Raw genomic sequence first — 72,089 nt, 5'->3', positions numbered from 1 at the left:
AAGTCATTATTGCTAGAATCACATCAAGTGGCAGATTTATTTATAAGTTTATAAAGCAGTTCAGTACATTATATTCATTTTTGTCTGTATTTTATTTTTTTTAAGATTTCATTTATTTATGAGAGAGAGAGAGAAAGAAAGAGAAAGAGAGAGACAGGCAGAGGGAGAAGCAGGCTCCATGCAGGGAGCCCGACGAGGGACTTAATCCCGGGTCTCCAGGATCATGCCCTGGGCTGAAGGCGGTGCTAAACCACTGAGCCACCTGGGCTGCCCTTTGTCTGTATTTTAAAAATGAGTCTAACACAAGCCAGAAATAAATCAGTAATTTATGTCCATTTATATCACACTGAGATTATTCATCACTAATTAAATATTTTGATGAGAATAGAAAAGTAATAGTGAAAAATATTTTAGTTCTTAAATCGTTAAGTACTTTCACATTTCTTAATTTTATACATGATCAATACCATACATTATATTTTCCATATGGGAAGCATCTACAGCCATGCTTTACAAGCTCCTGCATTATTTTGCAAACTTGAATAAAGATAAAGCCTTATTTTCAAATTATCACTCATTAATGTCACTTCATTTTTCTTTATTTTTAAATTTAAATTTTTTTTTTTTAAGTAGGCTCTACCGCACCCATGGAGTCCAACAGAGGGCTTGAATTCCTGACCCTCAGATCAAGACCTGAGCTAAGATCAAGAGATAGATGCTTAACTGACTGAGCCAGCAGAGTACCCCCATTTTCCTTTTATAAAGGTTTAATAACATAGTTACCATCATGTATATCTATCATAATTTTTAAATCAATGATTAAATCTCATTTCATTTTCTGGGTCTACATGGTGAAATTAGCTTTTGTTATTGTTTCTAACTTAACGTGGGACCTGGTTTCTTGAAATAACCAGTTTTTACACAGATTAAAAGTAGGCAAAGTTTGCACATAGATATAAAGATATAAGTGTATTGATATCTAAAATTGAGAAATGGGATGCCTATTATTATCTAAAATAAGATTAACTAATGTTTTCTCTCCGAAAAAAAAATCCCATAATGACATATGAAAAGGTCAGAAAGAAAAACCCAATATTTTAGAGAAAAATGTGTATTTCACATTTTAAAAGTTAACTTAAAATTGAAAATAACTTTAGTTTTATATACAAGTGTTTAAAATTTGAAAATTAAAAGAATATTAAAATACCAAAGACATCCTAAGGTGTGTCACTAATGGGATAGAAAGCTTAAGATGAAAAAAAAAATCAGGATGATTTTCAGACATATAAATACAGAAAAATTACAAACAATTGCTGGGATCGTGAAAGAAATTAAGTGATTTTTCAGATGTGGAGTAAAATTACATTCTCAAGTGACATTGCAATGCTGGAAAAAAATCTTCGTTGTTTACTTATTTAAATCACTTGCCAGAACCTTGAAAATTACTTGAATTATGCCCTATTTCTACAACAGATTAGGAATTTCTTTATGTATTTATGACCTGGAAGTTACTTAAGAATTAACCAAATTTGTCATTTACAATAAGAACTATAAGAAAGGCTTGAATTATGCCAAAACCAATTTCTGGTTGTTGGCAGACAATACTACATTATTCCATTAAGCAGATCAACATATGTAGAAGATTGGCAGGACAATGAGCACCTGCGTTTTCCTGGAAGGCACAAAAGTTTTTTGTTGTTTTTTTTTCAATCTAATATGTTTTCAAATAACCAAGAGATTCTTACTATGAGTTAACTATCAGATATGATTGCATTTGGTTACACACAATAGAAAACCGGCCTATATATTTTATTTCTAGTGTTCCTCTTGTTTTCACATTCCTTAAAATTATACAGTGCACTCCTATAATTTTGTGATATATTTTAATGCCCAAGGGATACATAGTTCCTCAAATTTAATAATCCATTGTTTTTAAATTTTCTCAAAAATAAGGTAGCTATTAACAATATTGGGTTTTATTAGAGATGAACTTTAGAAAATTCCTCAGATTTTCCCAAACATAAAAGCTTTCAGAGCTTGAGATTTTATTAACAATTAAAATTGACCTTGTTAATACTCAGTATTGTTGGAAAAATATCTATTCATAGTTAGATTAATAAATTCCTGTTGCTCTGTTATGTAAAGCATACTCATATTTGAAGACATTATTTTGTTTTTTACTTCATTTTAATATATCTAGTATGTCTTTCCTAATCAGCTGTCATATAGACCTCTCACTATATGTAATTTTCAGCTTTTTTCATAGATGGCTTCCTATCCCACTAGAATTTACCCAAAGGTGCCCAAAGTGATTTCATGTACACCATATATCCTAAATGTTATATTACCCCAATCTCACAGACCAAATTTTATGGATTTCTGGATTTCTGGAAAGCCTTTAGGTAATCTGTAAAATGATTGACTATGAGTGTTCTTTGTGGCCCTGAGAACAGTCTACATGCACATATATAATAATATAATAGACAAATCAAGTGACATAAATATGGAAACATTTAATTAGCATAAATTTCTGTAGACTATATGTGATAATATTAAGAAACAGTAATGTGTAAGCTATTCAAATGCATTATCTCATCTTTCTCACAATTTGTCTATTTTAATAATTTCAGGAGTCCTGTAACTTTTAACTAACTCAAGAATTAAATTGTCAAGGAAAAAAAAAATTAAATGGGCGAAGAATCAAAAGATGGTAATAACTTCATTAATCTAAAATATAAAAATTATGATATAATATGGTGAGACACTTAGTTTAACTGCCCAATATTTAAAACTAGAGCTTACCAGGGGCATCTAGATGGTTCAGTTGGATAAGCATCTGATTCTTGATCTCAGCTCAGGTCTTCATCTCAGGATCATGAGTTCAAGCCCCATGTTGAGCTCCATGCCGGGTGTGGAGCCTACTTAACAAAACAAACAAAACAGTGCAGTTAAGATTTTTTAAAGATGTAATAATCTCTTGGGAAATGTTTTACAGCATTGACGTTGTGGGTAATTTGTGGATTATGAAATCAATTTAATGGTCTTAAAACATAGGACAGAAAATATGAGAATGAAATGTCAGTAGTAAGGTTTACTTACTTATTAAACTTTATTTTAGTTGTGTTTGTGTCACCAAGAAAGCACATTTTTGTCTTTGTGTCGCAGCCAAACACTTTGAGTATCACTGCTCTCAGGCATAGATCTGGGAGTGAATTGGCTTGGTCATTGAGTCAGAGCTTTTTCAACTGTACTACATTTTTTATTGTGTGTGTATATTTATAGACTCACTAAAAATCTATAAGAATTCTGATTAATTCATAGGTCCTTTAATAGTTAATACTGGTGAATTTTTTTATTGCTACACTAATAGAGTTAAATATTTTTTATTGTATTTTCAATTTGTACTACTTCCTTACTAAGAAAGCTGTGCCTATATTTGTACGCTTATGGCCATTTGTGTTTCCTCTCTTGTGAAATATGTTTGCTTACATATATTTTCAAAAAACATTATGAAACTGTTTTTCTTTGTTTCTATTTTATTTTTCCATCTTTTCAAAACAATTTTTAGTGTTCTTTAAATAGGCATGCTTAGGTAGCTTAGATAGCTTTTACTATATTATATATGCTGTAAACCTCTACTCTGAAGGTTAGATTTTTACTTTCTTCATAATGCCACATGACAAACATATGTAAGTAATTATAGTTGAATTTATAAAAATCTCCACTTATAGTCAGTGCATTTTTCATATTTTTAAAGAAATATTTGTATCATATATCATATATCCATAAGCACAGATATATATTCAAAATAGTTTAACTTTTTTCCCTTTGCCTCTGGATTTATTTTTCCATGTGGTTTGGTTTAAGCCTCATGTCTCACTATTTTTTCCAAAAACTTTAAAAATCATTAAATGAAGAATTTGTCTTTTTCCAGGTTGCGAGTCAAGCTCTGCCAGTAATTACTTTCTATGTATGGATCTCTTTGGTAGTTTAATATATGATCCTGCTTTGAATCATTTGCCATATCATCTTTTCCTTTGCTACACTCGTAATTATTGTAGTGATATATCAAGTATTAATATCTGGTGCTGGTACTTAACCTGATGAATTTTTTTAAGTTCTATTTAGTTTTATTGTTTTTAATTATTCATTTCTTTTAACTTTCTTGTACCCAAATTAGATAGCTTCTATGGTATCAATTTATATCAAGTATTTTATTTTGCTTTAGTCAAATGTGTGGAATATTTCCAATATTTTGGTCTTTATCTGACACAACAGAAAGAATAGTTATCCTAAAATCATTTCCTTGAAATTCTTGGAAATTCAATGATCCCATTAGAGAATTGTATGGTAACAGATGATGCTACACTTATGGTAAACATAGCATAATCTATAGAGTTGTTGAATTACTATATTGTGCGCCTGAAACTAATGTAATATTACCTGTCAACTGTACTAAGAAAATCTTATAACTTCTGAATAAAGAAAAAGAAAACTTTCTTTAAATGCCAACTTGTTCTATTCTAAGCACTTAATCTAAAGTTAAGTTAATTGATTTTTGTGATCTTTAGTTTCCTCATACAAGTTTGATTAATATAGATTTTAATGCCATTTGGTCGTTGGTATTTAAAATTAGCTAATACATGCCTGATGCCCAGTCTGCTCTATTAGCACCATTAGTCATGATTCGGATTAACAACTTCACTGTCTACATTCAATTTCACCCAGCTCCAAATTTCCTTAGCTTTTGTGAAGACTGTTTTCCAATTTTAATTTTAATTAAAATTATTTTTAATTTACATTTTAAAAAGTTAGCATACAGTGCAATATTGGTTTTTGGAGTAGAATTTAATGATTCATTGCTTTCATACAACACCCAGTGCTCATCATAACAAGTGCCCTACTTAACACCCATCACCCATCCAGCTCACCCCCCTCCTATTTTCCTCCATTAACCCTCAATTTGTTCTCTATCGTTAAAAGTCACATATGGTTTGTTTCCCTCCCTCCTTTTCTTCCTTTCCCCCTTCCCATATTCTCATCTGCTCTTTCTTAAATTCCACATATGAGTGAAATTATGTTATTTGTCTTTCTCTGACTGACTTATTTCATTTAGCATAATATACTCTAGCTCCATCCATGTCCTTGTAAATGGCAAGACTTAATTCTTTGTGATGGCTGAGTAATAGTCCAATATATATATATATATATATATATATATATATATATATCACATCTTCTTTATTCATTCATCTGTTGATGGACATTGTGAAGATATAAGATAGGAAACAGCACAGCGTGTATAGCAATAGCATGAATAGAATAGGAAAGTCCTAACTTCCAAGCACAAATTCTCCTGACTCAGTTATTCTGTATTGCCTGTAAGGTCACTGCATGTGATACTGAGGTGTGAAATAACTTCAAATCAGAAAAGCAGTCATCACTGTAGTTGACTTCAACTTTTCTCTCAGGAGTATGTAACTAGCCAGACTTGCAACACTTTAGAGTATGTCCTAGCTTTCATCCTCCAGTACAGCTGTAACTTAGTAATACCAACTAGTTAAAACCTATCTGGGAGATGTAGGTGTCTGGTCCGATGTATAAATCTTGGCCAGATTATCAGCCATGTTGGACCTAGTATAGGTAAATTCGTAATAATTTCTTGAATTATTGTTTCAAAGAGAAAGCAGAGAATCAATTTCTTATACATTATCTCCCTGAAAGATAGGGAACAGAACCAGTTATTAATCATTATCCTCCCACATTCAATTGCTAGCTGAGTGTTTACATACAGAAATCTTAATAATATTATCATTAATAATGTAAATTTAGTAGTTTTACTAAATGTTAATACTATTTAAATATTAAATATTAATACTAATTAAAATTAATACAAAATATTAATTTACATTAATAATGTAAATTTAGTTTTATGTATTTTCTGTTTGATATGTAAAGTTGAAATAAAAGCAATATCATATTTTTATCATAAAGCAACTGAGAAATTGTATTCCTAGCAGTATGGTGGAAAAAGATCTTCTGAAGATGACTCTAATATGAATAGCTCCTGGATAAACTGAAATAAACATTATTTTGTTGCATTGCTAGATTCACAGTAGAGATCAAAGCCCTTCATAAAGGAAGAAAGGAAGGAAAGAAGGAAAGGATGGAGAGAACAAAGAGAAAAAAGGTAAGAAAGAAGAAAGGGGAAAAGATGGGGAAGAGAAAAAAGAGTAGAGGCACCACGAATAATGAAACTCTTGAAACAAATGTTTTCAGTGGGATCAAGAGATTGACACTTTGAAAACATCACAAGTAAGAGAAACTAAATTTGAATTTTCTAAAGTAAGTCTAGCACTGAGAAAAGAACCAGATTTCTCTCAACGCAGTAGCACAGTTTGGTCCCTACTTAAATGATATTTTAAATCCTTCCTATTTGGGGTTAAGATTTCCCAGTTTAGACCCTCAGAATATTCAGAGATTAAATTCAACAAAATAAAACAAGCAAAAAGGCCAGCATGAGTGAGAGTCAGAGAAAAATACAGAAAATATTTAGATCACTAAGGATTTTAGATATCTGAAATTTTAATTTACAATATTGAATAAGTATGTTAAATATGTTTGAAGAAATAGAAGAAGAAATATAAGTAATGGAGTAACAATATGTCATTAAAAATAATAAGGATGATTTGAATCCAAACATAATACCTCTAGAAATGAATGACAAAATTGTGGAAAACAAAAACTAGCTGATAAGATTAAAATAAGACTATTAAATAACCGATGAGAGAATCAGATATCTGGAATGAACCACAGAGAAATAAAGAGATTAAAAATATTAAGGTGAGATCAAAAGATATAGAAGAGAGATGAGAAGGTCTGCATAATACCAAAGAAATGAAGATCAAAATCTAAAACTTTCATAAGAATAGAGGTATTCTTAATATTTTATGTCTATGGAATTAGAAATTTTCTTGAAATATAAGAAGCTAACGTAAAAATTTATTGTATTCAAGGGATATCAAAAAGGAAGTGAAAATAGAGACTATAAAATGGAAGAAATAATTTGAAATAGATGCATTTTCAATGAGACTATATGCTAAGACTATAAGAAACTCCAACAAATTCATATGTAATAGAAAAATAATAGCAGGGTCCGCTGCTCCCTTTGCTAATGGCACAGGGTCGGGGGGCCTGGGAGAGCAGGGGGGCGAGAAAGCAGAAGCCTGGAAAGCTGTGAGGCAGCATGGCTGAGGGGACCAGAAGCTTCTGGAAGTCCTGACAGCTGCCCCTTCCGCATGTACTGGGACCCCGGGTCCCCCACTGCTGGCCGGTGGTGTGAAAGGCTGGGCATCCATGGGCGGGGGGGTGGGGAGAGGGGGGGCAAGCTCACCTTCTCTCTCCACACCCCCCACCCCTCCGCGTGCATCGCTGGCAGGTCTTGGATGGCCCCCTGGCCTGCTCCTCTGTCCCCTCTGCTCTGCTGTCCTGTCCCCTCCCTGGCTCAACGTCTCCACCAAGCACTTGGTTTATTTAGAGAAAGGAGAATAAGGAAGGGGTGAGAATTAAAAAAAAAAAAAAAAAGTAATAATTCTAATAATTCTATTCTATTTGTCAATAGAATTTGACAAAGTCATGTCAACAAATAGCTTACAAAAAAGTAAAATAAGGGAGCACCAGGGTGCCTCAGTGGTTGAGCACCTACCTTCTGCCCAGGGGTGACCCTGCGGTCCTGGGATCCAGTCCCACGTCAGGCTCCCTGCATGGAGCCTGCTTCTCCCTCTGCCTGTGTCTCTGCCCTCCCCCCCTCTCGTGAGTAAATAATTAAAATCTTAAAAAATAAACAATAACATTGGAAGTAACAATAGACAAAGTATTCAACCTCATCAAAAATTAGAGAAGTGCAAACTAAGACTACATAGGATACCAGTTTAAATCCATTAGATTGTCAATAAATGGTAAGACATCAATGCCTGGGCAAATAGCTGAGAGATGGGTACTTCTGGTATACCCGCATTGGCATCAATTCTGAAAATCATATAGTATCACGGCTTAAAATTTAAAATACTGGTTCTCCCACTTACTAAATTTAATTTCTGTGTATGTACCCTAAAGAAACCCTCGTAGACATGGATCAGGAGACTTCATAAGAACGTACCGGGCCGAGTAATATTCCATTGTATTTTACTCGGTCAGGTACGTTCTTAAGAAGTCTCCTGATCCATGTCTACGAGGGTTTCTTTAAAAAAAAAAAAAAAAAAAAAAGAATGTACCTGGCCATCTTGCTTGTATTACCAAACAAACAAAAACAAAAAGGAAAAATGAAAATGAAAGCAACTCAAAAGTTTATCAACATAAAGAGTGGGTAAGAAATAGTGCTATACTAATGCAAGGGTGATCTTAAAAATTAAATATTAAAGATCCACATCTGCATAAAACATCATAGACATTTAATGTTGGGTTAATAAAAAGCAAGCCACACAGGATAATTTAGACTTAGATATTTGAGATAAGTCTCAAAAAAATAAAAGAAAAACTACGCTTTGTTTTGGATTCATATATACATTGTTTATCATTGAGGTTCAGACAGAAGCACAGAAACATCTCTATTTATAGGAGGCAGAAAGAGATTAATACAGGGAATTAAAAGCTCACAGAATCCCCCGAAGAGAGGAGTAAGCAAAGAGTGGGGAAGATTGCACTGACTTCAGAATATCAGGAGGCTATAAAATCTCAGGAAAATCCTTAGTATTCTTACTGGCTGGTAGGCATATATCAAATGGATGATTTATATTAAAATACATATATGCAGTTAAAAAGCCTCCTCTTTGGACTCTGCCTTCTAAATATTACATGTTTCTGGAACTCCTGCGTGGCTCAGTGGTTGAGCATTTGCCTTTGGCTCAGGGCGTGAACCCAGGGTCCTAGGATCCAGTGCCACATGGGGCTCCCTGCATGGAGCCTGCCTCTCCCTCTGCCTGGGTCTCTGCCTCTCTCTCTCTTGGTCTCTCATGAATAAAGAAATAAAATCTAAATAAATAAATAAATAAATAAATAAATAAATAAATAAATAAATAAATAAATAAAAACATGTTTCTCAATATCAAAGTCTAACCCAAAATGCTCTTCACAGTTGTGTCAAGAAACACAGATCTTGGTTTCTTTCTGATGAGATGGACAACATATGAGAAGATAAGTCAATGCGGTCATATAAGATGATAATCTGGCACCCTGGCAAATGTGTTTTCTTTTTCATTAAAGCACTGATAAATACAAAATTCAGGGTATTTGCTATGTCTGTGTAACAGAGGGCTAGGAAGTTGGAGGAACTCATGTGTACAGTCATAGGCACTGGCCGAGGTCAGTATTTGAGTCCAGTGGTACAAGTTTACCTATTTCTATGCTTTACAACTTTCACCTTTATTCCATCTCACCAAATAAAAAGCTCACTATAAAATTTGAAAGACTGGAAGAATATTTTATTTAAATATTCAAAATCCAAGCTATGTTTACAAGTACATGGATTTAATTTACTGCAGTGCGAATGTTAAAGTTGCATCAGCACATATTTTAACAATGTAAATGTTTTGATATATTATATATGGATATATTAAATAAGTACTGTTTACAAAAATATCCTATTCTAATTCAAAGTTGCCCAAACACACATTTGTTTTTGCTCTGTTAAAATATATTAATAATTCTATATTCTTTATCTGAGTTTCTTTTTTGAGTGCAAGAGAAATTGATTGTTCCTAGAAACAAAGAAAGATGATTCTTAGAAATATCCCAGAAAACAGCAGTTAGAAAATTTAATATACGGATTCAGGTATTAATCAAAATTTTCACAGTAATATTATTTGCTAATAGAAAAATATCAAGTTTTCTTTAAGCCTATGTAAAATGCCTCTTTACTCCCTTCAAACCAGGAGCCAAAGAACTTATTTTTGCCACATTGCTATTCCAAAATTGCCTAGGAATTAAAAAAAAAAATGTATTTCCCTAAACTAGACAAAACCTCTAATTTATAAAATAATGTTAAGGAATATATAAAAGGACACCTAAAGGAATAAAATGAGGCTTATTATAAAACTAATTAAAGTAAAATAATAATTATAGTAAGTAACGATCTTAATAAACAACTTCTAGTTATAAAAATAATTATTTTAATGTACCCAAAGAAGAAAAAAAAGCAAATGTGTGGTCATTTTGAGATCATCAGACATTGATAGATAAATTGTCATTGTTTCTAAATGGGAAGAAACTTTATTTCAAACTCACAGAGGTAGTCCTGGTTCTCTCTGCTTCTATATCAGGTCAACTAGTAGTATATATACATACATATGTGAGATACTTATTAAAGCACTTCAGTGGGAGCTTTCTGGAAGTCCTTATTATGTCTCTTAAGTCTAGAACATAGTGTTACATAACAAAGGCCTTCATTCTTTAAAAAAAAGCATATTTAATATATTCTTTCATTAAAATGGGCATCTGGAAGAAAAGAATTTTCACTCGCCAAGAAAAAAAATATTCTAAGTTCAATTCATGTACTTTAAAAGGTATTAACTGAATATATGTTTATATACCAATATATGTACATATATATATTTATACATACAGATACATAGTTTACTTATCTGAAAATGATAATACACCATTTTATTTTTTAAAAAAGGGCAAATTCTACAGTGGAAAAGAAAAAAGAATAAATGCATTGGTAAAGCACCAGCTACTGCATAGCTATTCTCTGCTCCTTTCTCATGCTGAGTCCTTTTCATTTGCTGAACAAATAGCCAATTGCTGGTGGAGTGAGTAGAACTATTCAGCTGTGCCAGCTACTACCACCTGCTGTAACTAATTAAGTGTGATTATAAGGTAGTGAAGAGGTGGCAACATTATCATAACCACCTGAAATTCTTGGTTTGAGAGCATGCCCAGAATCCCAGGGCATTCCACCAACAAAGACAAATTGTTCAATTCCTACAGAAGGTCTCTGAAGTCATTTATTTAGACCAATGGTGTTGTTTTTTTGTTTGTTTGCTTGTTTGTTTTTTTTGGCTACCGATAATACCAGGTAAATTAGTGAATCAATATATTTAATCCGATATCAGATCATTCAAATCAGCATGGAAGTCAAATCAACAGCTATAATCCAGCCAGTTAGATTTCATTTCTTCCCATAAAAAAATATTTCATTTATCTAGAAAGAAAGAACATATGCCATTTAAAGTAGAAATTACTCTCCCAAGATTATTTGTATTACGAGATTTATCCAAAATTTTTGATGTCTCGCAGAACAGCTCTAAATGAGTAAGGGTATTTTTGATAAACCTCAGTCGTTACAATGAAAGTTGTTAACCCATCTAAATGTAAAGCAGAGCCTATTGAAACCAATTCAGTTACTTTATCAACATTACCTGATGTGACTTATTGGCACTGAAAATAGAGTCCTCAGGAATATAAAATGGAAATACTCCAGAAATGGCAATTAGGCTTGCAGTCTTCCAGTCAATTCTCTCTCCCTCTGTGTGTGGAACTGTGATTAATATTTGTAATGTTTGACTGTGGGATTGCCGAGGCAACATTCAAGAATATTAATGGATACAAATATAAGCACATCAAAGAAATCATTTTACAAATTTAGGCAAAAAAATTACCTACCAAAATATTTAAAAAGTGGGAGCAAAGAGTTCTTTTAAACCTATATTGCTCAGGTAATTGCTTTATGGGCCATTATTTGTAATGAGAAGGCTATGTCCTTTTTAAACAAATCGTTTAGCAGTTTTTTTTAATCAATTCCAGATCCAAGTTGTTTATCAGATATATGACCTGCAAATATGTTTTTCCATTTTGCTTTGCATTTTGTGGTTTGTCTTTTTAGAGTGTCTTTTACTTTTTTTTAGAGGTTATTATTATTATTATTATTTATTATTATTATTATTATGTTAGGTGAAAAGGGAGGGGGAGAGAGGAAGAGGAGGGAGAGAATCTCCATGCTGGGCATGGAGTCTGACACTGGCTCAATCTCAGGGCCCTGAGATCATGACTTGAGCTGAAATCAAGAATTGGAGGCTTAACCTAGGTGTCCCTTTACAGTGTCTTTTAAAGAGTAGAAGGTTTTAATCTTGATGAAGTATAAATTGTTCTTTTAAGCATCATATCTTATGCATCATATCTAAAGAAATATTTTCCAAATCCAAGGTGATAGATTACTTCTAAAACTGTTATAGTTTTAGGTTTTACTTTAGGTCTGTGATCTGTTTTAAGTTAAATTTATATATGGTATGAAGTATGTATCAAGGTGGGCTTTTTTTTTTTTTTTTTTTTTTTTTTTTGCAAATGGATACCTGATCTTTTCATACTATTTATTAAAAAAAAACTATACTTTCCTCACTTAAGTTGCTCTACATGTTTGTCATAAATCAGTTATCTATATACTTTTGGGTATACTTCTGGATTCTCTTCTGTTCAGCTATCAATTATCTATCTTACTGACAATTCCATAATAAAATGATTACTGTAGCCTTAGAATAGTCTTAAGATAGTGTTAAGTCAAAAAAAAAAAAAAGTGTTGTCCTCCAGTTTTATTTTTTCTCATATAGCTTCTCCAGAAGAAACCTAGAATTAGTTTTACCACTTTTCCAAACTTGTATAGATATTTGAATTGGGATTTTGTTGAATCCGTAGATCAACAATTGTAGAGAGAACTGATATGCAAACTATATGCGGTCTTCTGATCCATGAACATTATACAGCTCTTCATTAATTTAGAACTTCTTTAATTTCTCATAGCTACATTTATTTTTAGTATAAAGGAACTTCACATTTTTGTCATATTTATTACTATTTTATTTTTCAATACTATTGCAATAGATATTATTTTATTAATTTCAATGCCTTATTGTTTTTTTACAACTAAAAAGATCAACTTTTCATCCTACACACTAAAGTCACTAATTAGTTCTGGTAGGTGTTTGTTTATTTTTTGTTTCATTTCTCATTAGATTTTCTACATGAAATATCATGTTATCTTTGAATAAGACATGTTTATCACTTTTTCCCCAAACTGAATGACTTCTATTTTTTTCTTATTATATGGAAAGAGCTTTCACTATAATTTTGAATGAACATTAATTGCTCTTGTTCCTGATCATAGGTGGAAATCAACCAGGCTTTCATCAGTAAGTGTGAGGTTAACTGTAGCTTTATCATATATGACAAAGTTCCATTTTACCCTTAATTTGCTGAGACTTTTCATCAAGAATCATTGTTAGATTATATAAAATGTTTTTCTGCATCTATTGAGAAGATTATGAATATTTTCTCTTTTTTAGGTTCTTAAAGGTTAATTATACTGGTTTATTCTTAAATATTAAACTAACCTTTAAAATTTGCTTGAGTGATTTTTTAAATTATTATACCTATTTTCATGAGAGATATTGGTCTGTAATAAAATTTTCTTCTACTTTTCCTGCCTGACTTTTACATCAGGACTATGCCGGCTTCATATAGCAATTAGAGAAATATTCTCTCCTTTCCAACTTTCTGAAAGAATTTTTAATAGATTGGATATATTTTCTCCCTAATTGTTTGCAAAATTTACCAGGGAAGCCATCTGAATATAGAGATTTCCTGGGAGGAAGATTTTCTCTAATAAATATACAACTATTTTATTACAAATTAATAAGTACAAAGCAGTCACTGCATTAGAAATTGAGCAAAATGCTTGAATAGGCACTTCATAAAATGTAATACAAGAAATGGCAAAGTAACAGAGGCAATACACAATCAGGGTAAAGCAAATTAAATCTACATTGAAATTCTAAATGATACGTGTGACATACAAAATGTAAGTGAGGATGGAGGCTATGTGGAAGGAATTTCCACTCACTCTATTTGTTAGTGTACATTTATAAAGTCACTTTTAAAAGTTGTTTGGTAATGTACACTAATGTTGAGCATATACTTATGTGATTCAGCAATTTCAAACTTCACACCCAACAGATTTGTGTGACTCTGTGTCAAAAGACATACACAAGAAAGTTAATAGCATCTTTTGCAATAGCCAAAACAATAGAAACAAAAATAAATTAGTCAATTGAGATAAATTAAAGTCAATAAGCAGCAATAAAAATAAATGAACCACTCAACTTACAATATTATGGATGAATCTCAAAGACATCAATTAAAAGAAATTAGATATAAAACACACAGCATATGATTTCTTGTATATAAGCATTTTTTTTAACTCTAAGTTATATTATTCAAGGAGTCATTTATAGCCATACCACCCTGAACGCGCCCGATCTCATCTGATCAAGTAGTAGGTTTTCTTTTTCTTTTTTTGCTTTTTTTAAAGGATTTTGTTTATTTATTCATGAGAGACTCAGAGAGAGAGGCAGAGACACAGGCAGAGGGAGAAGCAGACTCCATGCAGGGAGCCTGACGTGGGACTCGATCCCAGGACCCCGGGATCACGCTGAAGGCAGACGCTCAACCGCTGAGCCACCTCGGTACCCAGTAGTAGATTTCCTTTTCAGTTTTCAATGCAATGTTATTGCATAACAGGGTAGTATGTCTGTGGGGAGGGACAGGATTATGATTGGAAGGAGAAGGAGGGGGCCTGTGGTTGTTGGTTATATCAACCTTTTCTTGGTTTCCTATGTTGTGCTTTGCAGTAAGAACAAGAGATTTTTTTCCCTGACATACAGCCACGCAATCTGAAAGAAAACTGTTTTTCAAAATGTTTATTAATTACTGAGTAGTTACAATGTAAAGTTAGTTCTAAGTAAGAGCATTTATTTCAGTGAGAATCAGTGAATTATAATTTATTAACATAGCTCCCTAATTTTCAAGATAGACCTTAGATTCTTATTGGCTCTGGTTAAAGCTAAGAACATTTTCAGGAGACAAAAAAAGCAATGAAAGAAAATCAAAGATACACTTGACCTCTGTTATATTTTATTTACAATCTACCTAAAAAAAAAAAAAAAAAAAAAAAAAAAAAAAAACTTGATGTCAAAAAAAACCCCGAAATTGAAAAATACCAAACCTGAGCTTTGTAATTGGAGCCCAAAGTTGGCAAAATAAGCAACTGGATGGAAGCAGCAATGATGGATGATGGATGCAAACATGCTCAGAACAAAGTATTTTTTATATGCTAATTTAGAAGTAAGGATTGGAAGCCTATGCTAATCATATTTTAAAAAATCACAATTTATTTTATGTAGAATTCCACAAACTTGAGTTATTAAGAAGGATAGAAAGAAATGTCTACTACATAATATTAGTTTATGGATCATTGGTATCATATTCTATAACACATATAATATATCCTACTATATAGTATGCACCATTAGAAACATAAAAATATTATGGAAATGAATTTTTAAAAGCAAATGCATATTCAGGTATGTGGGACCACAAATAACTGACTTTATAGAAAGATAATCACACCATAATGACTCTACTTTTAAAGGAAGACAATGCTTAATAATAATTCCTCATCACTATAGGACATTCTACAATTCTTCTCTGACTTATTATTAGAATAAAGTAATTAATTTAATGAGCAAGAAGTCATATTTCGCTGATACTTACATAAAAATGAAAATCTAGGGACACCTGGGTGGCTCAGTGGTTGAGCATCTGCCTTTGGCTTAGGGCGTGACCCTGGGGTCCTGGGATCAAGTCCCAGATCGGGCTCCCCGTAGGGAGCCTGCTTCTCCCTCAGCTTTTGTCTCTGCCTCTTTCTGTGTCTCTCATGAATAAATAAATAAATCTTTTAAAAAATTAAAAAAAGGAAATCTATGTAGCTGAACATCACATATGATTGTATAAATGTTATGCTGTTTGATACTGCACAACTATATAGGAACATAAATGAGATAAAGGTGTATTACAAAGTTTTGAAATTTAAATAATTTTAACTGGGAATTTAAATTCTTCATGCAAGAAAGAGAAACAGACATTTGTGAAATTATTCCCCATTAGCTCTTTGTTGATAGCATTCAGTATGACATGTTTGTTTGTTTTTTTGCTCATCTGAAATCTCATACCGTTCAAGTCTCTTTGAACATACCAATAGCAAGAACATACCTATTTAACTAACTAACTAACTAAATAAATAAATAAATAAATTTCAAGTACCACTTAACATTTTATTCATTTATTTATTTATTTGGTCAAAAGCAATTTATAAAACAAAACCCATTAAAATAAAAAAAAATGTGTGCTGCTTTTCAATACACATTGTAATGCCATCTGATTTACAGTTTTCAGAAAGTAGTGAATGCCTTAAGACAAAGTCATGCCAGTGAAGAAACGCTTATGCTACACTTGTACTTTGCCAAGCATAGAGTCTACATTACTTAGCACAGAAGCGGGTCGACTGAAAACTGTGGGCATTTGGTGGTGATTAGAAAATTTCCCTGCAAATTTCCAAAAATAATTTGTCTTTAAGGTAATCAATGGTAGATCTAAAGCTTCAAAATGTCTCTAAGGGATAGAAAATAATGTCCATATCTTACTGATAGGAAGCCTGCACTTATGAGGAAAAGGCCATATGCTCCAATGAAATGCATAGGAATAAGGTGTGTCTGACTGTAATCAGGTAAAGTCATTTGGAGAAATAAGCAAGGAACTGGTCCAGAGTATAGACAATTGAAAGAAAGGGGGGGCCTGGCCCAGCAATGCCAGGTGAAATAAAAATAATGCTATTGTTGAGTTAATTTTTTACTCTTTTCACATTAGTTCCTGCTACTCTGAGTTATCCTAGCTCACTCAAGTCTTCTAATTATGTTCACTGGAGGAAAGAAGCTAATATGCTAATTTATGATGGTGTGACACTTTTCAAAAGTCCAACAGGGTCATAGTGTACAGAAAATTAAAACGAAATTTCCTTTGCCCCATGTTAAAATTCTTGTTCATATGATCTGACATTAAGAAATGAAAGTAAAACCTTTTGGGAAGGGAAATTAATTACACATTCCTTCCTACGCCTTTCCTGTCAGATAGCTTCCTATTATCATGTGTGTTATTAGTTTTTAGGCATTTTATAAGAAATTTGCCATTGCTATTTCTTCTAGTAAGATGGCTTCTGGGTGCCATGTTTAACTCATGAACACTCCAGACTTTCACTTTTGGTTCTTTGGGGATAGCTTATAACAAAATCATTTCCCTACTGAAAACAAGTACAGCTGGATAAAATAGTTGAAAATATTTTTGAAGGCATCAGAGATCTTATGTGACAGAAGGTAAGAGATCATGATCCTTGAAGAAAGGAACATTCATGGAGATAAATTCAAACATCATACATGCAAGTGTCTCCCTTGGGTAATATGGCAATTCTTTGGGGGAATATAGAGAAAAACACACTGTTTTTCTTTCACTCTTACTAGGTGTGTGTGTGTGTGTGTGTGTGTGTGTGTGTGTGTTTTCCCACACTGAGCACTTCTGCAACACCTTGTGGGTGTCCTAAATTCAGCTCAGTTCTGACACTAACCAAACTTAGTTCAGACCCAAGAGGTAAAGGCTCACTCCTCAGCTCTATAATTTGCTGGAGTGGCTCATAGACCAAGGAGAGTAGTTGCCTTACTATTGCCAATTTATTATAAAGGATATGATTTAAAAAAATAGAGGTGAAAAAAGAGATGAAGAGATACATGAGTGAGTTGGGAAAGGTCCCAAACACAGGAGTTCCTGTCTTTGTGGATTTGGGGTGCATTACGGCCCTAGAAGCTCTCTGAACACCATACTTTAGATTTTTATGGTGGCTTCACCATGTAGGGATGATGAATTATTAATTCATTTTCTTAGCCCCTCCGCCCTCTCTGGAGGAGGGGTAAGGCTGAAAGTTACAAGCTAGTAACATCAATTGATGTCTCATTAAAACAAAAGATATTCCCATCACCCGAGAAATTCCAGGGGTTTTAGAAGGTCCATGTCAGGGACCTAGGTCAAAGACCAGATAGTCGCAGAAACCGAGAACAGGGCAGCCCTGGTGGCTAAGTGGTTTAGCGCCACCTTCAGCCCAGGGCGTGATCCTGGAGACCCGGGATCGAGGCCCAAGTCGGGCTCCCTGCATGGAGCCTGCTTCTCCCTCTGCCTGTGTCTGTGCCTCTCTCTGTTTCTGTGTCTTTCATGAATAAATAAACAAAATCTTTAAAAAAAGGAAACAAACACTATATACACACACACACACACACACACACATATATTCTTATTATTATATCATGGGCATAAAGCCTACTTGGAGGCAGATAGGACTTGTAGGGTCAAGATCCTAGTAAACAGGAGGAACAGACAACTAAGTCCAATCCCGTGCATTGGTTTTTTTCACAAATATTTGTGATTCCTAAGCTTCTCATGATGAAAGCCTAAGAAGATGAACAGAAAGTGACAGAAAGCCTGTGTGGAGCTTTTGCTATTCTTATAGTGTGGGAGACTAAAATGGATGAGTGAGAAAGTGGCCCTAGTAAAACTCACAGGCTCTCTGATGGGACTTCTCAAGATCTACACCCAGAGACTAAGCTAAAATCAGAGGGAGAACAAGCATTATCATGGTTGACACCTTGACTCAAGTCATCTTAGTTCCTGAATCGATCGAGATCTCTTCCTACTGTAGCTGCCTGGCAGAGAATAGGATGAGAAAGGAAAACACAGCAATGAATCAGAGCCTCTATGATCATTGTAGAATATCTGGCATTCAGTGAAAAAACTGCTAGGTATACTGAGAACAAGAACCAGGAAAAAGTAAGACAACAGGAATAGACCCATGGGAGGATCCAAGTGTTGGAGACATTAAACACTGACTTTAAAATTTCTAAATGGCAGTGGCATCTTTCATTTATTTTTAGCTTACATATAAAATTTTACAAAAGTGAGCATACTATATACCAGAAACCAGGAAAATAGACCTATACATTTGGAAGTAAAAAAGGGAAGGTATAAAAGGCAACACTGGAGATCATCCCTCCATTTTACGACCTTCTCCCAAGGTAGTCTCATGATCAGCTTGCTTCCCCTCACAACAAATATGCCTGCACATGGAGGGGACATGATAGAAGTCAGCCCTTGGGAAGTACAGCAAATCTTCGTAGGGCCTGAATCTTGAATAGCTTGGCTTGTTTGATCAGGGGTCAGACTGGCACTCAGAGAATTAGCTTGGCATATGGGGCAAAGCAATGACTGCAGCTTATATTAAGAATTAGCTGTCATGTGGGACACCTGCACCCCAATGTTCACAACAGCAGTGTCCACAACAGCCAAACTGTGGAAGGAGCCTCGGTGTCCATCGACAGATGATGGATAAAGAAGCTGTGGTCTATAAACACAATGGGATATTACTCAGCCATCAGAAAGGACAAATACCCACCATGTGCTTCGATGGAGGGTATTATGCTGAGTGAAATAAGTCAGTTGGAGAAAGACAATTATCAAAAAGTTTCACTCATACATGGAATGTAAGAAATAGTGAAAGGTATTATAACGGAAAAGAGGGGAACTGAGCGGGGAAAAATTAGAGAGGGAGACGAACCATGAGGAACCTCTAACTCTGGGAAACAAAGGGTTGGGTTGTGGAAGGGGAGGTGGATAGGGATTTGGGGTGACTGGGCGATGGAGATTGAGGAGGGTATTTCATGGGATGAGCACTGGGTGTGATACTCTATGTTGGCAAATTGAATTTAAATAAAAAAAAAAAAAGAATTGGCCATCATGATTCTTGCCCTCACACTTAGCTTCTTTGTGTCAGAAAATATGTTGTTTGTATAGATTCCCATGGCTTTTAAATTATGAGTTGGCTTTTCCTGATAACATTTATTTTGAAAACTCCCATCAGATAATTACTATTGTCCTAGGTGGTCTCTCTTAGTAGGGAGGCAAGTAAGTCACAGCACATATTTTATTTATTTATTTTATCCATCCTTTCCAGTATCAGAATATAAAACTCATGAGGCAAACATTTTTATCTGATCCCTGTTTCTGTTTCCTATTATCTGGTACACACTCTGTGAGGCACAGAGTATTTGTTAGACATATACTGTAAATGAATCCCATTAAATCATTTATCCTTTTTATTGGCCTGTATATCATGCTGACCCCAATGCAAGCTTGTCTTTGTTATTTGAAGCATTAAAAAAACAAATAACAACACTGAAACTATTTACTATGTGGAGACTTACATATCAATCTATTTTTCCCCAATTTAATAGTAGACAAATATAAATATATTAGCCAAAAAAACCCCGAATACTCAAGTTGACACTTTACCTACCTTCATGACTCGATAATCATCTATAAGACATTAAGAAATATAACCATGAAGGCCAAGCTCCTAACTTAAGGGCTATTTTTAAAACTTATAATTAGGTATGTTATTAATATCATAAAAAGACTTCATAAAAGCAACAAAGTCAATTTTTGCTCTTCATTGCCAATAAAACTCAAAGTGTCTTTTCATAGGCAGATTTCACATTGGTGGTGTGTTCATGAGTTATCAACTTATTTTCGTAGATATAATTTTATGTAATGTCCAAAATATTTTAAAGTACTAATAGATACGATCATCCCCATTTTATAAATTAAAAAATTAAGCAGAAATGTTAATGCTATTCTAATGTCTGATAGATGATGGTAAAGTTCAGATCTGGAGATAGTGTAGCTTTGTCATAGTTCGATTTAATCATATACAATACACTATTTCATAGTTTCAGTTTCTCAGCAAAAGGAATATAGTTTCCTAGAGTTTTGGGAAATGCTATATATGTAGAAACCTCTTCCAATACTCAAATATTTCTTTCCATGGGTATGAATTTCCTGAAATTTCATGGCAAAGTTAAATGATAACATCCTGCATTTGTATGTGACCAAGTGGTGAAACTTCTGAATTAATTAGATTACATCATTTTATAAAGATGTTCGGAAACTTCAAAGAGAGTAGATTACTACGGCAAAAATTTAAGCACTATTTCTGATCTTCATTTGTTCCAGAATATTCCTTTCTATTGCATCGTGAAAAAAGGCCCTGCAGTATGGATCGTATTTTCCCATGAGAAAACTTTTAATAATTAGAGATGTGATTCTAGACTTAGGTAGGTGTGATAGTGTTGTAAAATAAATTATAGCACCTAAAATTTTTTTAATAATAAACCACAGTAAAATTATATTCCAGACCTTAAAATATGTACCATCTGGTATTCAGTATATATCCAATAAATGTTGAATATGATAAAATGCAGCTGCACTATATACTCAAAAATGATTCAGTGTATTAAATTGCAACTCTATGTTTCATCACAAATTTTACCTAAAACAGATTTTATCTATAATAACCATTAACATATAATTAATTGCATGCAGTTGCATTTTAATTTTTAAGTATTTATTAAAGTAAAACATATTAAAATATAGTGATTTTGTGCAATGTTTGATGAGCTTTGATAAACATATATAATCATGTAAACATATATAATCACCTTTCTTAAAATATACAATATTTTAGTTGGCCCAAATATTTTTGTCAGTTCCCTAACTATCCTCAACCCCAAGTAAATATGGATTTGCTTTTTGTCACTATAGATGAATTTTGCTTCTTCTGAAATTTCATATAAATGAAATCAAACAGATAGATCCTTCTGGGTCTGGCATCTTTCCTTTATTAAGATGCTGCTATCTATGATTCCATTTATGGTTCCATCCAGATTTTTGTACCCGTCAGTTATTTATTCATTTATATCACTAATTAAAGACCACAATTTATTTATGCATTTATATTGATGCATGTGTAGTCGTGTCAGTTTTGGGGCTACTGTGAATCAACCCGCCCTGCATACGGCATGCAGGATGCCATGGGGACATGTTGCATTTCTCTAGAGAAGTACAGAGGGGTAGCGCAGCTGGGTCTTAGGGTGAGTGTATGCTCATTTTTGTAAGAAATTCCCAAACTGTTTTCCGAAGTGGTCGTGCCACTTTACATTCTCACCAACAGTGTATAAGGATTCCAAATTCTCCACATTGTCCTAAAGGTTTGGTATTATCAATCTCTCTGATTTTAGACGTAATGGGGAGTGTGTTGCTATAATTCATTGTATTCTTATTTCTTTTTTTTTTATTTCTCTGAGGACTAGAATATAGAGTAACTATTTAAGTGCTTGTTGGCAATTTTTAAGATCATCGTTTGTAAATTGTCCAAAACTTTCACCAATTAAAAGATGTGGATTGTTTTCTTATTATAGAATTGTAAATGTTTTGTATATTCTGGGATTAGTTCTATGTCAGATATGCATGTATGTCAGATACACATGTATACATGTACGTGCGTGTGTGTATGTATTTGCTGTTTTTTAGTTTGTGACTTGCTTGGAGTCCAATTTATCATTTTTCTAATTTTTATAATCACTTTTATTTTACAATTAGTGTGTTTTTGGTTCTATCTAAAACTTATTTGCAATCTCAAGATCATAATGGAGCAGACCTATGATTTGTTTTCCTCTAATTTGTTTTGTGGTTTTAGTCTCTGTGTTAAAGTCTAATATCCATTTCAAGTTAATTTTTGGTATATATTACTTAATTACACCGGCGTTCTGTTTCCTAGAGTGTTTTCTTTATATGTCTTTAATTTAAAGTGGGTGTTCAGATTTGAACATCCGCATCTGCTTGCTTTTTCTAATAGTAAATTTAACCTGTAGCATACAGAAAAATACAGTGTCATTCTAATGACGAGAGCACAGGATAATTCACAACTCTGCATATGATATATGTTTATCACACATGAAAATACTGGTGATGAAGACCTAAGTGATGAACACAATTTTTTTGTTGTTGCAAATAAATATCACTATAAAATTGAATATGGGATGTTTCCCGTATTCTATCTTTTTGATATATTTATAATAGCCGATGACTTTTTTTTTTTAAGGTTTTATTTATTTTTTTTTACTTTATTTGAGACAAAGTGTGCACACAATGGGTGAGGGATGAGCAGGGGGAGAGGCAGATGCCCTGCTGAGCACAGAGTCCAACTCAGGGCTCCATCCCAGATCCATCATGACCTAAGCCCGAGGCAGATGCTCAACCCACTGAGCCACCCAGGTGCCCCAACAGCAGATGCTTTTAATCACTATGACTAGCATCAGGCCAAATTGGCCTGACAAACAAGTGACAAATCATTTGAAAACTACTATTCTTCAGCTTTCTTTGTGATTGAGCAGCAGTGCTTAGATGCTCTGTCCTTTGGGCGTACTCTGAGCTTTACCAGAGAAACCCTGAATGCAATTGTAAGCTATTAGTAGAGATTTTTTAAAAGTAAATTTTAACTTGCCATTACAGAATGCTGACCATGTGCCACTCCCATGGATCCACAGACTCTAATCGGGCTTTTATAAATTAATTGGTTAATTTAATTATTAAATTTAATATTAAATATTAATTTAATATTTTAAATTAATTAATTAAAAATAAATATGCTTTTATGAATAAATAAATAGATAGCTAAATAAATAAATAAAAATAAAAACTTTGGTGGATTGTCTGACAATAAGACAATTACTGAGAAAAGAAGAATCTGTGCTGCTGAACATCCACTCAGAGAGACAAAGACTTTAGCTTAAGCGAGGAAGATGTATTTTTAAAATCTCCAACTATGAAATCCATTGCAAAATACCTTTTCTACGTAGCATTTCAATCTAATAATACATCAGTCTGATAGTATCACTAATTCATAACTCTCTGGAGCTTGGAACATATTGGAAGTCCTCTCAGATCAATGCTAAGAATACCGCTGTTTACTTAAAAGCCACACAAACTAACCTCCCCTTGCTCACCACTTTGATATCTTCCAAATATGTGATCTGTCTGTATTCATCAGCGACATGTTATAAAATTCTAACCTCAAGTACTGTGGACATTACACACGTTCTTTAAAAGTAACTAAGGCAGAGGGGGAGGGGCAAGATGGCGAAAGAGGAGGGTCCCCAAGTCACCTGTCCCCACCAAATTACCTAGAAAACCTTCAAATCATCCTGAAAATCTATGAATTCGGCCTGAGAATTAAAGAGAGACCAGCTGGAACGCTCCGGGGAGAAGAGGTCGCGCTTCTATCAGGTAGGAGGACGGGGACAAAGAAATGAAGACACAAAAGGCCTCCGAGGGGGAGGGGCCGCGAGGAGCCGGGCTGAGGCCGGGGCGAGGGTCCCCAGGACAGGAGAGCCCCGTCCCGGAGACGCAGGAGCTGCACCGACCTTCCCGGGGGAAAGGGGCTCCAGGGAGGTGGAGCAGGACCAGGAGGGCGGGGAGGCCCGCGGGCTCCCGGGGACACTAACAGGCACCTGCGCCCCGGGGGAGTGCGCCGAGCTCCCTAAGGGCTGCAGCGCGCACGGGGGACCCGGAGCAGCTCGGGGGGCTCGGGGGCGGCTCCGCGGAGGGGGCTGCGGGGGGGAGCAGCTCGGGGGGCTCGGGGGAGGCTCCGCGGAGGGGGCTGCGGGGGGGAGCAGCTCGGGGGGCTCGGGGGCGGCTCCGCGGAGGGGGCTGCGGGGGGGAGCAGCTCGGGGGGCTCGGGGGCGGCTCCGCGGAGGGGGCTGCGGGGGGGAGCAGCTCGGGGGTGCTCGGGGGAGGCTCCGCGGAGGGGGCTGCGGGGGGGAGCAGCTCGGGGGGCTCGGGGGCGGCTCCGCGGAGGGGGCTGCGGGGGGAGCAGCTCGGGGGTGCTCGGGGGAGGCTCCGCGGAGGGGGCTGCGGGGGGGAGCAGCTCGGGGGGCTCGGGGGCGGCTCCGCGGAGGGGGCTGCGGGGGGAGCAGCTCGGGGGGCTCGGGGGCGGCTCCGCGGAGGGGGCTGCGGGGGGGAGCAGCTGGGGGGGCTCGGGGGCGGCTCCGCGGAGGGGGCTGCGGGGGGGGAGCAGCTCGGGGGGCTCGGGGGCGGCTCCGCGGAGGGGGCTGCGGGGGGGAGCAGCTCGGGGGGCTCGGGGGCGGCTCTGCGGAGGGGGCTGCGGGGGGGAGCAGCTCGGGGGTGCTCGGGGGAGGCTCCGCGGAGGGGGCTGCGGGGGGGAGCAGCTCGGGGGGCTCGGGGGCGGCTCCGCGGAGGGGGCTGCGGGGGGGAGCAGCTCGGGGGGCTCGGGGGCGGCTCCGCGGAGGGGGCTGCGGGGGGGAGCAGCTCGGGGGGCTCGGGGGCGGCTCCGCGGAGGGGGCTGCAGGGGGAGCAGCTCGGGGGACTCGGGGGCGGCTCCGCGGAGGGGGCTGCGGGGGGGAGCAGCTGGGGGGGCTCGGGGGCGGCTCCGCGGAGGGGGTTGCGGGGGGGGAGCAGCTCGGGGGGCTCGGGGGCGGCTCCGCGGAGGAGCCTGCGGGGGGGAGCAGCTCAGGGCGGGTGGGGGGGCTCGGGGACGGCTCCGCGGAGGGGGCTGCGGGGGGGAGCAGCTCGGGGGGCTCGGGGGCGGCTCCGCGGAGGGGGCTGCGGGGGGGAGCAGCTCGGGGGTGCTCGGGGGCGGCTCCGCGGAGGGGGCTGCGGGGGGGAGCAGCTCGGGGGGCTCGGGGGCGGCTCCGCGGAGGGGGCTGCGGGGGGGAGCAGCTCGGGGGGCTCGGGGGCGGCTCCGCGGAGGGGGCTGCGGGGGAGAGCAGCTCGGGGGGCTCGGGGGCGGCTCCGCGGAGGGGGCTGCGGGGGGGAGCAGCTCGGGGGGCTCGGGGGCGGCTCCGCGGAGGGGGCTGCGGGGGGGAGCAGCTCGGGGGGCTCGGGGGCGGCTCCGCGGAGGGGGCTGCGGGGGGGAGCAGCTCGGGGGGCTCGGGGGCGGCTCCGCGGAGGGGGCTGCGGGGGAGAGCAGCTCGGGGGGCTCCGGGGCGGCTCCGCGGAGGGGGCTGCGGGGGGGGGGGAGCAGCTCGGGGGGCTCGGGGGCGGCTCCGCGGAGGGGGCTGCGGGGCAGGAACAATTAAAAGACCTTGAAGATAGATTAAGGGAAATAAACGACAGCCTGAGGAAGAAAAACCTACGTTTAATTGGGGTTCCCGAGGGCGCCGAAAGGGACAGAAGGCCAGAATATGTATTTCAACAAATTCTAGCTGAAAACTTTCCTAATCTGGGAAGGGAAACAGGCATTCAGATCCAGGAAATAGAGAGATCCCCCCCTAAAATCAATAAAAACCGTTCAAAACCTCGACATTTAATAGTGAAGCTTGCAAATTCCAAAGATAAAGAGAAGATCCTTAAAGCAGCAAGAGACAAGAAATCCCTGACTTTTATAGGGAGGAGTATTAGGGTAACAGCAGACCTCTCCACAGAGACCTGGCAGGCCAGAAAGGGCTGGCAGGATATATTCAGGGTCCTAAAGGAGAAGAACATGCAACCAAGAATACTTTATCCAGCAAGGCTCTCATTCAAAATGGAAGGAGAGATAAAGAGCTTCCAAGACAGGCAGCAACTAAAAGAATATGTGACCTCCAAACCAGCTCTGCAAGAAATTTTAAGGGGGACTCTTAAAATTCCCCTTTAAGAAGAAGTTCAGTGGAACAGTCCACAAAAACAAGGACTGAATAGATATCATGATGATCCTAAACTCATATCTCTCAATAGTAACTCTGAATGTGAACGGGCTTAATGACCCCATCAAAAGGCGCAGGGTTTCAGACTGGATAAAAAAGCAGGACCAATCTATTTGCTGTCTACAAGAGACTCATTTTAGACAGAAGGACACCTACAGCCTGAAAATAAAAGGTTGGAGAACCATTTACCATTCGAATGGTCCTCAAAAGAAAGCAGGGGTAGCCATCCTTAGATCAGATAAACTAAAATTTACCCCAAAGACTGTAGTGAGAGATGAAGAGGGACACTATATCATACTTCAAGGATCTATTCAACAAGAGGACTTAACAATCCTCAATATATATGCCCCGAATGTGGGAGCTGCCAAATATATCAATCAATTATTAACCAAAGTGAAGAAATACTTAGATAATAATACACTTATACTTGGTGACTTCAATCTAGCTCTTTCTATACTCGATAGGTCTTCTAAGCACAACATCTCCAAAGAAACGAGAGCTTTAAATGATACACTGGACCAGATGGATTTCACAGATATCTACAGAACTTTACATCCAAACTCAACTGAATACACATTCTTCTCAAGCGCACATGGAACTTTCTCCAGAATAGACCACATATTGGGTCACAAATCGGGTCTGAACCGATACCAAAAGATTGGGATTGTCCCCTGCATATTCTCAGACCATAATGCCTTGAAATTAGAACTAAATCATAACAAGAAGTTTGGAAGGACCTCAAACACGTGGAGGTTAAGGACCATCCTGCTAAAAGATAAAAGGGTCAACCAGGAAATTAAGGAAGAATTAAAAAGATTCATGGAAACTAATGAGAATGAAGATACAACCGTTCAAAATCTTTGGGATGCAGCAAAAGCAGTCCTAAGGGGGAAATACATCGCAATACAAGCATCCATTCAAAAACTGGAAAGAACTCAAATACAAAAGCTAACCTTACACATAAAGGAGCTAGAGAAAAAACAGCAAATAGATCCTACACCCAAGAGAAGAAGGGAGTTAATAAAGATTCGAGCAGAACTCAACGAAATCGAGACCAGAAGAACTGTGGAACAGATCAACAGAACCAGGAGTTGGTTCTTTGAAAGAATTAATAAGATAGATAAACCATTAGCCAGCCTTATTAAAAAGAAGAGAGAGAAGACTCAAATTAATAAAATCATGAATGAGAAAGGAGAGATCACTACCAACACCAAGGAAATACAAACGATTTTAAAAACATATTATGAACAGCTATATGCCAATAAATTAGGCAATCTAGAAGAAATGGACACATTCCTGGAAAGCCACAAACTACCAAAACTGGAACAGGAAGAAATAGAAAACCTGAACAGGCCAATAACCAGGGAGGAAATTGAAGCAGTCATCAAAAACCTCCCAAGACACAAGAGTCCAGGGCCAGATGGCTTCCCAGGGGAATTTTATCAAACGTTTAAAGAAGAAACCATACCTATTCTCCTAAAGCTGTTTGGAAAGATAGAAAAGATGGAGTACTTCCAAATTCGTTCTATGAGGCCAGCATCACCTTAATTCCAAAACCAGACAAAGACCCCACCAAAAAGGAGAATTACAGACCAATATCCCTGATGAACATGGATGCAAAAATTCTCAACAAGATACTGGCCAATAGGATCCAACAGTACATTAAGAAAATTATTCACCATGACCAAGTAGGATTTATCCCTGGGACACAAGGCTGGTTCAACACCCGTAAAACAATCAATGTGATTCATCATATCAGCAAGAGAAAAACCAAGAACCATATGATCCTCTCATTGGATGCAGAGAAAGCATTTGACAAAATACAGCATCCATTCCTGATCAAAACTCTTCAGAGTGTAGGGATAGAGGGAACATTCCTCGACATCTTAAAAGCCATCTATGAAAAGCCCACAGCAAATATCATTCTCAATGGGGAAGCACTGGGAGCCTTTCCCCTAAAATCAGGAACAAGACAGGGATGTCCACTCTCACCACTGCTATTCAACATAGTACTGGAAGTCCTAGCCTCAGCAATCAGACAACAAAAAGACATTAAAGGCATTCAAATTGGCAAAGAAGAAGTCAAACTCTCCCTCTTCGCCGATGACATGATACTCTACATAGAAAACCCAAAAGTCTCCACCCCAAGATTGCTAGAACTCATACAGCAATTCGGTAGCGTGGCAGGATACAAAATCAATGCCCAGAAGTCAGTGGCATTTCTATACACTAACAATGAGACTGAAGAAAGAGAAATTAAGGAGTCAATCCATTTACAATTGCACCCAAAAGCATAAGATACCTAGGAATAAACCTAACCAAAGATGTAAAGGATCTATACCCTCAAAACTATAGAACACTTCTGAAAGAAATTGAGGAAGACACAAAGAGATGGAAAAATATTCCATGCTCATGGATTGGCAGAATTAATATTGTGAAAATGTCAATGTTACCCAGGGCAATATACACGTTTAATGCAATCCCTATCAAAATACCATGGACTTTCTTCAGAGAGTTACAACAAATTATTTTAAGATTTGTGTGGAATCAGAAAAGACCCCGAATAGCCAGGGGAATTTTAAAAAAGAAAATCATATCTGGGGGCATCACAATGCCAGATTTCAGGTTGTACTACAAAGCTGTGGTCATCAAGACAGTGTGGTACTGGCACAAAAACAGACACATAGATCAGTGGAACAGAATAGAGAATCCAGAAGTGGACCCTGAACTTTATGGGCAACTAATATTTGATAAAGGAGGAAAGACTATCCATTGGAAGAAAGACAGTCTCTTCAATAAATGGTGCTGGGAAAATTGGACATCCACATGCAGAAGAATGAAACTAGACCACTCTCTTTCACCATACACAAAGATAAACTCAAAATGGATGAAAGATCTAAATGTGAGACAAGATTCCATCAAAATCCTAGAGAAGAACACAGGCAACACCCTTTTTGAACTCGGCCATAGTAACTTCTTGCAAGATACATCCACGAAGGCAAAAGAAACAAAAGCAAAAATGAACTATTGGGACTTCGTCAAGATAAGAAGCTTTTGCACAGCAAAGGATACAGTCAACAAAACTAAAAGACAACCTACAGAATGGAAGAAGATATTTGCAAATGACATATCAGATAAAGGGCTAGTTTCCAAGATCTATAAAGAACTTATTAAACTCAACACCAAAGAAACAAACAATCCAATCATGAAATGGGCAAAAGACATGAACAGAAATCTCACAGAGGAAGACATAGACATGGCCAACATGCATATGAGAAAATGCTCTGCATCACTTGCCATCAGGGAAATACAAATCAAAACCACAATGAGATACCACCTCACACCAGTGACAATGGGGAAAATTAACAAGGCAGGAAACAACAAATGTTGGAGAGGATGCGGAGAAAAGGGAACCCTCATACACTGTTGGTGGGAATGTGAACTGGTGCAGCCACTCTGGAAAACTGTGTGGAGGTTCCTCAAACAGTTAAAAATAGACCTGCCCTACGACCCAGCAATTGCGCTGCTGGGGATTTACCCCAAAGATACAAATGCAATGAAACGCTGGGACACCTGCACCCCGATGTTTATAGCAGCAATGGCCACGATAGCCAAACTGTGGAAGGAGCCTCGGTGTCCAACGAAAGATGAATGGATAAAGAAGATGTGGTTTATGTATACAATGGAATATTACTCAGCTATTAGAAATGACAAATACCCACCATTTGCTTCAACGTGGATGGAACTGGAGGGTATTATGCTAAGTGAAGTAAGCCAGTCGGAGAAGGACAAACATTATATGTTCTCATTCATTTGGGGAATATAAATAATAGTGAAAGGGAATATAAGGGAAGGGAGAAGAAATGTGTGGGAAATATCAGAAAGGGAGACAGAACGTAAAGACTGCTAACTCTGGGAAACGAACTAGGGGTGGTAGAAGGGGAGGAGGGCAGGGGGTGGGAGTGAATGGGTGACGGGCACTGGGGGTTATTCTGTATGTTAGTAAATTGAACACCAATAAAAAATAAATTAAAAAAAAATAAAAATAAATAAATAAATAAAAATAAATAAATAAATAAAAGTAACTAAGGCAATACGTATATTGAGAGGGAAACAACGTGTAATTTGCATTATCTAGTCTGATTTAATATGCAGAAGAGGGAAACAGCGAAGGTCTTGTCAATTATGTGTCTGACCTGGTATCTATTGTGTAATGAGATAATTTAAGTTAAAAATAATTGCACGGTTTTCCTGAATACACCAACCATATTAATCATTTATATAACCATCCTTCTGCTTTATCTATGGTTTAAAGCTAGAGCCAAGGTTTTTATTTGCTAAATCTAAAGGTCTAACATTGTCTTTTACAATCTTAGTCTTCTGGAAGATTAAAGTTCTTTCCTATAGATCTTGCAGTTAAGCAAATATCAGTCTGGCTGATTTATATTTTGCAGTAATTTATTTCTTTCTGTTCATTTACATACTTCACCCATATTTCTTTTCTTATATTTTATGGTCTTAATTTGCATAAGAAATAAGATTTAAGGCATTTTCCTGTTTTGTCTATTTATTACTAAATCAAAATGTAATGTTCTACTAATATTTCAATTTGGAAATTTGAAGTACAGCCTAGTGCATATGATGGAAAGGAATTAAAATCATCATTAATTATCAGAATTAAAGTTTATAAAGTCATTACAATCCCTAAACCTAATAACATTTTTCATTTATTGAAAGTTCCATGACTGGAACTTTGCTAATTGTTTCACACATATTATCTCATTTAATATTTACAAAAGCTCCTCAAGGTAGGCATTTTCACCATTTTATAGGTAAATTTCAAATGGTTTCAAACAGTTAAATTGTCCAAGGTTACAGATCGTTTAAAATTCAAAACCCTATTAATAAAACGTTTTGTTAAAGATTATATTACACTAAACTATATTAATTCCACAACTAAAGATAATTATATCTCTGCATAACTTTAATTTTTTAAAGTACAAAACATGAATATTGACATTATTTCCTACAAGTAAATAAGGATAAACTCATCCTTCCTTTTTATTTTTGTGTTGGAATTGGGAATTTTTCACCGAAAAACAAAAAGTAGAATTTTACTCAAAGAAAAGAGTTAAACTACATGACAACAGTAAATAATAAAAGTAGATTCTTGATGTAAAAATACAACGTGTATCATCTCTGACAACTGTAATCCTAGTATTTAAGAGGAAAAATCAGGTTTGCCTTCAAAGGAAGGAACTTATTGTCTGGATTTTACAGGCCCTTGACAATTGTTTGCATAGTCAACTAGCTTAGTTTTCCAGAGGAGGCTAAACAAAAGCAGAGGACAATGTTTATCCCCTTGTGAAGTATAAGAGAAAGAAACCCGTGCGTACGAATCTGTTCACCAGGTGATACTGGATTTCAGGCTGCAGTATTGTTCATATTAGGTTTGTTATACGACACATTTCTAAATTTTCTAGCAAAGTTAGTTAATCCCTAACACAGAGTAGTTGTGCTGAGGGGTACAAATGCTGAAAAAAACTTACATAGGGCAGGTCGATCTTAGAACCATCAACAGGTGTGAAACACTTCTCATGCGACCTACCCCAGGGTTTATAGCAGTTAGTAAACCAGGATGTGGAAGACAGCTCCAGTGATACCTTGGCCCCCAACAACAGTGACAAAAAGCAGTTACAGAGCAGCTTCTTTCCCTAGGTTGTGAGCTAATACAAAAAGACAGTTAAAGACTAACGGGATAAAAAAAAATAGCATAATAAAATTTCTCAACAGTTAAAACAGCAAAAAAAAAAATTACTTGTATGAGAAGAGAAAAAATAACAGCACATCATGAAAGGACTTATGTATTTTTTTCCTGAAAATATTAAACTGATTTGTTGTCTACTTTCACGTGGAGTCACAGGGTTATCACCTTTTTTTTTAGGCCTTAAAATTAAATTATGGACATTATTACAACATTAGTCAGAATACAAGCTTTAAGTAAATAGATTCCCATACAATTATAGTTACCACAGATACTTCTAGAGATTATTTAAATCACTAGAGAATAAAGCAATTAAAAAAAGTCCTTAAAAAGATCTGTTGGTATAAACATATTACACATTCAAATGGAATTGTATGTTATTTGTCTTCTCCAAACGTAGTTCAAAGAAACTTGCTGTCAACATACTCTTCTTGGATTTCAATATTAAATTGAAGTTCAGTTTAATCATTTTTATTATATCTATTTATTATGTTAAATCCTTTGATTCATAAAGACTTATGTAACCTTTATCAAGGCTGTATTTATTCAGTTTTCTCAGACTTTAGCTCTTCTCCCCTCATGTTCTTTGCATTTTGCCCGGATCACATAACCTATTGCCCCTCAAATCAGAGACATTATCTTCTAGATTTGAACCTCTGCCTCAAATGGCCTAGGTATTTACATTGTAAATTTTCAAAACTTCATATATTCCAAATGTCTCACATTCTCACAAACAGGCTGTGAACACCCTGCCCAGGTGAGCAGGTGAACCGGGGTGATAGGGTTGGTCCCTGCCACACATTCCCCTTCTTTCCCTTCCTCCCTGGGACCTACTGACACTCAAACACATCCATAACATCCCTTCGTACCTTCTGCTTATATATCCCACTCCGGGCTCCCTGACAGGAAAGGCACTGCCCATTGCTTCTCATGTTTACTCTTTTTCCTCCCCGGGCTCCCCACCCGATCATTTCATTCATTCCACTAGAGCTCTTGCAGTGTGGCTCCAACTCCTCTAGATCTTTATTTTTTTTTTCAACTTTTCTAGATCTTACACCTCAGTACTCCATCACTTATACTTTAATCTCTTCCTCAGGGAATCCATCATTCTTGACCAATATATTAATACTTTCACTTCCAAAAAGTGATAATTTTATTTATTTGTTTGTTTGTTTATTGCAAATGAGCGTGAGCAGGGAAGAGAGGCAAAGGGAGAGAGAATCTCTAGTAGGTTCCACCCCCAGCATGGAGCCCCACACAGGGCTCAATCTCACAACCCTGAGATCACGACCTGAGCCAACATCAAGAGCCAAGATCTTAACTGACCGAGCCACCCAGGTGCCCCAATAGTAATTTTACAAAATTTATAATAAAGACCTGTGCAAAAACAGACTCAGAGGGGAGCTGGGTGGGAGGATGGGTAAAAAAGGTGAAGGGGATTAGGAGTATATTCAAGAGCACTGAGCAACATGTAGAATTGTTGAACCATTATATGGTACACCTGAAACTAATATAATGCTGCATGGCAATGCTAATAGAATTTAAAAAATAAGTAATAAAAAATAGTGACGTTTTCTTTTCTATGATTAGTACTCATCACATGTGGGAGGAAATATTAGAGCTTTAAGATATGCTCTTAGATTAAAGAAGCCAGTGGTGACCTACATTTTCATATCCATCGCTCTTGAAACTGCATTAAAATTTTAGAAAAGGACTTTATAAGAAAAGTTAAAATGAATCATGAGAACAGAAACTACATTTTGGAAGTGATTAAAAACATTTGAAATTTTGCAGACCCATCCAAATTGAAATTTCAGTCAGAAGCAAACTGATTCTTAGAATCCCAGAAAGGTACAGGAATTAGGTTCTTCATTGAATGGTGGGTGTGGGACTGAAAAAGCAGAACAGAGTATTCTGTAGCTTTCTGCTGTGTGATAATTCCCATCTCTTGGTCCTGCCAAATACTGTGCATGTCATTTACGGAGAGGCTGGAACTGTGAGCATGAACTCCAGGAATGAAGCTTGCTCTGGGTGGAAGGAATTTCATTAAAGGGCGTGAGATTCAGTGAGAGGCTATGCACTGAACACCGACTGTCCTGGTAGCTTAACCCTCCAAGCTCTGCCAAAGTGGCCACGAGGTATCTGTCAGTCAGAATTCACTTGGAGAAGCTATTCATTCAGTATATATGAACAATTCAATCAATTTTCCCCTTCAAATCCACTGCCCATCTGTTGACACCTCATCTCTTGCTGAGGGGCTCACTTGCAATGGTCCCATCAGTGGGTTTCATGTTTTCAGTCCAGGTTGGGTTGAACTAATGGGCACTCAGGTAGCAGGTCGGAGGGAGAAAAGAGAGTGAGGCTGAGGTTCTCACCTCCTCAGCTCCCTCCTTACAGAATCACTCTTCTATGGTGGCCTCATGGTTTACCTCCAGCCCTCTTTCTGACACTCCCTCCCCTCCTAGATTTTGGCCAAAGATGGTGAGATCTTGCCTATTTATAGTCCCCAGGTTAATGTAGCATCTTGATCGGTTTCACTGATACTGTTTTTTTCTACTGTAACTAGTAATTGAGCTGAACACTGAATTATTTTTATGATTGTTAAAAAAAATAGGAATATTTAAAGCTCCAACTTTGTCTCTAAGGACATCCCAACCCATTAATTGTAGGTTTTAACGTTCAGTATTAGTGATTTTCTGTCATCTAAAATTTTCAGTTTTTTCTTCTTTCTAAGAGCTCTTTATGCCTGTTTTGTAAAAAAAATACCAAAACAAAAGTTTTTTTTTTTAATTGAGTGTAGTAATCCATATATAGATATAATCTCCTCTCATTGGCATTAAAGAGTACAATGTATTAAGTGTTCTTTGGAAGAATGTCATTCAAGGTTTCATTTGGCCTTCTATGATCAATTTATATTCCACAGATACTTAAAAACTAGAGATATGTTTTCTTTGAAGCATGGAAGCATTTTAGAGAAAAAGAACACGGAGATAAAGAATGGATAGACAATAAAAGAATGGCAGGGACAGAGAAAGGCAGAGAGAGAGAAAATAGATGGATAAAGGTACTGATAGAGAAGAAATAAACGTGTATGGACACAAAGTCTGATAGATTCAAAGGTAGACTGTGTGTGTGTGAGAGAGAGAGAGAGAGAGAGAGAGAGAGTTTGAGATTCATTGATCATTGTGTCAAGTAGCCTAGACTCCGGCTGTGCTACCACTTAACTGCATTAAGTTTCACTTTGTAAACTTATAAAATGAAGATATTAACTATTTCATATCAGAGTCACTATGATGTAATCCATGCCAGAACAGGGCCTAGCACTGAATATGAATTAAAAGGATGTTTTCTGAAACTATGCTTTACTCTGATACTTGGGGTCATGCATTTTTTTTTAACATATTGGATCCCTCAAGATCTACAGGTAGTATTTTGAACTTAATAATTATACGTTTCCTAGGACTGCCGTATCATAGCTTGAAATGACAGAACTTTATTCTCTCTCAGTTCTCTAAAACCAAGATCTCGGTAGAGCGATACTCACTGCAGTTCTCTAGGGATGGCTCCTTCCTCGTCTCTTCCAGCTTGTGGTAGCTCCAGGCCTTCCTTTGTTTGGGAGAGAATAACTCTAATCAGTGCCCCGTCTGCACATGGACATCTTCATTCTCTGTGTCTTGTGTCTGTTTCTTCTCATAAAGGCATCAGCCAATATGAGAACCCACCTTAATACATCATGACCTCAACTTAGCTTGATTAGGTCTAAAAGATTCTGTTTCCAAACAGCATCATAATCACAGGCTTTGGGGGTAAGTTCTTTAGCCTATCTTTCTTGGAGATGAAATTGGACCTATAACAGTAATCTACATTATTTTTTATTTCTAACATAAAGATTGTATGTTTTATGCTTATAAAGATTTATATTAGAAATATAAATATTGGGACGCTTGGGTGGCTCAGCGGTTGAGGGACTGCCTTCAATCAGGGTATGATCCTGGAGTCCTGGGATTGAGTCCCACATCGGGCTCCCTGCAGGGAGCCTGCTTCTCCCTCTGCCTGTGTCTCTGCCTCTCTCTGTGTGTCTCTCATGAATAAATAAATAAAATCCTTTTTAAAAAAAGAAATTAAATTTAAATTAAATATAAATATAAATATTTATATTTCTAATATTAATATTTATATTTAGTTGCTGTATGAATTTTAGTATATCAGTCATATATAACATGATCAAATGCTTGTATTAACTTAAAACTACTTCTCATATTCCACACCCAAGCTAAGTACCTGCAAAAAAATATGCACAATTCCAAAATATACAAGATGACTTGAATTATTTTATAGTACCAGAAAGTAAGATAGTGCTAAAACAAATGAAACAAAAATACTTCAATGATGGAAATTTCGAAAGGATTCAGGGGCCAACTTAATGAGCTCTCAGTACTCAAAGCTAAAATAATTTGAGTAAGAAAGGAAAACTATTATTGGATTGTAATGCAAAATGGAAAATAAATATTCACGAGTAGAGTGCCTACTGATGGAAATAAAAGATTGGAAGAGGCATCTCTTTTAGGGAAACACTGAGGAAACGAGTAAAAACCCTGGGTAATAATAATGTATCATTATTTGTTCATTAATGGTGACAAATCTGACCTCCGCTCTGTGAGCAATGGGGAAAGTTGGCATGGGGCATACAGAGACTGTCTGGATTATACTGACAGTCATTTTGTCGATCTAAAACTATGCTAAAATAAAAATCACTCATATTAAAATCACTCCTAAAAAAGCCTAAAGTAAAGCCACGCTAAAGATCTGAATAGTAACAAAATCAAATTGCAAACTATAGACAAAAATTATTTCTAGTCAGAAGAACAGAAGTATTAATCTGGACCACAGAGAAAAAGGAGGACATTTAAACTGGCCACCTTTTGACCATATTTTACCTACTAAAACATCTGGCGTAGTCACGGTTGATACAAACATTCACCAAATAGTTCTAAGAAAAGCTATGTTTCAAAATCATTCGTTGAATATGGTATCAAAAATCTAGCTTCAGTTTCTTGGTTCTGGTTTTATTTCTTATTGCTCTTTATTACTTGTCCATGTGTAAGTAGGCTACAAACTTTAGGGAGAAGTAAGTGTGGTAACTCCTTCTCAGTTCTTGTGAGAAGCCTGCCATCAGAAATAGGTTTAAATTTCAGTTTTATTTCTAGTCCAAAGAAAAGTCAGGAAATACATGGGTCCTGCTCCTCTCTTCCTCTCATTTATTCTTTTTTTTCTATTTTTTTTTTCTACTTCCAGGGGAAGAAAACTCTCTAAGCACACACTCAGTTAGAGTAGCGATAGGTGTACATTCCAGGGAGCGTTAGCGCTAGCATTTTAAATTGTTGCACTTATTCTGAATTTTTGTTGCTGCTGTTGTTGCTGTTGTTGAAGCAACGGGGCGCTAATTTCAAGGTGCTCTTCTCCGAATGGGCTGTCCCATCCACATGATGCTCTCCATTAACAAGAAAAATAGGCTGGAGGGCAGGGATGCAGGAGGGAAGCAAAATCACTTGCCAAAAATGTTTTCAAAAATAAACACCAAGTCAAAATTAGATGGCCGTGCAGGTTTTTGCAGTTGCAAAATTAGGTCAAGACATGAGGGCAACACGAATGCCTCTTGTTCTTCTTGTTTTAAATTAAACACACGCAAAATTTACGCTCATCCTAGACTTACAACAGCTGGGAGGGACAGTGCTTACTGTCAACCTCTACAGCTAACGACTTCATCAAGGTTCTCGCTGAGCATTTGCGACTCCTTTTTAATTCTGATGTAACAGGCCTTTTCACTTTTAGTGTCTATGATCTTCCCTCTATAAAATTTTTATTTTAGGGCGTTTCAAAGAGAGCCTGTGTGATTTTCTAGAGGCAAAGGGCTTGATAAGGACTCCAGTATAAAAGAATTGAATTGTCTAATTTGGAAAAGAAAAGGCTTTAGCCATTTGGAACATTTGTGCAACAACTTGCCAGGACACATTTCAACTCACTTTCAAGCAGTGATCAACACATAACTAATCGAGTGGTGCTGTGAAGTTGAAAATTCCGATGAACACTCTATTGGCTTTTTTTTTTGAAGTTGTAACTTTTAAATCAACCACAGGAGAGGGCAGGGAGCATAAAGATTACTGTTGAAAAAGTGTAAAAACACTACTTGTGTTGCCCATAGCATTTTTTGGTCTCTTTTTTTCTAAAATAGTATTGATCCCCTCAATGTAATGTCCATGCAAAGTGATGTATTGTTTGATATATTATGCATGATATAAAGGGATTTTTTTATATCAAGTACCAATTTAACATATCTGATGTTGCAAATTTAATGTGCATACATTTGTCCTTACCTGTATAAGATCACACTAATTTTAGGGTAACATATATGAAAGTGGAAAAGAGAATTCATTACTTAAATATGTGTTTACACTGCACTGACAGTCTTCATCAGTGATTCAGTTTAAATTATCTTTCTTATAGAATTACAAGATCTTACTATTGCCTGAATTTCACAAATAATTAAGTTTTGTTTTGTTTTTTTTTTATTTGAGACGCCCTAGCCCTTATCAACCAATCCTGCCTTGGACCGATCATCACGGTAGAATAAAAATTCATGAGTGATTTGTGCATATAAATATTATGACAACAAAGAAAAAAAATGCACTTTCATGAAATTACCAATAATGGTGAACGATTGGGAACTCATGCAGGAGTTGGATTTTAGACCAGTACTCCGAGTCATAAGACTGATTTAGTTACCACACTGTGCGGTCATAGAAAACCCAGTTATCGCACCTGTTATGTTGCTTATGACTACGAATCTGGCAGCATTTTACATGGAGAAGGTCCTGGGAACCTTAGGCTAGGGTCACTCTGTGCTCTGGGATCCTGGAGCGGTGAAGGAAGCTAGCTGAGGGAGCCCTCAGGGTTTTGAAAACAACCCGTTTATGTGGGACTTTGGAGTGAATATATATATATTTTTTAATCAGGTAAGGGAGGTCATTTTACAAAAGAAGCATAAAAATGAACCTTTAGCTTTTGTCTCTCTGTGCATGACTTAAATCCCATGATGTGTGGCGTGGCTTCTGTGCACCTGTGAAAAAGCCCAAGGGGAGCCTCCTCATCTAATTCACTGCTGCCCCCAGCGATCCCCTGGCCAGGGTGTGCCTGCCAGGGTTCTTGCAACCCAGCAGGTCCAGGTGGGACCCACGGTGTATGCACTTACTGGCCACAGAAATATAAGTCATTTCCTGAACATCTCAGACTGTGCTTCTTTTTTGATACTATTGTTTATCTGAAAAGTGCAGCTTATGACGTTTAACTTGTATGATTGTCAGAAAGACTAGACATAGTAATAGAGGAGCGGCTTTTAGGATTGTTAGAGATCAAAACTGTATCTTAAAATTGATGTAATATGTCAATTAGGCTATATACATAATTTCAAGTTATTAGTTTCATCAAATGATAATAATCTCACATTACCTATGTAATATCTCAAAATATTACCTAGTTATCACTCTAAACTCTTCCTATCATCTTACTGTCTTGAAATTAGCTGTTGGCTAAACTTTATAAAACAGACCTCTCTAAGAGATATTTTGCTTTTCCTCCTCCTATCCTTAATGAGTTGCTTCTGTGTAGTGATATTGTCTGCATGGATCCTCTGCTCATTAACAAGTGGAATATTGAAAGTATAAATTGTTTTCTGATTTTACAAATAAACTTTGAATTTTGTCCAGATGATATAGTATGTTATGTTAAGACCTTATCAATTTATAAATGGATTTAATTAACCAAAATATTTCAGGCCATGCCTTTTATAAAAGGCCCTTCATAAGAATCAGTGAATTCATTTTCTTAAATCATTACATAAAGTGGGCAAACAACGTTTTCCATAGTTTATATATTTTGTGAGTCTCTTTGTCATTTGTTATACTGCTTTTAGTTCGTAATAAGTCAAACATGCATTAAAAAAGTCATTTAAAAACAAATTTTCAAAAAAAAAAAAAACATTTTCAAATCAGAACTTCCTGGGGCACCTCGGTAGCTCAGTTGGTTGAGCGTCAACTCTTGGTTTTAGCTCAGGTCATGATCTCAGGGTTGTGGAATGGAGCCCCACATCAGGCTCCACACTTAGTGCAGAGTCTGCTTGAGATTTTCTCCCTTTCCTCTGTCCCTTCCCCCACTCTCTCTCTCTGTCCCTAAAATAAAATAAATAAAATCTTTAAAATATATATATGAACTTCTTTTCACATGGCTGCAAAGCTCTAGCTATCTTTGCACTGAGATTGTTAATGATGAATACATATGATTACACTTAACTATAAATTTTTATATTGTTACGAATTAATATGTGAAAATGGGCAAAGTTATAGATAAAGTGATATAACTTTCTTTTAGCCAACACTCTTAATAAAGTGTGAACAAAAACAGCTTGTAAGGCTTAAGTGATGTGACAATCGTCCCCAAACATGACAACCCATGGTGGTTTCTCACAGTTGTTTTTAGCAGTTATCCTTTTGCAAAACTGACTTGCAAGCAGGTTCTCATATATAAGTGACATTAAAAAAAATCATTGTGATTTTTCTCTCTCTCAACATATGTTAGAATTGAGTGACAAAGGCATTTTTCCGAATGGTAAATTAAACGACTTTTTTTCTTTTTCAAACATTTGGATACCACTCACCCATAGCGTATTGTGGACAAAAAATGCTGTTCACTAAATTACCTTTTATAAATTTATTTTTCCCCACTAGGCTGACATAGAACAAGTGCTTATTATTTAGGATTACCCAAGGACTGAGCTATTATTTTATTGCTTTTTGAAATCTTACTTTCTCTATTTTTTTCAATCTAATTGCTTTAGTTTTAGACTCTAGCTTTCAAAATACCCATATGATTTAGTAAAGTTTAACACTTACCTCATTTTGTAAAGGAGAGGTATGCCTTTTGGGAAGCCAAAATCTGAATAATCAATACCCAGAAACTTCAAACTGAGGGTTACTTGCTTCTTAGGACTTTATCTTATTCATTGACACATGAGGTAAAATCTCAGAAAATGATTATAGTTTGGAACTCTAAGCATTCAGAGCAAGGAAAAATGCACAAAAAGCATTTAAGTATCTTTAGAAATAATGACTCAGTGGAATCAGGATATAGTGATTAGAATTAACTTTGAAGATTTAACTGAAGGTTTACTGGATAATAAACTTCCATCATCTCTTTTAATTATTACATCCCCAGTGATGTACTTGCATGTTTATTTTGCAAATAAACTAGAAATGCCCCCGAATCTAGATAAGTTGCTCGAGGTGACATAACCTACAGTAGGATTTTTAAAACCCAGTCTCACTGATTTCAGAGAATAACGTGGCAGTGATGCATGTTTCCTTTTCTACATTGACAAACTGTCCTCCTATTTTTTTAAAAAAAAAGATGAAGACTTAGATCTTTTCCATACATAAATGTGTTGCACTTGATTAAAAAACTGAACAAAATATATACCTCCATGTTTTCATATGTACTATATATGAGTTTATAATATACATGTGAACATTTAAAGGATACAAATACACAAATATATTAACTAGACACAAAGTCTGAACGTAAAGCAGTAGTTTCCGTCCCCACAGACAGAAGAGCCACAGGTCGCTCCCCTGTGATGAGCAAGTCTTTCATCAGAAATACGCAAGATAAGAACATCAGGGAATGGAAGGAACTGTCCTCTGCTCATTCCTCTTGTTTCTGACGTGCATTAGCAGAGTGCTGACCTCTGGAGGTTATGCTTTCCATTTTCCTAGTATCTCCCAGAAGGCTAAGAACAAGTATATCTGTATCTGTGTGTTGTTTGCAAACCATCTCCAGGGGAAGCACTGGAAACTGCCCAGAATATCCACCATGTGAAAAAACTGCTAAAGTCCTCACTCGGCTACCACCAGCCTTGGTATGCCTTCGGCCCCGAAGACACCCAGACGTATACCGTAAGCTAGGTTACATGTTGACTGGTTCAATTCTTCTTTATTTTGGAGCATTCTTTAATTTATATATAATAGTTAAGAGCACAGGCTCTGGAGACAGACTCCTGTGTTAGACTCCAGGCTCAGTCTGGCTAGCCGTGTGGGATCACGATGTTGACGTGGCCTTGCTATAGGTCAGCATTCACACTGGTAAAACGGGGACGGCTCACACTATCATTGTAAGATATAAGGCATTCATAAGCAAAAACATTCAAACTAATCCAGTGAAAATAAGTCCAAAGGTGCTAGAATGGTGACAGCATGTAAGTAGAGTGTAATGACTCCTAATAAACAGAACACACTATGGAGTTTAAGAAATTAATCAGAACCGATATCTTAGGACACTCCTAAGTGTCCTAAATGCTCTTGTCCCAAATCCTATCCTCTTCCTTTCTTCCAAGTGCTAATAATTATTCTATCATTTTCTTGCTTTTCTTTATATTTTTTTACCATGCACATATGCATCCATAAATATATATATATATATACATATAAACAATATATTGTTTAATTAATCACATTCTCAAAATTTTTTACATGGCCTCATAGAGAGAAGTTCAATAGGACTGGGAAATCTCTATACTTATATCCAGGAGCCCCTGCATGTCCAACTTTGACTTGTACCACCAAAGAGGGAAGTAAGCTAACTGGTTAATGATTTATGTTTGCTTAAAGTCTAAAACTCCCGTGACAGCATGTAGGCCATTGATGGCTATATTAGTCTGGGTTCTCTAAAGAAACAGAATCAATAGGAGGTTATAGATAAATGTGAATGATCTAAACACACCAATCAAAATACAGAGATTGTCAGAGTGGATTTAAAAAAGAACTCAACGATTCACTTTCTATCAGAAACCCATTTTAAATACAGACTCTGATAGATTCAGGGTAAAGAATAGGACATTTCAATGATACATAAAGCTGGAGTAGCTATATTCATTTCAGAGAAAGCAGATTTCAGAATAAGGAAGATTATCAGGTATAAAGGGGGGCATAAATAATCAATTCTCAAATAAGACACAGCAACACGAAATTTGTATAAACCTAACAATGGAGTGTCACATTCTATGATATTGGAACTAAATTTTCTCAGAAATATCAGCTTTGATATATATTAAATGTGGCTCAAATAGGATGAATGAAATGGAAGCTAACACTTGAGATCATACATGATTTCTCCAGAATTTATTAACTTGAAAACTCAAAAAATACACTATTCATATTATGAATAAAGCTAGATACAGTCTTCATCTTTGTGAGTCACTTGCATCTAAACCACCAGGTGACTTCGTTAAAAATAACATGGTTGTTCATAATCTCCTGTCTAGATTCTGCAGCTGTATTACATTTATTAGAAGGACAGAGTTAAAGTTATATAGATAATCGTAGATGCATCCTTATTGTTATACTTAGGAAAAAGGTATTTGAGATAATTGCTTTTTTTTTTTTACCTTGTTTCTGTCTTTAGGATAATTTTATTGAATATTGCAATCAAAAAAGAGAAAGAATAAATTCTTATTCTGTATTGTCCTAGAGCAATGACAATCAACTGGTGAACAGTTTGCCTAATGAGGCAGTTACAGCACTCAGAAGATGCCCTGAAATCAAGGTTATTTGTGCTTTTCAATAGTATTTCACAGTCTCTTCTTCATGCACTAGAGGATGGGGCCATAGAGCATTCAACAATTTAACACACTCCCCTTCTGTTCCTCAATTTAAAAAAAAAAAAATATATATATATATATATATATATAGTCTTTTAGGATTTAAGGTGCAGCAACACTTCCATAACTTAAGGGGGGGGGGAAGAGGGAAGAAAGCAAGCTCTATCTACTTTAAAATCCAATATCTTTGCATCCACTTCTATATTGGCAGTGGTACTTTATTATTCAAAGTAAATGCTAAACACGTGTTTCATCAACAAGTCTCTTATTTAGACTTCTCTTACTGGCAATGATCATCATATGATATGCATCCTTGATAGTGATTATGGAACAAAGTGTTTCTACATATTATCTCTAGAGTCTGTTAGAAAACACACCTCATTTCAATTAGGTCTATATTGGGAGCTTATTCTGATGTGCACTGGAAAACAATATAAAATTTCTGTTTCTATCCAATAATAACATATGTAAAAGAATTCAGGGTGTTTGAAATACCAAGGTTTATGCAGATTATAGAAACACAAAGTGGCTGATGTGTAGTAGTTGCTAAATAAGTGTAACCAGATATTATATTTACAGCAGAAAATGATGGTAATAATGAGAAGATTCCAAAGTTCAATCAATATAGAAATAGAATTATCATGCGGCGTGTGTAAAAACCCAGGCAAGGAAATGGACTAAAAGGTCATAATATTTCAAGACAAGAGCAAATAGAGGAGTTAGTTCTGCTTTCACTTTTCTCTAAAATTCTAGATTAGAATTAAGAAGGCTAAATGAAATATCCAGATCTGTCTGTCCAGAGCAAAAGTCATCTCTGTTTAAATGTACCCTTCCTATAACAGTGGAGCTATAAGTTTAGATAAATAAACTTAGGACATCATAACCACTCCTTTTTCTCTGCCCAACGATTACTCAGGCTCACTTTCCAATCTTAGTAAACTGTCCCTCCTGTGCACAACCCACTCACCTACTTCAGAGAAAAAAACCTTTGCCCTCCATTTCTATTCTTGATACCTTGCTGATAGGAGGTGCTCAAAAACATTGGTTTAGGGCTAAAATAAAGAAAAAAAATGAAGTCTTCTTGGTTTATACCTTTGAGTCTTATCCAACTTTCTATTTACCAGACTCATTATATGCAGCCTGTGCTATTAATACAGCCTCCTGGCCAACCTGCTCTGTATCTGCAACAGGGGAAGTCCTCAGGTGCATTGGGTCCTTCTTCTCCTCCTCCTTTTCTTCTTCCTCCTCCTCTTTCTTCATCGGTGAAACTCCATAGTCTCACAAATGACATCTGAATTCCTTGCTTAATCAAGTTCTTATCTGTTTTGTTGCAAAATACATGTCAGCCCTATCAATAACCACACTAATGTGTAATTAATGTTTTTTGCCCAAAATAGATTACTGGCTCTCCCGTACCTCCCACATTCCTCACACATACTTTTGCTCAAAGTGTGTCCAGTGTTTACTATGCCATCTTTTTGCCCATCAACAACTTATTCTTAGTTCTAGATCCAGGTGAAATTCCAGTTCCTTCACTAACCTACCCTTCAAGATTGCTCCCACAACAACACAAACACAGTGAAGACAGCAAAAATGTGACACCCTCCTCTTCTGGAACAAGGTATGTATGTGTGATTATATCCCACTTGACATTATAGCTATTCATCAACTCATTTTTATCCTAAATTATTTCTATTTCTTTGTACTCCCTGTATAGTTTCATAGATTATTCGTGGAAGTAAGCACTGAGTAACTTTTTACGTGAATAATTGGCTTCTAAGTCAGCATTTATCTCAACCAAGGATGTTGGAAAGATTACTTGGATAAGTTGTAGATAATAAATTAAGTAAACAAAAGTGAAAAGAAACAACAAAATGCGCTGCTGACCAAGTATGTGAGTTCATCAAAAAGATCTCCCAAACATGGGCCTCGACCAGATTTCTCTTGGCAAGGATATTTTTAAGCTGAATTCATAACATCATATAATTCTTCTATTGAGTAATTGAAAACATCAAAGCATGTTCATCCTCTGTATAATAGAGGGAAAAACCCGGTACAAATATTCATGCAGTGTACATTCCGCCAATAAACTATCATATTTGTAGTTCAGGTTTCTGTGTAAATGATTCCATTTAATACTCAGCTGAGCACCAAGTAAACAAAGAAGGTATTATGCAGCATTAAATTAAGATAGCAACTGATGGAAGTCAGTTTGTAAGGTTATTCTCCACGAGGAACAATAATACAATTTCTTAGAATATAACCAATCCAATTACTACTTTACTGAAATGATTAAAAATAAACAAATTACCTAAGCAAAGGTCAAAACCCTATTATGATTGCTGGGAAGTTTAAACATTTTATCACAGTCATTAGGCAAAATTATATATATGTTTAGAATTAAATGCTAATATATGTCCAATGATTATATATTACCTACAATGTGCAATCATAGCAAAATATCACTTGAAATCAAATATTATTTTAAAATGAAGGTTACTATGTGCATTACTTTTTAATATACACGTTATCTTTTACACTTGTAAAGCTTTTACTGCTAACATTAAAACTGTCATTTATCTGAAAATATTAGAGTCTGATCATTTATAATCTTCTCCAAGAAAAGATAGTACAATTCTTGGTTTTCATTCTCAGGAAGATGATCAGCTTTTGGAAAAAATAAAGGTGTTTGAGAAATGCATTATAACGGAAGGAAATACCAAGAAGTAAGTCTTTGGGCTGAAGACTCCTGGAAGAGAAGAAACACACATACAGACGGACAAACAGAGACAAGCATGGTTGTGGGCACACGCGCACACGCACACACGCACACACGCACAGGCACATAACTTAAAATCACTCGTTCCTAAATTCCACGTTAGGGACACAGTAGAAAATCATTTTTCTTGTCATAGCAGAACATGACTTTGCCTCGCCACATATCCTGAGTGAATCGTAGGCATATATTACTTTTCAGCCATATGAGGTATGAGACACGACTTTCTGTGCCCCAAATCCCATCCGTCCTCCCTTACTCTTCTTGTCCCTGACCATCTTAACCCAAGATCCGTCATTACTTTTCTTGATTCAAGTAACTTCTTTGTTTTCAGTGTCTCATCTATAAAATGTGTCATCTCCCTGTTCCTGAGTGACCTTTTTAGAGGAGTAACTTTTTCTTTTTCTTTTTTTTCCCCAGAAGACATGAATCTGATTATGTTACTTCTCTGCTAAAAACCCTCTAACAACTTCCTATCATTTTCAGAGTAATGTCTACATTTTTAGCTTGGTATTCATTCATAGGCAGGTAGATCGATAGATAGACAGACGTACATATACATACACGTATTGGGAGATGTAGAATTTCCCATGCCTTCTTCTTCAGCCTTCCTACACTCACCTGCTATTAATCACCTGGAGCTTCACTATCAGTCTGCCTCCCCTGCCACGCCACCCAAGGGCAGCAACCCCTCTTCGAACATGCTGTTCTCTTGCCTATTATCTTGCCTAATAATAAGAATTATCCTAATTCTTATTATTCTTCAAATCGCTGTTCAGCCATTTTCTTCAAGAAGTTTAACTTAATTCCTCAAATGAGTTAGTTGTACCTCCTAACCTTTTCTTATTCAGTATGAAGAGGAAGGGAGAAAAGGAGGGAAAGGGAGAAATAAATGAGGGGAGCTGCTGCAATCAGGAGGGCATTCCAACCATGAGATGTGCTGAATGGTTAGCCTGTCAAGGGCTCTTCTTTATAGGAGTAGACAAAGCTAGAAAGAACCGGGTATGAGGAAGGTGAGTGAATGAGGGTGGAATGATGTCACAGATCAGGGAATATTGGTTTTGTTTTGTTTTTAAGATTTTATTTATTTATTTGGCAGAGAGAGTGAGCACAAAAAGGGAAAGCAGCAGAGGAAGAGGGAGAAGCAGGCTCCCCACTGAGCAGGGAGCCCGACATGGGATCATGACCTGAGCCTAAAGCAGACTCTGAACTGACTGAGCCACCCAGGAGCCCCCAGCGAATGTTTTGGTCTGAGCTTAGCCCGTTCCCATGAGCGCCTATTAAAGTGACTATTGGCTTCAGGTAAGGGTGGGTTAAAGCCCAGGGTCCTAGAAGAAACATAACTAAAATTTGGTTAACAAGCACTTTGTTCTGATTGATCAGTGAAAACAAAACAGTTCAGCTAATTATTGATGAGACAAAGAGGGAAAATCAGGAGGATCTGTGTCTCACTTCATCGTAAGTAATGAAGGGGCATCTGCAAGTCTTATCTAAGTCATGCAGTAAGATCCTTGCAGGGACATAAAGAGAAATGAGTTTCTTCATTGTCCACTTTCAAAGACCACAGGGCTCAAGTGAAATTGAGTTTTGTCACATCTTACAATTCAACATGTTTAAGACTCCTGAGTTTTAAAATTGACAGTACTATATCCTTCCTACTAATTACTTTGCTTCCAAACTCAGGATCATTATCACTTGGCTGGTGGATCCAGAAATCTATGATTACCCTTTGACTCATCATCCTGCAGATGATCGCTCTACCTCTACATACTATCTATTCTCCCACTTAAATACAGTTCAAATTTGTGAATATTTTTGTATCTCAATAGCCATCTTCTCGTTCTAGGGTATTATCATTTCGTGCTCTCCCTCATTCTATCACAGATTATCTTTTCAAAATGCAACCTCAGACACTACCATGTTGAAATCTTCCTTCAGATACTGGCCTATTGTGTGTGTGTGTGTGTGTGTGTGTGTGTGTGTGTGTATGTGAAAGAGAGAGAGACAGAGACAGAGAGAGAGAGAGAGGAAGGGCAGAGAACCTTAAGCAGGCTCCATGTCCTGTACAGAGCCTGATGCAGAGCTCACTTTCATAACCCTGAGATTATGACCTGAGCGGAAATCAAGAGAGAGATGCTTAACTGAATGAGCCACCCAGTCGCACCACTGGCCAAAATCTGTAAAGTGACTGCATAAAATCTGGCCTCTTTACCTTCACGTCCTCTTCATTTCACTGTCTACATCAATCCCCACATATAATTCTAACATATTGACAAGATTTCCAGGTACCTATGACTTGGATTTTTTTCTACCTTCTCCATTTCTTGCCACTACCTATCCCATCTGTAACCAGTGAGTTACCTATGGTGGACTTGTCTCTGCCCCAGGCTTTTGTACATTGATTTGCCTTTTCTCCATATATTTAACACATAATATTCTCTATCTGCAAACACAAAGCATTTCTATTTTCTCTGTCCCTGAATATCTTCCATCTGTTCCAATCTTCCTCTGTCTTTGAGAAGATAAGTTGTGTCTGTGTTTCACAGTATTGGGTACATAGTACGTAGTACAGACTGAAAAATGCATTGGATGGAGAAAAAGATAGAATAAAAGATGTGCCTTGGGGCCTCTGGTGGCTCAGTCAGTTAAGCCTCCAGCCATTGATTTCAGCTCAGATCAGGATCTCAGTGTTGTGAGATTGAGCCCCACATCGGGCTCCACGCTGGGCTTCGTACACTTGAGATTCTCTCTCTTCCCCTGATCCTCCCCCCATTCATGTGTGCTTTCTCTTTGTCTAAAATAAATAAGTAAAAATTTTAAAAAGTTGTGTTTTATCAAATATGCAAAAATATATCAATAGTTATCTGGTTAGCTTCAAATATTTATCCATGGCAGTGCTCATTGGAAAATATTTATTTTGAAATACAAACCAATTATTTCATAAATGGAAAAAGAGATAAGTTAGCTGGATTCTCTCGATTCCCTACATGTAGTTATTTAATTTAGTGAACTGCACTTTAAAAAATTGAAAACAATATGGTTTGTGAACATACAAGATTTAGTTGCATAACAATTTAAAATTGCTTCTGTGGATTGAACTGAATGTCTAATCACACATCATAGCTTTCAGCAAAATAAATAAATAAAATACAGATAGCTAAAACTAAGGCAAAACCAAAAATTTATCCCCGTTTTCTACCATTGTCATTGTTTTGGTGGCAATTATTTAGCTGATGGTCAATAGTTTCTATCGTATACAAACAGTCTTCCTTTTCCTTTACACTTTACTCAAATGAGAGATTAGAAGTCATTAGGGAAATAATCTATGCACATAAAAGGCATATAATGTTTAAGAATCTATAAGAAAATATGTATATAAGTATGTATATGTGGATATCTGATTATACCTAAACATTCTTCAAAATAAATGAGTCACTTGAAATCCTATTTAGGTAATGATATTTTTACATAGTTTTATTACCTTTTAATACATATACTACCATTCCATCTCCCAAATTGTAAATAAGATGTAATTTTTTTGATTGAAGTCTATTCCAAGTAAAGAAATAAATTCACAAATTCTTTCACATTAGGAATAAAGTTGTTTCTCATTAGGTGTAAATGTCTCCCCCTGCCCCCCAAAAATATGCTAAACGAAAGTAACCTGAACAAATACGGTAAGAATACATGGATGATTGTAAATGAAGGAATCACTGCTAACCAGAAAATAATTTCATTATACTGGTTTCACTTTTATTTGACTATTGCATCTATGAGCCTAATTAAAACATAGATATTTTAAATGGAAGATAATAAGAGTTTCAATTAAAAGTTTTAGCAGTAATTACATAGGATTTTATGCAATTTTTTTTCACTAGGGGAATTCATTTTTCCCACAGAAAATAGGAGTTTGTTAAAAATGTACATACATGAAAAAAATGTACATACATGGAAAAAAATTAAAATAAGATAAAATAAAATAAATAAAATATAAAATGTACATACATGGGTGGGTATTAGTTTTCCAGTTTGTAATTTTATGTCTTAAAGCCCTCATTGATACTTTTTTGTATCCTGATTAATCTCTTAGAATCTCAGTTCTTGGAGTCCTTGTGGGAAGCATACAAATCTCTGGTTAAAAGAATAAATTTCTAGTTTTCTAGAAATAGAGTTTTTGGTTAAAGATTACAGCACAATGAAAACACAATTTAAATAAAAATATCAAGAAATTTTAATGGTGTTTGTAAATTGAAATCACTTTATCTCAGTTTTTCCTTAGTTTATCATAAGCCTTGCAGGATATCTTTTCAAATATCAAAAGAAAAGATGCATATTATTAGCTTGGGACTAAATGTACAACCAGTTCAAGTCTATTGTGCTGGCCAGTAAAAAAAAATTTTCATGGCAAAATGGGAGTTAAATTTTTGACTGCTTCTGATATTAGTGCCCAGCCTTAAATCCTTTGTACATTATCTGTAAGAACTTGAAAAAAATAGATTTGTTTAAATAAGTCTTGCTTCTGCCTCATTCTATTTGAAATTGTGGCTGAGTTGGTAGATGTTATAATGGGTTTTCACTAAACAGATAATAACTTTTATAACAGTAAATTTTACTAAATTATTCAGAGAGATCAAGCTGAGTATGTTATATTTCATCTTTATTTCTTCTTCCCCCAGGTAGTTATTTAGTTTCTTTCTTTTTGAAATATCTTTGCAAAGTCAGTGCTAATAGAGAGCAAACATTATCTATCCCAAGATTCTCATAAAAATTTTGAAAGTTTCTGTTTGTTTTACACATCTATAAACTTTTCTTATTCTGTATTTATTGTGGTCTTCTTTGCTCCATTAAAAAGTTACCTGCATTTTTATGCCTGGAAATTTCTTAGTTCCCACTACTGGGTTCCTGGTTTGAATTTGGGGGGCTGCCAATGAAGAAAGAAACTCATAATTGATATTTGTTCCCCTTCAGGTAACTAATCTAAGAAGCTTAAATTTGAGCTCACCCCTAGGAAAAAATGAGTTCACTTCTATCTTTCTTAACCTTTAATCCAAAGAAAATCACAGTGGCTAATAGCAAAGTCCTATTTCAATTGTCGATCCTTGGTCTTTTATTTTATTTTACTCATAATTGCTTACATTACTCTCCATTGTATGTCCTTTTAAATAGTCTCACAGCAGGGTAAAGTGATTTTTTAAAAAGTTTTAATTTAGTTCTAGACCAGAGGAAACCATCAAAGTGGTACATTTTTAAAATAGTTTGAGCCTGTTATGTTCTTAATATTATTATGCTCAATAGTGATAACTATTATTTGTTCGACAATAAAAATTTTGAAACTTTCTGTTTTGGCTCTATCCTGTGAAGAGTTTGAAAGTTGCCACAGCACGCTTACAATAAGAAAAAGCTGGACAAACAAAAAATCAATGACTTTTTTCGACCCATCTTAGTTTGCACAGCAAATTGCTACCCTGAAATCTAAAGAAACAAACAAACCTAGGGTCATAGCTGAGACCAGTTTCCCTGGAACAGAACCTGTTGAAATCATAAACTGGTAGGAATTCTTAAATGGTAGTTCTTGAGCTAATGTCTGAGTGTGGACTTCAATGAAAGTGAGGAAAGCCCTGGGGGCCGATTTCATAGGAGCATCTACATGCTTGTATGATTTTCCTGCAGGAATAGTACCAGATTCACATGGCAGAGAGCTGAGAAAGTTCCCACCATGGCTCTGGAGGGTGGGGGATATCCACAAAGGATATCCATTGTGAAATGTGTTCAGAGGATTCCATACAGCCAAGTACTACTACTTTTCCAGGAGAAAGATTTTACCAAAACTTTATCCAACCCAGGGAAAGAAAGCTTTTCTTTTGGAAGGTCTCCAGCCTTCCCATCTCTACAAAGAGTGAGGGGACCAAAGAACATGTTTGAAGGTCGCAGCCGAGGTACCTATGCCCATGAAAAGACTGAGATTTAATCAGGATTACAGATTGCTTCCTATCCTTCACACCTCACCCCCAGCCACCAAGGCTCCAGTATAATCATAGTGGGTTATAATTAAGCAAGTTTAACCATACGTCTCTGTTGAAGGAAGAGTTCTTAGATAAAGTCAAAGACAATAGAGGAGGCAAAACAAGACCAGCAGAGGTGTTGCAGGCATCTGACATGTGTAGCTACAAAACAACACACAAGCAGAGTAACATAAAACCACACACTCAAGTTTATACAAAAATTATAAGGCATGAAAAAAAATTATAAGGCATGAGAAAGAGTAAGAACATTCAGTCTGAACAAACAAAGCAAGCAGAGGAAACAGATTCAGATATAGCACAGATGTTGGGATTACCAGACAGGGAATTTAATAAACTATGATTGATATATTATGGGCTCTAATGAAAAAAAGCAGAAAACATATAACAGATGGATAATGTAAGTAGAGAGATGTAAACTACAAGAAGTATCAGAGGAAATAACAGAAATCAAAAGCACTGTGACAAAAAAGAAGAATGCTTTTGATGGGCTCATCAGCAGACTTGATGGAAACAAAAGGAAATTAGCGAACTTGAAGTTAGGTCACCAGAGACTTCCCAAAATAAAGGAGCCAAGAACAAAATCGATTTTTTAAAACACAGAATTTTTGAGAACTGTGTGACGATTTCAAAAGGTATAACATTCAAAATCAAGAATTATAAAAGCAAAAAATCTAAATTGGCCATATTGTATGCAAACTAAAGGACACCAAGACCAACATAAAATCTTGAAAGAAGATAGAGAACTAAAATCTCCTATATGTGTGGAACAACAGCAACAAAACACATTACAGTGGAATTCTCAACAGAACCAAATAAGCAAAAAGAATATAGAGTACAGTATTTAAAGTGTTGAAAGAAAAAATCCAAAAACCTCAAAAGTTCTATATCCAGTTAAATTATACTTTAAAAGTGAAGGAAAAATAAATACTTGCTCAGATAAACAAACAAAAACCCAGGGATTTCATTGCCCATAGACATACCCTGCCAAAGAACCTTAATAAGTTTCTTTGGGGAACCTTTCCTTAGGGAAAGGAAAAAAGATATTTGTCAGAAGCTCCGATCCACACAAAGAAAGGAAGCGCATCAGAAAATTAGAGGGCAAGCCACATACTGGGAGAAAATATTTGCAAAGCTCAGAGCTGATAAAGGACTATTACTCAAATTATATAAAAAACTTCACAGTAAAAAAGCAACCTCATTAAAAAAAAAAATGGGCCAAAGATCTTAACAGACACCTCACCAAAGAAAATTTTTGATGGCAAATAAGCATAGGAAAAAATATTCCATATCCTATGTCAACAGGAAAATGCAAATTAAATCAGCAATGAGATACCACTATATACCAATGAAAATGGCCCAAATCCAGAACTCTGATGACACCAAAGGCTAATGGGGATACAGAGCGTGAGGAACTCTCATCCATTGCTCATGGGAACGCTGAATGGTCCATCAGTTTGGAATACAATTTGGCAGCTTTTTTTTCTTTTTTTAAATAAAACTAAACGCATCTTAACATACAATCCAGCAGTTGGGCTCCTAGATATTTACTCAAATGAATTGAAAATCTATATACACACAAAAATCTGGGCACACATGTTCATAACTACTTTTTTCATAATTGCCAAAACCCAGAAGCAAAAAGATGTTCTTCAACCGGTGAATGAATAAACTGTAGTATAAACTGACAATGAAATATTTTTCATCTTTCAAAGTAAATGAGCTGGGGTGCCTGGGGATTTCAGTCAGTTAAGCATCCAACTCTTGGTTTCAGCTCAGGTCACAATCTCAGGGATTTGGGACTGAGTCCCGGGTCAGGCTCTGCACTCAGCAGGGAATCGGCCTGAGGATCCTCTCCCTCTGTCCCTCCCTGACCCTGTGCTCTCTCTCTCTCTCTCTCTAAAAATAAAGAAATAAATATTTTAAAACATGTTTCAGATTAGTATGGTAAACACTATCAACTCCATTCTGTGGTCCCCATTCTAACTGACTTTAAAAATTTACGTATATATATAACTTTATATATATATAGGTATTACTTATATTATATATATATATATATATAAAGAAATGAACTACATACCATGAAAGACATGGAGAAACCTTAAATGCATATTACTAAGTGAAAGCAACTGATCTGAAAAACCAACATGCAGTGCTTCCAACTACATAACATTTTGGAAAAGGCAAAACTGTGAAGACAGTGGGCAGATCAGTGGTTTCCAGGGGTTGGTAGTGAGAGGGATGATAGGTAGACCACAGAGGACTTTTAGGGCAATGAAACAAGGCTGAATGATACACTTATAGTGGATACATGTCATCTGATATTTTTCCAAATTCATAGAATGTGCAAGAAACTACTATAAATATGGACTTTGGGTGATAATAACGTGTCTGTGCAGGTGCACCAGTTGTAATAGACGTACCACTCTGGTGTAGTAGTTGGTAATGGGGGAAGCTGTGCATGTGTGGGGGTGGAGGCTATAGGGGAAATCTCAGTGCCCTCTGGCTCACTGTTACCCTGAACCTAAAACTGCGATAAAAAATAAAATCTATTAAAAATATGTATGAGGGGCTCCTGGGTTGCACAGTTGGTTAAGCATCTGAGTCTTGGTTTCAGCTCAGGTCGTGATCTCAGGGTCTTGAGATTGAGCCCTGCATCAGGCTCCCCCGATGTGCAGAGTCCACTTGAGATTCCCTCTCCCTCTTCCCCTCCCACTTCTGCACTCGCTCTCTCTCTCTCTCAAATAAATAAATAAATATTTTTAAAAATATATGTATGAAACCATCTCACTGAATTGGATGAGGAAATTTGTGTGAGTCAAGTAACTTTGGAAATGAGAAAAATCTTTAAGAGTAAACCCAAAAGAAGATACGCATAAGCATTATTCTACTTGATAATGTTGTTTCCCACCGGGGTAGGAAAAAAAAAAAATATATATATATAATATATATATATCCGTGAAGCTACCACGGATATATATATATATTCTATAATTCAGCAGTTAAGTAAATGCATAGCAGATTGTGGGAGCAGGTTCATCATTGTTGGAGCAGGGATTTACAGGTAAGCAAGGGGAGAAGGCTAGAAAGATCCATGCGACCATGGATTAAAGTGGGAGATGTTATGTCTGAGCTCTGTCTAATATAGATGCAGATGGTTATGTCTAGAAATATTTATGGATGTATGCTGTATATTTATGTGTATGTTGTACACATAGGTTAGTACACACAAATGTATTTCTCGGCTGTGCAGCTGAGGTGGCTTAGAAGCAATAACACCCCAGGGCACAGATCCTGTTTCCTTATGTCATTCTCCAGTCTAAGGAATGGAGATGCCTTGCAGAAAAGGCTGATTCTAGGAGGAGGGCAGGAATAAAACACAACGTGAACCTGAGTCACCCTTGGGTACCAGGAGGTAAAGTGTTGAAAACAAGACAAAACAAACAAAAAATACATTACACACGCAAGAGCCAAATGGAAAATGTTCCAATAGCCAAAGGTGGGAAAAATGTAAAAAGATATAAATAATACCAGTGTTAGATTATCAACTGAAATATGAAATAAAGATATGGGAGGCCAGGCTGATATAAATCAGTGACTGCAGGAATAAATGAAGACTATAGGATATATCACATGTAAAGAATTCAAAATAATTTGTGTAGACTCTACACCAGTAAGATTGTAGAGCACAATGACCTGCTCCTTAAGAGTGGGCCACACCCAGTGACTTCCTTTCAAGAAATGAAACAAAGAGGAAGAGTGGGCTGTGGTGGAGACGCCTGACACACGTTTCAGCCCCATGATCCAGGTCAAACCAATGGTGCAAAGTTGGTGATGGTGTGCACTCTTGTGTGACAAGATGAAGACAGCCTTTACCTCTGTGGTTTGCCTCCCTAAGATCCATGACCCAGCCTAACAGGAAGGCAAACCAGCCAACCAACCAACCAATTCCACCTGAGAAAAATCTCACAAAATACTTGATCAATACTCCTTAAAACTGACAATCATCCACATAAGGAAATCCGAAGAAATTGTGACAGCCGAGAGGAATCCAGGCAGACACGACTATGAAATGTTATATGATATTCTGATTAGGATCCTGGAATGGAAAGAAGGATATTAAGTGAAACTATAAATAAATAAATAAATAAATAAATAAATAAATAAATAAATAAATAAATATCTGAATACAATGCACCCTTTATTAAAAATATACAATATTTGTTCAACAATCGTAACACATCATCTTTACTAATACAAGGTGTTAATAATGAAGGAAAATGGGTTCTAATTTATGAGATATCTGTTTTATCTCGATAAATTTTAAGTCTAAAACTCTTTGAAAATAGAGGGGGAAAAAAAGGGATAAAGCCCTGAACAATATCGCTAGAATCACACACTCACAAACACACACACATACACACAAAAGTAAGTTTTACAAGAAGAATAATTATTTCTATTTTTCAGTTTCCATAAAATTTTATCAGTGCTTCTTGGCCTACGGAGATCTACAATTAAATATGTGTATATATAGATTTGATATTTTAAGTGGAAATATAAATATATTTTGGTATAAAATTTATTAAGAACTAGGCAAAACAATCATAATTTGCTTTCAGAAATTAATTATTCCATCTTTGGTTTAATTAATAAATATTTATAGAACCATCATCCCTTCTCCTCACCCAAACTACAAGTCTGCAAACAGCTGCATAGGTATAATCTACTCCGGACCCGTTATGATTACATGATTAATAAACTCTGAGTGGCTCACAATTTGCAACCTGTGTTTCGAGCGTCCATCTCACAATCATGTAAATGTTTGATCGACACCCATGTGGTTTTCTACTTGATGCTTATTAAATGTAAGATAAAAAACAGAACCCAGTCTTTCCCCCAGATAGTCTCTACTTCATCTCCCCCATCTGACGTTATGAATGTTCCAATTATTTGGGCCAACATTCTCTCTACCCCTTGTCCAGGTTACCTGCAAATCTTATCCTTCCCAACTTCAAAATTTGTCCCAAATCTGACCACATCTCACCACCGCTACGCCTGCCCACTGACATCATCTATGACCATCTTTCACCTAACTGTTGATATACTTTTATTTCTTGCTCCACTTTGCCCCACCAGCCAAGCTGTTCTCACAACAACGGTTGGAATGATATTTTAAATAGTCATGTCGCTCCCCTGCTTTGAACTTTAAGTGCCTTGACACACATTTAGAATAAAATCCGACTCTTTACAGTAGACTTCAAAATGATATGCATGAATGATCCCTTCGTTCTCTTCCTGAAAACTTCTCCAAGAGTGCTTCCTTCTCCCACTCCTTGCCAGGACCAGCACAAGGATGTGAGAGCTTGACTTCCCCCCGGCCTCTGGAGGGAGCACCCATTTCCCCCGCCTGTGGGCTTCATGCTCACTCATTCAACTCTGGTTTATGTTTTTTATTTTTATTTTTTTACTTCTGAAGTAGACCTGCCTTGGCTAACCCTCGGTGTAAAATAGCCCATCATACCTCTATCAAACTCTGAAATCATACTTTATGTTTCTCATGGAACTTGTCACAAAACAAAATTATATTTTTATTCTCAGTTTTAAATGCAGGGCTCTGGAATGTCAGCTTGGTGACAGCATGGCTGTCTCTCTTCACTTTCCCTCTTCCCGTCTTCCTTTTTCCCTTCCCTTCTTTCTTTCCTTACTTTTTTTTTTTTGTCTCTCTGTTTCCCCTCTTCCCTTTTTGCCTGCCTTCTAGCAATTCTTTGCATCAATCTACAGCACCAGGAACATCACAGACAAGTGCATATCCTTACTTACGCACATCATACAAAGAAACCCACAACACGGGAATTGTTCTAAGTGAAGCAGAAATTAGTTCTAAGATTTTACATGAAAGAAGTAACCTAATGATGAAATAGCTTTAAAAATATATTCTTATAGTTAGCTCAACTCCTCAAACACTTCAGTTGCTCAGATTTTTCACACAAAATAATCAAAACTGACATGTCATTAGACATAATTTTGATAATGGTCTATTTACATAATAAAATGAATTTACACACACACTAGTGTATATGGATAATCTGCCTATACAATAATAAACATCTGTTTTAGCCAGTTCTAACCTATAAGTCTTATTTTTTTTAAAGTAAACTCCATGTCCAACATGGAGCTTGAACTCATGATGTGAGCTCAAATGTCGCAGGCTCTGCCAATTGAGCCATCCAGACACCCCAAATCACACTTTTTAAGGAAGAAATGTGGCTAATTCATTTTTTAAAATATTTTATTTATTTATCTGAGAGAAAGAGCACAGAAATAGGAGGAGTAAGAGAGTGAGAAGCAGACTCCACCCAACAGGATGTGGGGACCCTGGGATCATGACACAAGCTAAAGGGAGATGCTTCACCAACTGAGCCCCCCCGGGTACCTCCTGGCTAATCCATTTTAGAGAGCTCAAGAAGTAACTACTACAAGAAATCTCTAGCAGATTTATGTACCACTGAACTTCTGTAACTAATTTTTTTATCTTTTGAAAAATAAATGCTCACTAAAGTGTGTTAATAGGAAAGAGATAATTGCTTATGGCATAAATTGTACACAATGTATTGGGAAGATAAATAATAGTTGCTGGCTTTGCAAAGCAAATAATCATAGTTATTGTATAGCCTTCAGAATCTAATTTTCATGACTAATTATTCGATTCTTTTTAGTCTGACTGCAAAAAATGAAAAGCAAAACTATATATAAAACTAAAGAAAAACAGAAAAATAAAGAATAGTGTGATGAGCCTATATTTATGCTCCCAAGAATGAAAAGGAAAAAGAAAAACAACAGAAAAAAATTTTTTTTTAATTTCTTCTCTTTCATAGTAATCACTATTATTTCTCTCTGGTATCAATAGTGTACAGGTATTTTAGTGATGATCCTGAATTCGGTTAATTATAAAGGCTGACATTGATATAAGGAGAAAAGTCTGGATGGACCAACATCTTATTTTCAAAATGAAATTTAATGGGTTTTTTGGGGGGTTATATTCAAATAATCAATTTAGGTAGTTACGATAAACATAAAAATAAACTTTATGGAAAAATGTTCTATGCATCTACTAATGATTAACACAGAATGAACACTATTTACATACTTTTTTATTCTATATTATTCTTTCCTTTTAAAAAAAAAAGATTTTATGGATTTATTTGAGAGAGAGAGGAGAGAAAGAGAGAGAGAGAGAGCACAAGCAGGGGGCTGCAGGCAGAGGGAGAGGCACCTGCTGAGCAGGTGGCCTGATAGGGGCTCCATCCCAGACCCAGGGACCATTAGCCAAGGCAGGTGCTTGACTGACTGAGCCACACAGTTGCCCTGTGTCTGTCTGTCTGTCTTTTTTCCTTCCTTCTTTCCTCCTTCCTTTCTTTTCTTTTCTTTCCTTTTCTTTTCTTTTCTTTTCTTTTCTTTTCTTTTCTTTTCTTTCTTTTCTTTTCTTTTCTTTCTTTTCTTTTTTTTCTTTTTCTTTTCTTTTCTTTTCTTTTCTTTCTTTCTTTTTCCTTTCCTTTCCTTTCCTTTCCTTTCCTTTCCTTTCCTTTCCTTTCCTTTCCTTCTTTCCTTTCCTTTGCTTTTTCCTTTCCTTTCTTTCCTTTCCTTTCCTTTCCTTTCCTTTCCTTTCCTTTCCTTTCCTTTCCTTTCCTTTCCTTTCCTTCTTTCCTTTCCTTTCCTTTCCTCTCCTCTCCTCTCCTCTCCTCTCCTCTCTCTCTCTCTCTCTTTCTTTCTTTCTTTCTTTTTTTCTTTTTCTTTCTTTCTTCTCTTCCTCTCTCTCTTTCTCTCCCACTCCTAAGTGCCAAGAAGCTTTCTAGTTTCTAGGGAGCCAAGGTACCTGTGCCTTTGAAAGAGTCAAGATACCAAACACCAATAGAGACTTGGTATGTTAAGGAAAGTTACATGATAAAAGGAAAAATGCAGACGGTTTGGGGTGAGCTGTGGGTTTAATATAAAGTGGTTAAGGAGAGCCTCTCACAAAGTGAAAACTGAAATGTGACCAAAATGGAGTGAGGGATTGAATTGGGACAAAGCTGGGAAATGCCTGTCAGCAAACTCGTACTCTTTGTTTGTTTCTGGCTTTTGGTTTCCAGTTTCTATTTAAATTCCAATGACTTAGCATATAGTGTGATACTGGTTTCAGGATTAGAATTTAGTGATTCATCACTTAGAACCAACCCCCGGTGCTCACCCCCAGCGCCCTCCCCATTGCCCATCAGCCTTCAGCCCATCGCCCACCCTCCTCCCTCAGCAACCCTGTTTGTTCTCTATGATGAAGAGTCTTTTATGGAGCAAACGCCTACTCTTAACAAAGCCTTGATTAGTTCATAATATTTTTCTTAACATTTTCTCTAACTTATTTTTATTAGAATTTGTAGCAGTTTAAAAGCACTTCCAAATTTAGCTTTTATTCTCATTAAATTGGTTAATCAATTGTGATGTCTTTTAAGTAAACTTTCCTTAATTCAGCTCACAAGTTTGGTAAATGTATCGGTAAGACCATCTGGGCTTACGCTTTATGAGAGCTGGATAAAGACTTGATCGTTGATTAAACATCATTAGTATTTTGGATTATTCTGCAGACTTTCAGTTTCTAGTAGTATAGTCACATAATTAAAGAGAAGTCAAGCATTACCAGGAATTTTATCATGAGAACAGAAGTCCTCTAACTCAACCCACCTCACCCCATCCTCAGGTCTATTCCTCAGATGAAGCCATCTTTTAAAAATAAGTTTTAAGATTTCATGATCATAAAAATTAAAACAATAAAAGTTGATAAATAACATTATATTAACATAACATTTTAATATAACAATTTAGGGAAACATTCAAGCTTATACAAAAATAAAAGATAATAGTTCAATGTCGCCATTATTTATGCTCATTAGTCAGTTTTAACTATGATCATTTCAGGGCTAATCTTATATTCTCTATGTTCCACCCTCTCCATTCCCCCAACAGCCATAAAATTACTTTGAAACAAAGATAAAGCATCATCATGTGTTCTTTAAATATTTTTTCATGTATTTGTACAGATAAGAACTAAATTTTAAACATGACCAATGTACCCACACTCTCCACACAGAGAGACACACAAACACACACACACAATTTTTTTAAAATATAACCAAATATCAAGGAAATTTCCTCTGTCCTCAGCATTTAAATAATCCTACTTGTCCTCAGGATTAAAAAAAAAAAAAAGACTCATTGAATTGAAATTCAAAGTGTCCATACTCTGCAATCTCTCCTAAATCTTAGGTGTCCCCACACACCCCGTCACAGACAGAGTCCCTTAAGGTTTCTCTCCTCCAGGTTTTGCTGGTTGGCTCCCCGTGACTTTGAACCACTCGCTAAAATTTGACCTTGTTACTCTACAGTGGTTTCTAATTTTACTGTGTTGTGACAAACACCGGGGTTTGGCAAACATTTCCTTATTAAGGGACAGACAGTGAATATTTTTGTCCGTAATATCTGCCACAATGACTCAGCTCTGCTGTTGTAACATGAAAGCAGCTACAGACATATGTACATGAAAGGGTGAGGCTATTATCCAAAAAACTTTATTTGCAAAAGCAGATGGCAGGTAGGATTTGGCACGTGGGCCATAGATTGTTGATTCCCTGATTTAAACTATGTTTTTTAGAATGTAGGCTGCTAAAGCCAACTTTATACCAACAATATGGTTATTAATCATACATGGGTATGATTATTGAAGGAGGATTTTAAATATGTTTTATTAGATATATTAGGCAAAAGAGAATTTCCTTACTTTTAGTGTATTATTAAATTATTATTTTACTACCCATCCTTTGTCTTTATTACAAAACACAATTTTAATGCAGTATCATATGTTTAAACTTAGTTATATATAATCTATATGCAAAACAGAGTTTGAAGGAAATTTGGAGATTATTTGGCCTAGGCTCCTCATTTATGGAGAAAACAAAACAAAACCAAACCCTGATTTTAAACAGATAAAATGGCTTGCTAATCAGTACTTGAGAGTTACAAAGAATTATTGATAATGAGAATAATATGTTTTACTTAAAACTTGGAAAATACATTTTATTTTTAAAATTCCACACTTTTTCCCTTCTAAAATAAAATATTTTTTGTTTTAAACAACTTTCTTCATAATGTTCATTCAGATGTAAAAAGAGGGTGCATGCACTCTCCTCCCCACACAGGAATTTCTTTATATGAAGTCCATTTATGAGATGAAGGGTTAGAGGGAGACTAAGGTATCCTCCTAATAGCTGCTCTAAAAACATGCATTTTGGGACAACTTAGATTGTATAAACCATTCTATATTATAATTAACAAGTAATTCATGGTATTGTTGTAGTTCAATTACTTAGACACACACACAAAAAATGGCAACTTTTTTTTTTTTTTTTTTTTTTTTGCAGTGCTTTGAATACAGCTGTGTGAAACCATCATCTCTCAGTAAATTTTGCAAGATGTTGAATATATCTGCTTAGTTGTCAAAATCATGACATTTCTTAGACAAAGAAGATGAAAGAACACTGAACATGGTCACACTTGTGGATTTTTAAGTAAAAGAAGTGAATCCCAAACAAGAATAAAGAAACAGCATGATTTTTCTTATTAAAAAGTGAAAAATACAGTATCTCTATATTACTACCAAGTGAGAGTATTTAAGATAGGATTATATTGTATTGGGTAAATATTTTTGATTGTGGTGTTATCTACAAGGAATTGGGATGTTACTATAAATGGTGATTTATGTTTATGTGTATTACGGTGTATTTTACATATTTATATATATGATTATGTAGCTGTCTGAATCTAAATATGTGTATGCACACACATATAAACAATATATCATCCAATGAGTAATTGAACCTATTAATTAGTAACGGTGTCTGTTTCAAGGTATGGCCGATTTTCTTACTTTTAGAACATGGGAAAATTTAGGATGGGACCTAACATGTTTACATGCCTGAGAGTTCCTTGTATTTGTGTAGTAGCTAGAAGACTTGGAACATAGAGCACCCTTTGAGAAACTGAGTCTCAGAGAAGTTTAATAATGTATTTGGATCACATAACTAGGTGGTAAAATGGCGGGACTAGAACCCAGGTGTCTTGGCTACAACAGTAGTGTTCCCTATATTACCAAGTTGTCAGACCACATTTCTATTTGGAAGCCTATCTTTTAGAAAATATACAGAATATTCTTCTAATTGGTCATAATTTTAAGTTGCTAAAAATATTGAATTAGGCAGACACTAAAGACGTTGCTTAGATATGATAAACATTTTTGACAATGCTGGTAGGACATATCACTGGAGAGTAAAGGTCAAGTCCTTTGACTTCTACAAGCACAGGCTGTTGTTAAGATCCAGTAGTAATATTTTCTTTCTTTTTTTTTTTCTTTCATAATACATTAAGTCTATTTACTTCAAATTTGAAAAATAGGCAAACCTTAAAAAGATCAGTGATTATTGTTTGCTGAGGTTGGGACAGGGATTGATTTCAAAGCAGTATGAAGGAGTGCCTTCAGATGATGGAAATGTTTGTTTTTATTTTGCTAATAATAAAAAGCACTGTGTACATTTGTCACAACACAACCACTGTTCACTTAAAATTGATGAAGTTACAGTACATAAATATGTCTCAATAAAACTGATTTTAAAATAAAAGATTATTTCTAGCTCTGTATATTTCAAAGTACCATTGCGATAAAAATAATTTAAGTTCTCAATAAAAAAAATTTTTTGAAAACTTTCTTATGTTCCCTTTTTAAGTGAGATATATTTTTAGTTTCGTATTTGTTGTTTCATATACTTTATTGAAGCTCTTTAGTTTTTTCTCTGATAAGTCTGACATATTTCTTACTTATTTTCTACTCGGATATTTTATATGTTTGGTTGTTACTATGAATCACAGGTTTTCCTCTTCAATAAATGACGTCGGGAAAACTGGATAGCAACACGCAAAAGGATGAAATCGAACTCCTATCGTCTACCACACACAAAAGGTAATTCAAAGTGTATTAAAGACCTAAATGTAAAACCTGAAACTGTAAAACTCCTAGAAGAAAACAGAGGGGAAAAGTTCCTTGATATCGGTCTCGGCAATCATTTTTGGATATGACACGAAAAGCACAGGCAACAAAAGCAAAAGTAAACAAATGGGACCACATCAAACTAAAAAGCTCCTGCCCAGCAAAAGAAACAATGAACAAAATAAACGAGTTGACCACAGAATGGGAGAAAACAGAGCAAAATGTCAAAGGACTGTGAGACAACTACGGAAGGTATAACATCTATGTAACAGAAATACAAGAAGGAGAAGAATGAAAGAAACAGAAGAAATATGGACAACAGTGATTCCTGAGAATCTCTCCAAATTAATGTCAGACACTCTTCTGGTCCATTAAGAGTGTATTCAGAGAGCTCAGAGAACGTCACGCAGGCAAAATGCCAAAACTATATCTGGGCATATTATTTTCAAACTACAGAAAATAAAAAAATTAAAAAAAAACATGTAAAGTTGTCAGAGGAAAAAATAAAAACACCCTACCTTTAGAAGCTCAAAGACAGAGTTACATCTGATGCCTTAGAAATCATGAAAGTAAGAAGAGAGTGCAGGGAGATATTGAAAGTGTTGAGAAGAAAACACCATCCCAGAATTCTGTATCCTGGGAAATTATCCTTCAAATGTGAAGGAGAAATAAAGGCTTTCTCAAACAAATAAGAATTGAGGGCATTTGTTCCTAGTACTCCTGACTTACAACAAATGTTAACACAAGGTGTTTATAAGGAACAGAAAATAAGGGCGCCTGGATGGCTCAGTCGGGTGTCTGCAGTGGGCTCAGGTCATGACCTCAGGGTCTGGGCTGAAGCCCACTGGGGGCTCTCTGCTTCTCCTTCTCCCTCTGCCATTCTGCCTACTTGTGCTCTCTTTCTCTCTGTCACATAAATAAATAAAAATCTTAAAAAAAAGAAACAGAAAATAATGTAGGTCAGACTTGAATCTACAGAAAGGAGGGAAGAATATAGAAGAAGGAACAAGTGAAAGTAAAATAAAAACTTTAATTTTTCTTATTCTTAATCTAACAGAAAACAATTTGTTTAAAATAATAGTGAAGATATATTTAATTACCTATGCTTATATATACATTTTATATATGCATATGTATTTATGAGTACTTAAATATAAGTGAAGCAATAAATGACATCATGATACAAGGGATGGGAGGAAGGAATTAGGATTATTTTGTTATTTCAGGTACTCATACAACCTGTGAGGAAATATATATTTCAAAGTGGACTTGCTATAAACGTGCATTATAAAATCTAAGGCAACCACTAGAAAAGAAGTGTAACTAAAATACCAAGAAAGGAGAGAAATGGAATTACATTAAATGCTCAACTAAAACCGCAGAAGATAGAAAAAGAGTAAAAGACAAAAAGAATCTTCTCTCTCCCAGCAAGCTCTTCCAACATTTTAATATATTTTTTTCAGATTCATATAGTTCCATCTCACTTTTGCTCATGTCCATATTTGAGTAGCCTGATTTATTTGATTTGTCTGGGAAACCAGAAATTCAGTATAAATTTCTTATAAATCAATCCACATATTTTGCATCTCATAATGGAAAAATTCACAACATATATCATAAAATCATTTAATCATGTTGAAAATAGTCAATTATGTAAGTCCTATAAGTTGAAGGATAAAGGTTTAGTAAACAGGACTATTTTTTTAATTGATAGAGAAATCTCAGCTGTAAGATACAATGAACATAGGTATTCCAAGTAAAACATATCAAAGAATAGATGGGAATTTTTAAGCATCAAACCTTGAATGTTCCTTTTGTTTAACATATCAATATTCAAATTTTAAAAAGTCTTTCCAAACTATTATTTAATCACCACAATCAATTTTAATTCCATTCAAAAAAAAAACCTAATGTGGTGGGAAGAGAAGTAAATGTGTTTTAAAAAGTTGCTGTGCTTTATACGATATTATTTCAGGTAATTTGCCATTATCAGGTTGTGACTATCAAAGCAGAGTATGTCAGTTCATGCAATTTTTTTTCAGTGAGGCAGAGTAAAACATGACGCTGATGCACAGCAGATGGTATTATAATAGGTTGCCTAATTATTTCTATTAGGTACAATGCTTTTAGATGTTAAATATTCTCAAAGAATAAAAATCAAACAGTAGTGTTCCAGAAATGATACTGTATAAGTGAGTCAATTTAGCTTTAAAACATGTGCAAAATTGTTAATTTATTAATTATGTTCACCTGAGGAAAGCAAGTGATCAAAAAGAATAATGTAAAATCTACTTCAGTGCAGACATTACTTTGCAAATTATGGGAAAATAGAATTAGAAAACCCTTTAAATGACTCTAAAATTCTTTGAGTATGTGAGTTTTACTAAATCTCTACAATGGGTTATTTTAATATATTTATCATGGAATACTGAATTCTTATTTGCCTGAAAGCAATATAAACGTTAGAGTAGAAACACTTTTGGTGAATAAGGAATTCAGAAACCCAAAATCATATACATTTTGCTATTTTAATCTCAAGTCAAGTAAGTTTCTGCAAGATGTAATAAACACAAAAGTAAGATTCTTCCCTACTTTTAAACATTTAAAAATATCTTCTAGTATCTTCTAAACACTCATGGAAATAAAGTTATAATTATTTTTATTTAGGATTTCTGTCCAAAGCTTACAAGTGCTTAACAGGTATAGTATGCTATGTCAGGGAAGGAAAACATAGTAAGGTCCAAATTGTAGTCTTTTGAATGGGAATAACAACTCTTTAGTATAGGCCAACCAGGGAATTGCAAATCTGAATGAGAACCCTAAGAGTTCAATTTACGCATGACAGTCACAGCCCTAAATGTTTTTCATGTATTTCCTCATTCCATCTCCATTACCTCACATTGAAGTAGATTTCACTGCCTGTGTCTGGAGATAGATATCACTAAGGCTCAGATAGATTAAATAACTCACACTACACAAATGGCAGAAAAGTATGAGTCTCAGAATTCATCATAAATGATCCTGTCAACAGGTTTTGACAAGGAGATGGTCTAGAGAAATGAGGATGAGTCTGCTGAGGACAGGGAAATATTCAAAATGGAAAAATGTCCATTTGGAGACTATTTTGCAAAGTCAAATTTCTTGGGTTTTTTTGTTTCTGTTGTTTTAGGTAGGCTCCACTCCCAATGTGTGGCTTGACCTCACGACCTTGGGATCAAGAGTCTCCCCTCTACCAACTGAGTCTGGTGCCCCATGGAGTCAAAATTCTATGAACGTTATTAGGAAATGCCTGTTTCTCTGAACCCAGTATTTGAAAACAATACATGTGAGAATGACAAATCTTTATTGTTGCATTTTGACAAATTGTCATTCTAAAAAGGAAGGGCAAAGGATTTCTTATTCTTTCTTCTTCATTTTTTTCTCTACTGAAAATATATAAAATTTAAATATTGCAGAAATATATGTTAAAACATGACAATAACTCAAATATCTCCCAAAGAGTACGTATTAGCACTCAGTTGTCATGCTTAGACAGTGTGCCACCACCAGTTTTCAGCCCCACCACTAATCAAAATGAGAGGGCATTCATCTTGACAGTAGTTCTGCATGAACACGAATAAATTCCATATGTGTCTGTAGATAAATTTAGTTAATAGAGAGATCAATAGACTAAATTGTCAGAAGCTTTTTTCGATAAGGTGATACTAATAAAAATGCAACTCAGAATATTGACTTTTGAATTTTAGCTATTTTGTCAGCAAATTAGTCATAGATGACTAAAGAACAAATTTCCAATGTGAAATCCATGGACCAAGAATTTTTAAATCTTCTGACAAAACGTCATGCTGACTCTTGGCTTTTTACCGTCCTATAAATTAGAATCTGCTTTTCAATTTCTATAAAACAAATATATAAAATTACCAAAAATTAAAAAAAATACTAGAATTGCTGACTGAATTGCATTGAAATCACTGATAAATTTTCATTAAATTGACTTTTTTTTTACTGTAAGGAATTTTTTCAAATAATAATTATGCTACTGAAGAAATATTTAGATCTTCCTACTTATTTCTCAATTTGTTGGCTTTCCCCATGGAAGTTCTTGGACAGCTTTTCTTGGATTTGTTCCTAAGTATCTGATTTTTTTTTGTTGTTTTTGTTGTATTTTTAACAGCTTTACTGAGGTCTAATTAATACGAAGAACTGCACATATTTAATTCGTAAAATTTGATGAATTTGGACATAGGTAGGTACCCATGATGCCATCATCATTATCAAGGTATTAGACATATCCAAAACCTCCCAAACTTTCGTTGTGCTCCTATGTGTGTTAAGATCATTTGAGATCTACCTGTATAACAAATTTTGAAGTACACACCACTGTATTGTTATCCACAAGTACTATGTTGTCTAGCAGACGTCTAGAATGTATTCGCCTCACTTAAAAGAAACTACAGCCTTAGGAAAAAAACCCTCCATTTCCCCCATTCCCCTGCAAATATATTTATATATATATATATATATATATATATATATATATATATATATATAATCTTTCCTCTTCCACGTCTTAAAAGTTGGATTTTCCTTTGTTCTCAGCCTTCTTCTCATTCTGGATATTCTGTGAACATTTATTCCAGGTATTTCCCACCAATCACACTCACCCTAAAATCACTGTCCTGAGCTGCAGTTGAAATGTACTTCAACTCAATCTGTCCAAAGCAAGCAATCTACCTTTTAATTAAGTCCAATTTCAATTTTATAGATATTTATTGAGCACTTACGATGTATCATTCAAAATTGCTCCTCCTCTTGTGTTTTTTTGTTTTGTTTTGTTTTGTTTTTTTATTTTTTTATTTGTTTTGTTTTGTTTTGTTTTGTTTTTTACCAAGGAATGGCACCATCATCCACAGAGAAACCTGAAAGTCCTCCTTGGCTCCTCCCTCTCTTTCTCTCTCCCCCCTCCCACTCAGAAACAGTTATCCTATTGCTTTGACCTCTGCAGTCTGACTACTTTTTAAAGACCCATGACCACTGCTCTACTTTAGGCCTTATCTTTCACTTGCCTGTTATTTGAACTGCCAATCTGATCCCATCATCCTGATTCAGGCTTGTCCATCACCTTTGGAATAAAGTCTGAGTTCTTGAAAAAAAAAATTTTTTTTTGAAAGGGGAATATAATCAAATTTGGTTTATTTTAGGTTTGTACCAAAATGTATTCCAGGCAACTCCTCAGAACATTGTTTCACAATCTCCTAAGCCTCACACACTGGTGTCCTTCCAAAAACTACCAGGACTTTGGAAGTGAAGTCGTCCAGCCTCTTGGCCCAGGAATAGTTAAAATTCACGATAGGTGAGAAAAGGGCACTATCCATGGGCTGCCCTGACCTTTCCTTTTACCCTGATAAAATTTCATATAATATCTACATATAGTTGTTGGTATTTTAGTTGTTATTCCAGAGATTGCAATTTTTTTTTTTTTTTTATCACTTTCAGAGCAATGAAGGAAACTTTTCAACAGCTTAACTTTTTCTCTTCCCAGTTTTTGTGCTACTGACTGTTTGTACCCAGAAAAGAGTTAAGGAAGGAGGTTCAGGGTTGCTATCTTTAGAAGGGCCTGCTGCCTAGCATCTGGAATCTTAGATTGTGAAATGCCCCCTAACTGGTGAGCTGCCTCTTGGTGCCTACAGAGTGATTTATAATGAACATCTGCTTTCCTTCGGAGAGTCTGGTAGTTGAGAAAGGTATGCTCGTGTGGATCCAAAACCTCAACCTGGTGTCTCAAACGCCCCTCTTTTGAGTTGAAACACTGCATGCGGTTGCTGTCTTTCTTTGCCCGAAGGATGGTACCCTCTGCCTGGTCTCTCCTGGGACGGAGAGAGGGGAGGAAGCCCCCATCTGGGTTGCTTCAGACTTTGCCTGTGTCTTCCCCTTATTGAACCAAGTGTGGATCTGGGGTTACTGTGCTACTGCGTTGCTGTTTCCATAATAAATCTGAGCTGTGGGGCCAACTGTAGGCTGAGTCTGAAGCCTTCTAGAGAACTGCTGCGGAAAGGAGCAGGCCTGGGCACCTTGAAAGAATTGCCATATATTTTATTTGGGCATATGTATTAAAGCCCACAAGACTTTATTCATCATTTACTTAAAAAAAAATCCTATTTCACCCTTTCTTTGCCCTTCTTTCATATATTTTCTTTTGACCTACTTAGGATCATTTTCCATCCTCCAGAACTCTCTTTAATAGTCCCGTAATATATATCTGTCCTCTTAGTTTTTGTTTTTCTGAAAGTGTCATTTTCTTATTAAAGGAAAATTTATTTGTAGGTATAGAATTCTAGGCTAGGATATTGTTTTCCAAAACTATTGAAACTAACGATATTTTTCCAACAGCTTTTTAGCCCCACCCCCCCTTTTTTTGTCTTTATCAGCAGTTTAATTATGATGGACCAATATATGTGGTTTTCTTCATATTTGCACTTTGGGGGGTATAAAGTTTTTATTGAATCTGTGGTTCAGTGAATTCCAACAGCACTTGAAAATGTTTATGCTTAGTACTTTTATGTTTATTTTGTCCTGTTATCTCTATTCTTCTGAGCTTCCAATTACACATATTAATTCCATGCCCCATATATCTTTACACCTTGTTTTGTACCTTTCAATGTTTTTTGTTCTCTGTTTGGATTAGGATTCTTTTTATGGATCATATCAATCTATGTTTTATATATTTTTAATTACTTCATAAGAATTTGGTGCAGTGCTTTCTTGGGTTATAAACTCACATTTAGATGTCAGATACAAATGATGTCCATGAACTTACTGGGTTCTTTGTTTTCATCTCTCATGTTACTCCTTCCTTGCCAAAATTGAAGTCTTCATTTTGACTGAGTTGTTGTTGTTGTTGTTGTTGTTGTTGTTGTTACAGTCTCACATATCTTAAAATGAATCTCACTTTAGACATGATTTCCCTTGATTTTGCCTTCCCTTCATAGGTTATGATTACAGGCATACCTTGGAGATCTTGCAGGTTTGGTTCTAGACCATCACAATAAAGCTAATATCCTAATAAAGTAAGTCAAATTAATTTTTTGGTTTCCCAGTGTGTATGAAAGTCATGTTTACACTATGCTGTAGTCTATTAATTGTTCAATAGTATCATGTACAAAAATACCCATGTACATACTTTAATCAAAAATAGTTTATTGCTGGGGCACCTGGTTGGCATCTGCCTTGGGCTCA

At 36.1% G+C, this 72,089-nt stretch overlaps 2 long non-coding RNA genes across 2 annotated transcripts in view; both read left to right on the top strand.

Annotated features, from left to right (window-relative positions):
• Nucleotides 1-9,338, top strand: part of LOC112641408 (uncharacterized) — a 14,568-nt gene extending 5,230 nt beyond the window's left edge. The window contains exons 2-3 of the long non-coding RNA XR_003124615.3: nt 6,109-6,190; nt 9,134-9,338. This is a non-coding gene — a long non-coding RNA (uncharacterized LOC112641408). The remainder of the gene's footprint in view (nt 1-6,108; nt 6,191-9,133) is intronic.
• Nucleotides 9,339-43,855: 34,517 nt separating this feature from the next.
• On the top strand, nt 43,856-49,948 carry LOC112641412 (uncharacterized). The gene is made up of 4 exons (XR_003124618.3): nt 43,856-43,932; nt 45,491-45,608; nt 46,643-46,713; nt 47,863-49,948. It is a non-coding gene; the product is annotated as an uncharacterized LOC112641412 (long non-coding RNA).
• Nucleotides 49,949-72,089: the final 22,141 nt, after the last annotated feature.

The sequence above is a fragment of the Canis lupus genome, chromosome 33 (assembly GCF_003254725.2).
Source record: "Canis lupus dingo isolate Sandy chromosome 33, ASM325472v2, whole genome shotgun sequence".
NCBI lineage: Eukaryota > Metazoa > Chordata > Mammalia > Carnivora > Canidae > Canis > Canis lupus.
Note: the sequence above shows the minus strand (reverse complement) of the source record. Positions and strands in the feature narration are given on the sequence as shown.